General features: G+C 47.6%; 1 protein-coding gene across 1 annotated transcript; it reads right to left on the reverse strand.

Moving 5' to 3' along the window:
* Positions 1 to 33459: 33459 nt before the first annotated feature.
* On the reverse strand, positions 33460 to 54708 carry thbs4b (thrombospondin 4b). The gene is given in 24 exon segments (XM_030085277.1): positions 33460 to 33902; positions 33905 to 33937; positions 34762 to 34901; positions 36570 to 36742; positions 36843 to 37039; positions 37118 to 37166; positions 37943 to 38126; positions 38682 to 38870; positions 38939 to 38991; positions 40704 to 40822; positions 42452 to 42611; positions 44245 to 44352; positions 44428 to 44532; positions 44604 to 44756; positions 44838 to 44915; positions 45906 to 46043; positions 47255 to 47278; positions 47281 to 47405; positions 47479 to 47530; positions 47629 to 47711; positions 47804 to 47906; positions 48640 to 48890; positions 54415 to 54624; positions 54627 to 54708. Coding segments are annotated over 24 exon segments (2832 nt in total). The 3' UTR covers positions 33460 to 33879.
* Positions 54709 to 72089: the final 17381 nt, after the last annotated feature.

The following is a 72089-nucleotide window of genomic DNA, read 5'->3' on the forward strand; positions in this document are numbered from 1 at the left end:
CAAGCAGATCGGACAGGACAAGACGTCGGAAACAGGCCAACTGAGGAGCCCGACAAGGCCCTGCTCAGCTCCCTGAGCAGCAGCAGCTTCTCCTGGTGGAGGACATGATGTCAAACCATGTGCTGGATGTGATTCTCATCAAAAAAGGTCCGACAGCAAGAGACTTCTAATGCAGTCGTTTTTATTGAGCCTCTGCAGTGAAAGAGAGGACCTACTGGAGGCTGGAAGGTCAAGCAAAAAGTATAAATTCAAATCAAATCAAACTTTATTTGTAGAGCACTTTTTCATATTTATAAAAAAAAAAAAATGCAAAGTGCTGAACAGGAAAAAGAAGAAAAGAAGAAAAAATTCAAGAAAAACTAAGGTGAGAGTCAATGGTCTAATAATCATGTTTTATTGTGTATGTATCTAATGATGTATTTGTTGGCTGTTTTTCCTTCTGTTTCAGAGCCTCTCCACAGCGCTGCAGGAAGCTGACCTGCTGAGAGAAAGACAGACTATTTCTTCTACCTTGTACATTACAGTTAAACATGGCTATGCAAAAGCATGAGATTTTATCTTGATATATATATATATTTTTTTTTTCACTGGTATTTTATTTAAGCCAAGATTTCCACACAGTGCGCTGGTTGAATTCTGTCAGTATGGGGTATGTTGGAAGTGCATATAGGCCTGTTGGTTATTGTCCTGTATACTTTAAAGGCTGTATGTTCGGCCTTTTCGGTGCTTTCAGATGGATTATTAATGTTAATGTGTCAATACATGTTTTACTTAAGTAAGTAAAATACATTTGTTACTTAATTCTGTGTGATGTTTCCTCAAAATATATAGACTACATATTAAATATTTTGTTTTACTGGTCTTGTGGTCTAAACTGTGAAGCGTATGGTCAGGGTTTACAGATGGTTGCGTCCATCCCACCTTGTCCCTCCAAAACATGCCAGGTGTCCCACTTTTTGTCTTTCTGGAGGTGGTCACCCTACCCTCACCCTCACCTCCCCCTCTCCCTCTCCCTCCCCCTCCCCCTCCCCCTCCCCCTCCCCCTCACATTGCAAAGGCTCTCAGTTGGTAGAGTCGTTGTCTTGCAACCACAAGGTTGTTAGATCAATTCCCCATCTTGTTTACTGAGCAAGACAGTAACCTCAACCTGCTCGGAGTGGATGGCTGACCTGGCAGAAGGCCCTGCAGCTGTGTGAGCAGGTGAATGCCATATGCAGTGTAAAGTGCTCAGTGTGGACGCTCTGTCACCCAGACATGTGCTGTGCTTCTTTCAGTCCTTCAAATAAAAATGAGTCCCACTGAATCTCTACAGAAGCCTTTAAATACACATCTGATCTTATTTTTTCCGGATAATTTTCCGACCCGAGCTGCCAGGATGAAAGCACTCAGTGGCCTTTTGCACAGTTCCCATTCATGCGATGACCTTTGAAGGGCAGGGTAGGTTCTGGCGGGGGTTGATGTGAAAGGAGCTTCCTCCGTGCCACTGCTGTGAGCTTTCAGCACTGATTCACCTTCATTAGTTTCCCGCCGGCAGCACAGCGGAGGGAGAGACGGGCCTGACACCTCACCGCTCAAGAGCTGTTACTTAAGAAATAGCACAGCTTATGAAATTATGTAGGTCAAGGTATTTGTAACTGTAGTTAAAAGACAGAAGCAGGTGAAAGAGAAACAGTGCATGAAGGACGCTGTAATCTAAAACCGTCTGGGACTCAAACAGATATTTTCAGAGCATAGCTCTGTTTGAAATGTACAACAGGATATCTTCTGTGAGTTCCTGGATGGTGTGCTTATTACAGAATTCAGTGTCTGGACAGTTATGGAACCCAACACTTAGTCAGACAAAACAGGAACTAGCTGTTCAACATACGGGTGAAGATAGAACACTGGAATCTCAAACATCACAACTTTGTCATTTTTTGAAGTGATTCTAATCAGCAAACCTCTCTCAAGCTTGGTTCTGGTCCAGGTCTCAGTCCACATTCTTCTGGTCCCAGTAGACACTCTCCTGGACTTGGTAGTTTTAGAGTTGACTGTCACTGTCGTAACAATCCAACTCGGTTTGGATATGTCCATATGAATGTCCATGTTCTCCGCTGTTAATGTTTAGAGTGTGTTGTTCTCCGAGTTAATTTTGATTGTTCTCTGTAGTGTGTGTAGGTGGTTTCATCGCCATGCTAACTACATCATTTTCAGCATCTCTGAATTAACGGACATCATTTATAAATTGTTACTATGGTAGGGCAAAAGCTTTCTGAAAAAACACAGACAGTTATAGAATACTGCTGTGGGAGCGGGGCGTGGCCGAGCCCGGGTGCAGGGTGGACAGTGGGGTGAGCAGCCCATGGAGAGGTGTCTAGGAGGACATAATCTGGCTCAGCTGTGGGCAATTAGTGATTGTCCCTTCCGCCTCCTCTCCAGGGCTTAAAGAGAGCGACTCAGGAAAGACCCACGAAGAACCCACGAGAGAGTAGAGGTTCGTGCCCAGATTGAGCTCGACTGACGGTCTGCTGGCTGCCTCAGGCTTTTGGGCGGGGGGATTTTCGAGTGCTGCCTGAAGGAGGGCGAGGAAGCTCCCCAGGCAGTGTGGATTTTGGTTTGTATTTTTGTGATAAATAAAAATCATGGAACCCTTCACCGGGCTGGTGTCCTCCCTGCGGACAGGGAGGACTGTCCTCAGACAGGCAGTGGCCTGTCACTAATGCAGTTACGCATGAAATGTTCAGTAATCAGGGACTTCAATCACGTCACCTTCTTTTGTTCCAACCAGCATGGCCACCATCCTGGGGGCCAGTCAGCTGACTGTGTCTGCAGACTGGCCCTTGGTAGTGATCAGTGTGGACTGACAGTCTGATAAGAACTTGAATGCAGAAGAGGCAGAGGCATAAACACAAAGTAGCCGTTCAGCAGAGCACATGGAATGGCCCCAGAGCTTCCACCAAGTGAAGACGACCACACTGAAACACATCAGGGCAGCGAGCAGCAATCACACTTCACAACCAGGACAAAACCCTTGTTCAAATAAGTGGGAACATGCAAACGACTGGGCCAACATGGCCAACCAGAATTCCATAGCCTCATGAACCTCTTCTGGGAAGTTATTGTCCATGAATACCAAGAGCCATCGAGTGTAGTTATTATAGGGGGCGCTGCAGTCATGCCACCATCACTGCTCCTGCCTTTCAATTCCACTTTGCCTTCACATAGCGATCACTGAGATATTTCAAAGCTCTGTCCAACTCTGTGATCATTTTACTGTCCTTGTCGTCCTTCATAACAGGATTCTGAAGGTGTGGGTACCATCTTGTGGTCTATGAACTTTCTCCCTCCTGTAGCCTCTCTCTCTCTCTCTCTCTCTCGCTCTCTCCATCAAATGTAACATTGCCGAGTTGATTCAGGAAATGTATCCGTCTATCCTCTCCTTTTCTCTCTTTCTGTCCCTTCACCCCAACAGGAGCAGCAGAAAGCCTCCACCTCTGAGCCTGGTTCTGCAGGCTTCTCCTGCAAAGTATAAATACCTTGTACAATGATTGCAATTTTACGTGCGACTGTACGTTCACGTCCGTACCGACTGCCTGAACATAAAAGAAAAATTGTTTGGCAAGAATTAGAGGCTATATTGGAGATGGGAGTAATAGAAGAGTCCAACAGTGCCTGGTGTAGTCCCATTGTTCTGGTGATGAAGAAGGATGGGACTGTACGCTTCTGTGTGGACTACCGCAAGGTGAATGATATGTCACGATTTGATGCCGACCCAGTGCCCCGGGTCGACGAAGTCCTGGACCAGCTGGGCAGGTGCGTCCACAGATAGACAAGACAGCCGCGATTGCACCCTGCCCACAGCCCAAGTCCAAGAAGGAGGTGAGGCAGTTCTTGGGGCTGGTTGGGTACTATCAGCTGTTCATCCCTGGCTTCGCAGACCTGGTCAGCCCCCTGACTGAGATGATCCGAAAGGGTGCCTCAGATCCGGTCCGGTGGACGGAGCAGTGCCAGATGGCGTTTGAGCAGGTGAAACAGGCCCTCTGTGGGAGGGTGCTTCTCTACATGCCTAACTTTGCTCTCCCTTTCATCCTGCAGACCGATGCTTCTGATAGTGTGGGGGTGGTGCTGTCCCAGCGGGCGCGGGCTTTGACCGCCCGATCCTTTACATCAGCCGGAAACTCTCTGAGAGGGAGTCCAGCACCATAGCAAAGGAGTGTCTGGCCATCCGGTGAGCGGCCGGGTCGCTTTGCCACTACCTGCTGGGACGGGCCTTCACCCTCTGTTCGGACCATGGACAATGGACACCAATGCCCGGATCACTCGGTGGTATCTGGCTTTGCAGCCCTTTAAGTTCGAGGTGGTCCACAGGCCGGGGACACAGATGGCAGTGGCCGATTTCCTCTCTCGCCCTCCAGGGGAGGGGTGGGGGGTGGGGTGGGGTGGGGTGGGTGGGTGGGTGGGTGGGGGGGGGGGGGGGGGGGGGGGGCTAGACTTGGCCGGGTGTCTCCCCGACCACAGTCAGGTGGTGGGGGTGTGTGGAGGAGAGGCGTGGTTTGCTCTGGACTGCAGGAGAGAGGGAGGCGCGGAAGTGGTTCAGGGAGCCAGTGTCCAAGGTGCAGCAGGTGCTGGCAATTGATTTGATGACTGTCTCTCCTGCTAGAAGTAGTGTGCTGGACCGGGCGGGGGGAGAGAGAGGAGCAGAGCTGCACTGACGGCAGCAGAAGCTGGAGGAAGCCAGCACACGCAAGCCTGAAAAGGCTGGAGCCTGGGACGACCAGGACGAGAATTGCACGGTGTGGCGGCAGCTGGAGAAGCCCGCCGGACTAAGATGTGGGGATTGGGCCCACTGACATTTTCAATAAAGAAGTTTGAACTCACTGGCTGTGAAGTCACCTGTGTCTAGCCGACCCGCAGTGGCACTTGTGTGCTACATAAATAAAGCTGAATTGAGCTGAATTGAATCTTTGTTTGCTGTGGCAAACAGGCAGCCAGTATGTGGCGACTCCAAACCAACCTTGCTGCCTGAGAGGAAAGTTGGGGTCCAGCATCTGTTGGAACGCTGTCCAGGAAACACACTGATACATGGGATGCAGCTTAGGTGGTTTGATTGCTCACAAAACGGCATGCGTTGTACATGGACGTGCACCTACAAAACATGTGCTACGCAGGGATATGCAGACATGCGTAGCTACACGAAGGAATCGACATGCGATTATCTGCAGACATGCGATAACGAAACGACATGCACTCAACAAAACTTACGGCAACCTCTTCTCTCCGGCTGATGCAGGTAAACACCCCCTTTTTGTAGCTACCTGTTAATCACGACATGTATCACATGACCCAAGCTCCCGTGCGTTACCGTAGTAACCCCAAACGCCATGTGACTCGTTCATTCACTGTGTTCTGGCTCCTACACAGGGTGTTGACTAGCAGAGAACGTGAGCTGGGTGCAGAGCGCCGTGGGACAGGTTAGTTTTACCCTGCTGATGATGTGTAGCTTCAGTAGTAATCCATCCATGGAGCCTCGCACACGACAGTGGATGATGATTTTCACGCCACATGGGCCAATGCAGACCGAGCAGACACACGGACTAAGAAACCATGAAGGGGCCTTTAAAACAGCAGGTCTGCTGTCCTTGTCCTGTTATACTTACAGTAAAACCAAACTCCACAGGTTGATTCAGTCAGGCCACATCCAGTCCAGAGTCCAAAGCTCGTCTAAAGGCCAGTACACACTACAGGATGATCGGGCCGAATTTTGCCCCGATCTTCTCCTCCCGATCAAAGCCGACAAAGTCCGATTGTCGGGAGAATGCAAATGAGTTCGGGTCCGATCTTCCTGCGGTGTGTTCAGAGGGATTTTTACCAGTCGGGACCTCTCAGGAGGCGTCGGAAGGGTAAATCGTAGATAATGAACACGTTTAATATTTCCGATTGCAAATCCTGCTGCATGTGGAGCTGAGAGAGGAGCTGATCAGCTCCGAGCCAATCTGTCCACACCCTTGGAATAAACCTCCCTGATTGGCTGAACAGCTCTGTGTTAATGCCGCTGCTTAAAAAAAAAATCCCCTTCAGCCTTCAGTGCCGGAGATATGAATATATGTCAGTGAAATATATTCACTATATGACAGTGAAACAGAAAAGTCAGAGCTCCTAAACTCAGCAGTGAAGAAAGTGAGTGGTTAATCCTCATGGATGAACTGAATTTCCTCCATTCAGACCAAACCCAGATCTGATTCATTCATCTGCATCTCCGCCAGTCCTGCAATAATCCCAACATTTTAATTCATCTCCATTATCAACCATCACAGAAGAATGGGAAAGAAAGAAAAAATTCTGAGGCCGTCAGAGCAGACAGGGCAGACGTACAATGAAACTTTTCCTATTCAGAGCTAAACGTGTTTTAATCTGGTCTAAACCATCCAATCTGGGGACAGAAAGAATAATCTAAAATTGAATTGAATTGAAAATATTTATTCATTTACAAAAGTAGCTTGTATTTGTCACAGACCTAACCATACTGTTCTCTGTGTTCTCCACTGTTAATGTTTCCGGTGTTTTTGTTACAGTACGTCTGGTCCTGCTTGTGTTTGTATTGAGTTGTAACCGAGTCTCTCGTTCCAGGCCCTCGTTTCCCAGCTCTCCATCGGGGTTCAGCCTCCCGTGGTGGTGGTGGTGGTGGTGGTGGGGAGGGGGGGGGGGGGGGTTCAGCATCCAGCAGAGCTGCATTCTCTCAGCTGTGGGCTTTGTGTTAAACTCCAGATGTGCCTGGCTCTAAGCCTCCGCCCGCTTTCACCATCAGCCCCCAGTATTGTTCTCCATGTTCTCCCCTTGTTCATGTCTAGAGTGTATTGCTCTCTGCAGCGTGTGTGTGTGTGTGTGTGTGTGTGTGTGTGTGTGTGTGTGTGTGTGTGTGTGTGGTTTCATAAGTAAAACAAACAGCACCAACTAGTGGAGCAACATGAAAACTACATGGGTCTCAGTGTTTCTGTGGTTTCGGTGTAAATATAAATGTTGCTCTGTAAACGTGAAACTTTTCTGAAATGAAAATGCAAAAAGAATGTTTTCAGTTGAGATATCATGTAAATGGTGCCTTGTAATAATAATAATAAAATTTGACAGATTCCCTTTGAAAATGAGACCCTGGGTCTCAATGGGGCCCACCTGCATGAATAAAGGTTAAATAAAAATAAAATAGAAATAAAAAATCCCAGGCACAACAAGTCATATATTATCAGCAAGTGAAAGAAATGAAATGCAGTATTTTTTCTGGCCCCCTCCAGTCTCACACCTTCTCTCCCTCATGTCCTGCGACTCCCACGCCTCTTCTGTGTCATGCTGACTGGCAGACAGAGGCAGATGGCAGAGGAAGACATCCACCCAGACTGAGCTCCTTCAGCTGCTGCTTCTCCCCGCAGACGGTCTGGAATCCAGCTCCAGGAAGAAGAAGAAAGGCTGCCGTGAAATGTAGAAAACCTCAAATCTGAAGGAGATAGCAGGTGCAAGCAAAGAGCATCAGACAGGCTGGTGTCCTGCAGCAGGCTGAGGAAGTCTTTTCTACTGCTTTTAAATCCTCTGCATAAGGAAAATCTGCATTTACAACCGATTTACTCTTAATCTTTTGTCACTTTTATTCTAATTAGCAAACAAACATTTGCATGAAACGACAGATATTTCTAAGTGAGTGGATTTCTATGTGCTGAGTTTCCTCTTTCCTGGGAGCATGCTGCCCTCTGCAGGGATGAAGGAATACTGAAACACACACACACAGAAGAAGAAGTCCCTGGCCAGTATTTGAACGCATGCTCTGTGAGGTGAGAGGTGCTTTCATGGTAAATGGACTACACTTACATAGCACTTTTTCATCTGTATTAGCAGAGACCAAAGCACTTCACACTGCAATATCACATTCACCCATTCACTCCATACTGGGTGGTGGTAAGCTACTATTGTAGCCACAGCTGCCCTGGGGCAGATTGATGCCATCGGACCCTCCCACCACCACCACCAAACTTTCACTCTCACAACTTTCACACTTAGGCAAGGTGGGTGAAGTGTCTTACCCACAACGACAGTTTTACGCCTGCGGGAGCGGGGATCGACCCGCCAACCTTCCGGTTAAAAGATGACCTGCTCTACCATCTGAGCTACCGTCGCCCCTCATAGCGTGTTTCCACCGGCCCTACCTACCTACCTACCTACCTACTCTACTCTACTCTACTCTACTCTACTGGACTCAGCTCTACCCCATCTGCCCACTTTACTGTGGGTTTTCCGCCCGCTCAGGCCACACGCTGAGTCGGGCTGAGTCCGGCTGGAAATGTGACGTCAAACACACACACCAGCTGTGGCTTGCAGTCATTGTCCTCGGAGTAACGTGATCACACTCTAATGCCAGCAGTAAATAGACCTTTTTCACACTTCCTGGTTTTTTAGCCGGAAATACGCAATCAGTGGGTAACTTTGCTTCCGGTAGCACTGCCACAAGCTAAAAACAAACGATGCTGTAGAGTACCTGGTTGCTTTTCTAATGGGCTGAAGCAGCCTTATCTTAATTTTCACTCGTTTCCAAAGAACGGAGAGGTCAGACAGAAGTGGGTTCAGGCCATTAGGCGGGGAGGGGCCCAGATTTGTTCTTAACGAGGGGAGCAGCACGTCTGCAGCCGACATGTCACTCCGGCGGCTACGTCCAGGAGCTAAGTGTTAAAACTTATGCTGTTCCAAGTCTCTTCAGCTGGAATGAGTTCACACCGCTTCCTACCAGGAGTCCGTGTCGGCCGCTGCTCCACACGGCAGTTTGTGGAGCGTCTGTCCAGGAAGTGGAGAGAAAACAGAGAAACGCGGTGAAGGAGGATAAACTGGACCATGCTGCGACCCGCCTCCTGCAGGTAAGACACTCCATCTGTTGTAAACAACGGATTACATACATATTTTATTGTTCATATATATATACACACACACACACACACACACACACATATATTCAATAACATTCAATAATATTCTGATATAAAGGACTACATTTAAACTTACTCATTGACACGGCATCAATTTTCTGCCACAGCATCTCCCTCTCTTTCGCTGCTGCAGCGGTGTTGCATTTTTTTCTAAAAATGTGTTCTAGCTTCCATATGTCGCTCTGCACTTCTCTGTTGCCATGGTGGCTCGTCGAATCGGCGCTCCATTAATGCTGGCTTTTTATAGTTGTCGTGCACGTGCTAAACTCCAGGTGAAACTACTTGAAGTTGAGTAATCCAACTCAAATCAGGTGTTGTGTAACCGAAAACCCAGCGTTTTCCATTTCAGAGGAGATCAACACAGAGTTCAGGATTTCACTCAGAGTTTTTTCAACCTGCTTGGTGAAACAGACCCCTGATCTGGCCTTGGAGAGGACTTTTGCATGTGATCTGCGATGTTACCAGTAAGCCAACTGATGCACAGCCAGGCCAGATTTTCTGTAGACACGCTCCAGGACACGGCCGGATCTCTTCATCAGTCTCAGCTCAATAGTGAACCAAGGAGCAGAGCGGGAGAAGGTTACTGTCCGTGTTTTGAGCAGGGCATGAGTGTCCAGGATAGAGGTGAGAGATGAATTGAAGAAGTCCATTAGGTTACTGACAGTTGAAAGTGAAGAGGGGGAAAGCTGTTGCAGATGAGAACGGAAGGAAGAGGAATCAATGCTTTTAACGTTTCTGAAGGTGACCTGGTGCCTGGGTTTAGCGAGAAATGATGTTTTGGGGACTTTGAAAGTGATAGCTGAGTGATCTGAAACATCAATATCGTAAACCTCGAGGTCTGTGAGTGGGAGGGAGTCGGTGATGACGAGGTCTAATGTGTGCCCCCTGCTGTGAGTGGGACCTGTTACGAGCTGTTGAAGATTGAGACAGTCCAACACCTGTCTAAAATCAGCTGCTAGTCAGCAAGTGTGAGCGTCCATGTCCATCCATCTAACTAGAATGTTAGAATATGTTCTGCAAAGTGAGATTAGAAACTCATGAATGTCAGAAATAAATGTTGGTTGCGGTTTGGGGTGGGTGGGGGGAGGGGGGGGGCGGTAAATGAGAGCTACTATTGCAGAGAAGGGATGACCACATTTGAATACTAGGCTGTCAAAGGAGCTAGCACTTGGAACAGACACAGGGGACAATACCATGTTGCTGCGACAGAAAACAGCAAGGCCACCACCACGGCCGGCTGTGCAGGCCTTATTTAGGTATTGGTTGACAAGCCTCACTGAGTGATGAGTATTCCTCAGGAATGTCTATCCCTTTGTCCAAGATGTGTTGGTGAATGAGACCAGATTTCTTTGTCAGTGACTGTACATTCAGTTGCTCCAGTGTCATATTGGGATTTGAGTCCAGTTTATTAAGGGGCCGCAGCACAGAGTAATCCACTCCAGGTCTTCCAATGCGCCGCTCAGCCATATCAGTGACTCCAGGTGAGCCGGGATGGATGACAGCCACACCAACAAAGAGAATCCACAGTCTCCACAGGGATGGTAATCCATTCACAGACCACCGCTTGAAGGCAGAGGCAGTGCAGAGTTTGTGGAGACTTTTGGGACCCTGTGATACGAGAGTAGCTCCGGCTATCACTGTTAGCATAGCTGTCAAAACAGGTTGCCAGTGGGTTGACAAGCCGTCACTGTAGAACACACCACCAAGGAGGACATGTGGTACTAGGACATCACCAACGAAAAAATCCGGCTAGATGGACTCAAAGTTGGCACCAGGGTTCGAAGATTTTGAAGCCGAAGAGAAGGAACGAAGCAGTGTCCAGCGATGTGAAGGTAAGGTAAGTGCAGACGCACTACAGAACTTTCACGGTGCTGTACTGTAATTGTTATTCATAAGCACAGCAATGGATGAGGAGACGCTGGTTTTGGAAGTATAAAGCCAAATTAAAGCTGCAAGCAGCATTGGACGGGACCGAGCCCTCTGGCAAGGTGGCCTGACTGAGGTCGTCCTCGTCAGTGTTGACAGGTGGGAAGTGTAGGATTATCGTACCAGAGACATAAAATTATCGTATTTTGAGGAAAATGATCGTACACCCGTCATAATCAAATTAAAAACGAGTCCATTGATGCGCTATAGTCACTCTAGTGTTGAAAAGCGTCTAACAGGCGCTCACGGCTTTGCGCCAATACGGAATGGATCAAAGAACGTCTGAATGGATTCATCAGCAGCTCCACAGTGGCGTCAGGCGAAGGTGTCCCCCATAAACAATGACGGGTGGAACTCATGAGCCAAATCATGAGGCCTGGAGGCCACCCAATGTCTGGAAATAGACATAGCACCAGGTTTAAAAGGTAAATAGTTTTCATGATAACTGACAAGGAAATAAAGGTCTGGCTTCACGAATTGAAATTTTATTTCAGTGAAACATTGTCTCTGTCCTCACAATGAAAACACTTCATAAATAAACAAAAACTGCACTTATGCAAACCTAAAAGTGCCTGTGTCGTGCCAAAACTTGATTTTTCCAGAAAGTGATTTCCGGTCTGCGGAATCAGTTTTTTGTCAAGCAAAGTAAGCTGATTTTGACACTGTAATGTCTGTACTCATTTTTCAAGTGGTATAAAGTACTGGTTGTGTTCAAATGTTGTAAATCTGACTCTGCTGTGTTATGTGAATAATTTTGGGGCAACAAATATCCCTCATTATACAATAGCAGAGGCATGAATCTGTTTTTGGCAAGCAAAATAAGCTGATTTTCACATAATGTCCCTTTACTCAATTTTCAAACCTGCAAAGCACTGCCTGGGATCAAATCACAATTTTGGTGCAGAAAAAAAACACATAGAACAAGCAGCTGGACGTACAGGAAGCTATCAAATGCAAACACATATAAACACGTTCGATGTTCATAAATAAACTTGTCTGAGCCTGATGGAGGCTGCTGCAGAGACACAGAAGCTGCGCTTTTCAGCCTCCGCGCACCGGCTCCGTTTCTTCTTCTATTTTCTTTTTTCCTTTCCTCACTCATGGGGCGCAGCGGGACTCTTCAGCCAATCATTACCGTGTTCTGAGGCCAGCTCACATTTAGAAAAGCACGATTGGCTTGAAACTTGTCACGTTGGAAAGAGATGCCTTCAGGGTTCACAAAAAAATCCGACAGACAGCTGCGACAGGCTGATTACAACCAGTTACAACCAAACTTTCACGGAATGGTCAATTATCGTATATTTGGCCTTTTTTGGGATTATTGATCGTACATCGTACAGAGGGCAAAAGTATCGTACAAATACGATAATTATCGTACACCTGGCAACACTGGTCCTCGTTACCTTGATGACCGAAAGTCCATGTCATCGGGACCCTTGCTCCTCCATAAACATCCATTTTCATGACTTGACCTCATTTTCTGTTGTAAATGGGCTTTTTTTTTGGAAGGAATTTAGGTCTTGTATTTTGAAAAGTCGTACATGCTTCCACTAACAATGTTTAACTCAAAATTATGCACCAGCTTTTTTAAAAATGTAATTTTTTGCAAAAATGCAACTTTTATTTTGAAGGGGTCTGAGGCTTTTATTTTGATAGTCATGTCTGCTCCACTTTGGCAGGCATCATTATACCAGAGTCTTCAATGTGGTCCTTACCATTGTGGAAGGGTTACACAGCAGATAATGCTGCTCGCAAGCAGTAGACGCCATCGTGTGGGTGAAAATGGTTACTACACTTTAATATGAATTATCCCGGTTTTTCCTGTTTTGAATTGATGTAATGTATCCAATAGTATTGTATTTGGTGAAATGTTTCATGAGAAAAGATGTTGAGTTTACGCCTTAAACGTCACAGTCATAAAATGTAATGAGAAGCTGTGACAGAAGGGACAGAAACGTAATCTGGGAATCTGCAGCAGCATCAAGCCTCGCTGTGAGGATATGACGATCCAGGTGAGTACACATTGCACAAAACATAAATATGTTTAAACCTTCGAAAACATGACATTGTAACTCTTGTACATGCTCAAATGTTGTGATGAAAGCCACTGCGACTTATACAGATTAAATGTTATCTTTTTATATTAATCCTTTAAGTATTTTTTACAGCATATGAAATGAAGTGTTTTAACTGCACTGACACACATTATGTTGCTTGTCTCATGAAATTGTATATGAAACTTACATTAAAGCAAAACTATTCACTGAAGGTTTTATAAGGGATTCAAGTCACATTATCACTTTAGCTGCAAAGAATAACAGTATCACGATAATAATCCACACAAAGAACAAGAAAAACTGAAATATGTGGACTTTATTGACCGCTTCATGTTACAAAAGAGGTGATTCGTGTGTTTCTGGTGTTTTTTATAGACTTTTTAACGCTTTTTTTTCTTTGCACTGTTGCACCGCGTTTGTCTGTGCATCTCTTAAAGCGGTCCTACCCGGAATTTTTTTCAGTCAGTTTTAGTTCCACCGTAATGATCTGCTTTCACGCGAGGTAGAGTAGAAAACCAAAATTTTATTAAAATAAACATCACTGCTGAACTGCAAATGGGATGCACTTACACTAGTTCATGTTTTGTCATTTTTATCGGCATCGTGTTGAAGTCCGTGTTCCTGTACTGACTTGGTCAGGGTCTGAAAAAATGACCAGCAGGTGGCAGTAGTGCAACAGCATGCGAAGTAAGCTGCCTTTAAGGTCCGACGAATACGAATCACGTTTTAACTACAAACGAGGAAGAAGAAATCGCCCGTATGGAAAGGTCAGAGGATCACTTTGGAAAGACGGGAAACCAGCCAGCCCAGGAGTGTTGTGTAGCTGATTTAAAACATCTGTCCTGCTCTAGTTTTTCTGCAGTGCTCCTTGGCTGCTTGTGTCACCGGTTGTTGACTGGCATCTTCTGACCCTGAAAGGAAGACCAAAAGGGAAAAACTGATCTTGTTGCAGCGTTTTCACTCTCAGCTCCAGCAGCAGTATGTGTTCATGTATTCACAGATGGGGCAAAAAGCCCAGATACCAATAAAACAGGATTTGGAGTGACCGTTCCTTCCAGGAACATGAGTATTAATAGACGGACCTCTGATGCCCTCGGGGTGTACACTGTGGAGATGGCGGCCATTTTAGTAGCTGTAAAGTGGGCAGAAACGGCAAAACTGAGAAGGGTGCTGGTGTGCTCTGATTCATCCTCCGTTCTTTCAAGCCTACAGTCCTTTCACTCAAAAACCAGACCAGGCATGTTATTTGACATTTTGCTGTGTGTATCCACGCTAACTCAATGTGGTAGCCAGGTTAACTTTCTGTGGGTACCAGCTCATATGGGAATTAGTGGTAATGAGAAGGTTGATAAAATGGAAAAATTAGCTTTAAATAAAAGATCTATTAGACATGAGCATCAATAGTAGCACAGTCTGAGGCAAAGAGTGTTGTGTGGGAAAGGATCAATAAGGAGTGGCAGAAGCGGTGGGATGCTGGGGCGAAGGGAAGGCATCTGCAACACATGAGAAGGATGTGAATGGTCTCCGGGCTCAGAGATGGTACCAGAAGGGATGAAGGTGGTCATACAAGGTTGCAGCTTGGGCATTGTGCTCTAAACAAAAGCGCTGCAAATGATGGGGGAAACGGGACAGGGCTGTGTGAGGTGTGTCAGGAGGAGGAGGAGACGGTGGAGCGTGTGTTGCTGAGGGGTGGAGGCTACAGTGTGGAGCGGGAAGCCTGAGGAACAGGCTGGAGAGAAGAGGGGGTGAAGGAGTTCTGTCTTGGGAGCATACACAGCAAAAACACCAGTGTTAATTTAACACCCACAGTAATTTTAACACCAAGAAAGTGTCTATATGTGTGCACACTAGCTGGTGTTAAAGTAACATTTTTGAAAGTGTTAAAAGATTAACACCAATTTTTTTGTTAACTTGACACCAGTCATTGTTAAACTTCAACACTACCGAGTGTCACATTAACATTACACTAGTGTTGGTCATAAAATATAATGTTAAAAGTAACACCGGTGTCGTGTCATCATAACACAATGTGGTGTTGGAAAGATAAATAATGGTCACACTACAGGGTGTGAAAACCAACACAATGTGGTGTTGGAAAGGATATAATAGTGACACTGCAGGTTGTTAATACAAACAAAATTCATTGTAAAATAACCCACGTCCACCTACCTAATATAAAGACAACACAGAGTTGTACATTTCAACTTTGTATTGTAACAAATTGATTACAGTCAGTGTAAGACCTCAAACAATACACAGCTCATACAAAACAGCAGCAAGGCACAATACATGTTCTCTCATCGTTGTCGGCTGAAAACTGCCTGTCATAAGGCCGATAATATATCAGGTCAGAGATACAAATAACTGTCAACACATCATCCACAACCTCTATTTTAAAGCCATTAAGGTGATCATCAAAATACTCTGTTAAGACTTTAGCTGTCAAAAGAAATGCTTCATCATCCTTAACTATGATGTTAACAATTTTTTGGAAAACAGGCATTTCATTTTCAGTCCCTGTACAGACAAACATTCCAACGGGGTATTCTGTTCCAAAGTTTTTTACCCATGGAGTAGTGGATACACTCGGCCCATTCAATTTTGGACAAAACCTTAGGACCTCACCGTAATCTAGCTTTTTGTTTGGTGATCTTTCAGAGGGCCAAATTGAAACCGTTGGAAATAAAATTTTCCCAATGAAAAACCAGCTGTCTCTGGTGTTTCTTTACCAAGTTTGGGTTATGTTTTTAAAGTTCTTCACAGATTTCTTAAAGAAATTGTTTTACCTTCAAACCTCATCACCACATATGAATGAGAGGTCCTATTTTCCGAATACATCTTGGATAATGAACCATCAGATGATTTCGGAATAAGCTTCTTATCTGTGAACACTGACTTGAAGAGTTTATGATGGTCGAAATCAGATGCTTTAAGAAATAGGTCATACCCTCTGTGATTATCGGTGAGAACACAATATTAAGGATTGGATCAAGAGAATATTTACTTGCCAGTAACTGTTGTTCCTCTCAATTACATCTCCCAATCAAGGGAGTATTACGCAAGAGGCACCATGACTGAATAGCACTGAGGCCAAGATCATTACTGCTATCATCAACTTTGACCGCACTCCATAGTTAAAGCTCTGTGTGCGTTCTGATAGGGTGTCTAAAGTTATGGAAGTCTGAACCAAGTATTGGAAAAGAAGTTTAAGTTCGTACTGTACAACTCCTTCCAGAAGGATGCATTATATCCACTGCATATGTCTGAGCAATGAAAAAGTGCAATTTGTTAAGAGGACAGACTCTTTTTACACCAATGTGGACGAGAGTGGGATTTTGTGCCATGACATTACAATGTGCTGAATAGAGCTCTTTTGTGTGGAAAATTAGGTCTGGATCATCCTCACTAAACACAGACTGTAACTTTGTATTATCTGTTAAACAAAACGGCAGCAATAGGTTGCAGAGAATGATTCAACCATGCCAAAAAGGCCATGTAATGCCAAATTATCACCAGTAACATGAACAACTGAACCTCAAGGGTGTGTCAGAAAATGGCACCTGAATTCCTCGGGTCTCCAGAGTTTTCAAATCAGTGACAAGTGGCTGTAAGACTGGACCAAAACCATATTTCTTTAAGTCCTCTGCATGAAAAAGAGACACTAGATGGATGTTCATCAAAACTGAATTGAACTTGGTTGGCAAATTTCTTAAAATAAAGTAAATACAGCCAAGCTTGTGTGACCCCTTTTTGGGTCCAAGTGGGTTGGCTGTCTCAAAGTCATCGTAATACAGTTGAATTTGGAGTGCATTTCATGTTCTGAAAATAATGGGTGATTTCTGAAGTAGGTCCCATCACTGATGTCTCTATACATGCCATCTTCATGTTGCTTTACTTGCTGAAGCAAGTACTGAGCTCTTGGTTGGTAAACATGGACTCAAGAGTTCCTAAAATTGGCACGTACATGAATTTGTCATTGACAGGAATTTGACTGTATACACCAGAGGTTTTATCTAGGCCTGTATCATAACGTACACCAAGAACATGCTCTATTGGTTCAACAATTTTCCATTTCTTTTCAAAATGTCTTTGCCTCTTTGTTTCTGTATTAAGAAGAGAGAATGGATTCTGTAAATTCTCAAAACATTCTCTGACTTTATTTAAGGTTTGTTCGTTTACCTCAGATGAAAGACACTTAAGGACAGTTTCCTGTGCCTCAATATGGACGTCATTTACAACCTCCTCCATTGAACAAGCTAAAGACTGCACAGTATTTTCGGAAACTCCAGCTGCTTGTACTTGGGCAATAACAGAGCTACACATATCTACTAACCTTTTTTTTTTTTTAGGAACACTGTGATGATGACTAACAGAAGATTCAGTGCTGGTTAATGGGTCAGTAGCACAAATATCAGGTGTGTCAACACTATCCATACCAACACCGTCCATAACAGAATCTGTGACCAAACTCTCTCCATGTGCTTTCAGCAAGTGTTTCTTGAACCCAGAATATGTGTAAAAAACAGATGAACAACCATTTTGCCCACATTTCAAACGTTAGTTTGTGCCCTGGATACAAAGCATGACTGAATTTCAAATGCTTGAAAAGTCCAGGGGCCCTACCTATAAAACTTGTGGTGCACAAAACGAGCCCCAAACCCTTGCGGTGCGGCTCCTCTGGCCAAAGCAGGTACCTATACACATTTTGCGAAGGGAAAAAAATGCGTGGGACTTTGCGGCCTCACCGCCAACAAAATAGCTGCCGTACAGGACCGCACATTTCAGAAACCTATGTGGAGACGACAAAGCAGAAGGAAAGGAATTGGAAGTCCGTTATTTGTCCCGGCACGGGGAAAATGCAGGGTTGCCAGCGGCAAGAAACGTAGAAAGAAAAGTAGAAAAATACAAAGCCCAACCACACAAGGAAAAGTTAATATTAAGTTGTGTGTAAAATCCGATTGTAATTGCAAACAGGAATATATTGACCGACACAACTAATTATAAAGTTAAATTAAATATAACGGAAATACAAATCGATGACACATAATTAAAGAGCAGATAGAAGCTGACAGATATAAATCAAACAAGATTTACACCAGATCAAGACAGATATAATGAAATAAATAACAGACAGAAGTTCCATATAAATTAAAATATACATTTAAGACAGACAGTGAGTGGGGATGATGCACGGGAGGGGAGACGCTGAGGAAGTCACGTCCAGTGCGCTGAGGAATGTCTCCATCCTGTACCCGCACCGTTCTACCTCTTCTAAAATTACCACAAATAAATATTCAAAGGGAGCAATCAAACACATCACGTAATAAAAACACGTACAATATCTTTATCACTGCACTTACAAATACCGACTGTCACTCGTAATGACATAATGATTTCTCTCATGATACACACTTCAAATTGTCCTCACGTAAATGGCGAATATTGACACAAAATATGTTTGCTATTTTGCCATGGCCATATCGGACATCCGAACCCCGAATCATCACAGGTTCACAGCGTCCAAGCTGTTTGCAATGACTCTAATGCGCGACACCCATATATACCGTTTGTCGGGATGGTGCGTAATTACGCACAATGGCCATGGTTGGCACTACTGGAGGAGTACAGCAGTGATGGCCTCAGAAGGGAGAGAGTATTCCGAGATCGGGAGGACCTATTGGGCCATGATGATGAGTGGCTTCTCAGCCGCTTTCGGCTCCTAGAGCTATTTGGTTGAGCTCTGCGAAGAGTTCGCCCCGGCTCTCCAGCGGCCAACGCGCCGTAACTGCGCCATCTCCGTGCCAACGCAGGTACCAACGCTGGGTTTCCTGGCTACTGGCACATTCCAGAGGGAAATGGCAGACAGGTGAGGGATGCTACCTATGTCGTCGCACAAGACCCCCAAATATTTATTACGTTTTTGTTCCTGTAGGTCTGGAATATCCCAGCGATCCCTCTCTGCTATCATGCCTGCTGTGCTTGATGGCATTATTCGGATGAGCAGGCGATATATAAGATTCCCCTATACTGTGGAGGAGCAGGCCGACATTAAAAGGCAATCTGCAGCGTTGTCCGGTTTTCCCAATGTAATTGGCGCAATAGACTGCACTCATATTGCAATACGGGCTCCTGCTGTCAATGAATTTGCATTTGTGAACCGAAAACACGTGCACACAATAAACGTGCAAATAATTTGTGATGCACACATGCGCTTCACAAATGTTGTAGCACGTTGGCCTGGCTCCACCCATGACTCATTCATCCTGTCACACAGTAGTGTGGGGAATAGGCTGCAGGCAGGTGCAGGCCGCGATGGATGGCTGCTGGGTGAGTCCAATCAATAGTCCCACAATATTGTGGTCATGTTTTTATTAAGTGCTAATATTCATTCCAATGTGTGTTTAGGAGACAGTGGGTATCCTCTCAGGGAATGGCTCCTGACTCCCTTTATGGACCCCCAAACCCCACAGGAGGCCAACTTTAACAGTGTGCACATGCGTGCGCGCAGTGTGGTCGAGCGTGCCATAGGCCTGCTCAAGTGTCGCTGGCGTTGCCTAGATGCCTCCGGGGGAAAGTTGATGTATCACCCAGCAAAGGTGTGCAAAATAATCCTGGCTAGTGCTGTGCTACACAATGTGGCCGTAATGACCGGCCTCCCCCTCCCCCCTGGCCAACAACCACCTCCCGAGGGGGATGACAACCCCCCACGACCCCCCACACCCACGAAGTACCAACGTGGGGCTGAGATGAGAAACAACGTCATGCAAAGACTCTGACAAACACGGGGGTACTGTTTGAGGTGGGTTTTTATTATCTGGCACAATTCAGTCATGACGCCTGTCAGGCGCCGCAGCTCTGCAGCCACGCCATTCACCGCCTCTATGGTCTCCCTCTGCAGCTCCACCACCGTGGCGGTCACCACACGGCCACTCCTTGGAGCGCCATCTCTGGTGGGGGCTCCATGGGGCTGTGCGGATGACTGCTGGGAGGGCAGCGTCGCAGTGGCGGTGGTGGATGACGCTGGCGACGGCTGAGGAGGCCGTGAAGGCCCCTCACCCGGATCATCCTCCACCCCCGCTGCCTGTCCATCTGCAGCTGCTGAAATTCATATTGCATGTTTTGTCATCATGTTTTCCTACATGTGGGCTACATTGTTTGGACGTCATTGTAATCAGTGTGAACAGTTAATAAAACACTTACCTTCCTCTCCCTTGTCAGTCTGGTCAGTGTCCCCGACATCCCCCACGACACCAGTGACCTGTCCTCCCCAATGATGGCAGCTATTTTCGGTCGGTTGCAGACAAGTCTGGCCCCCCCGGCCCGCCACCAGTCTTCTCCAAGCTCTTTCTGTGCATGGAGATGCGCTTCTTGGCCTCAATCTGGGAATTGCACAATAGCCCCAGTGTGAATGCACAGAAACAGGCAAATAATTGGCGCTTCTGAATTGATAGAATTGTCTGCTGTGACCATGGGACATTTCAGTTATGGGCCTATGTGCTATGGTGCATTAGAATCGTGTTGGCTCCAGAAACAGGACAATTTTGATGGCGCTTGGACGCACAATCATATTGTGCAACCAATTTCCTCTACATCTTTCTGTTGCATTTTTTGTACGGTGTTTCTGCAATGTTGACACACTATGAATTGTGACAACTCACCTTCAGGTCGGACCATTTTTTTCTTCACCTCTGCGGTGGTGCGCCCGACGGCACTGACCACGTTGACGCTAGTGGTCACCTGCTCCCACTCACGGTGCTTGCGTTTGTTCGTTATGCCACTGCTATGGCCTCCAAACAGGGACCGTGGACCGGCTCTCCACCTCCCCAACGAGAGCTGGTGGATTTCGATGTCACTAAACGCACGTTTCTTCGCTCGCTTCCCGTCCATCGCGCATGCAACAGCGATATGCGGCGCGCCCTCTACTATACCCGAATTTCATTCATGAGTTCATTTGCGTACCCATATATGGTGCCAAGGGGTGGAGTTGGGGCGGGATTGTGGGTGTGATCGGCCACCGTCACGTTCTCCGCAGGATTTGAAACCGTGACTTGGAAATTGCGAACAGCTGTGCGGCGGACTTTTTTTGGCTCCTGATTTTTTTTTGCGGACAGAAGTTTGCGTTGCGTTCCCACGCACAATTATTGTCAGGTTTTCCCGCAGAGTTTTATAGGTGAGGCCCCAGAACAATTTCTGTGCTGAGACTTATAAGTGTAACATGTGAGCATATTCGAGTTCAAAGGTTGTTAATTCTCACTCTGATTTCCTTGACTCTGGGGCTCTCCTTTGCAGTGGCCAGATCGATGCCACAGACAGTTGTCTGGATGACTGTGTAAAAGTTGAGGAGGGACTCATCATAGGACACAGCAAACACGAAGTGCACCTTAAACAGCTCGTCAAAGGCAGCCACGGCAGTCTGTGCCACACAGGGAATGGGCTTCTGGTCCAGGACGATGTAAAACTTCTGAATACTGCTCTTCTTCTCGCCAACACAGAGGAGGAAGGGTTGTGCAGATCCAACTCTGTCAAGAAATGTTGCCATGCTTGTCCCCACCTGAGGTTGAGAGACCAAATATGAGGAAAAGTGATCCATTCTTTATAAGTGACAGATCAACATTTCCACAACCACTTTCCTTTAGTCCAAAACATTCCAAAAAGATCTCATAAACCAGGGGTATGCAACTAAAATTCACAGAGGTCCGGTCAGGGATATTTTGTTAAAGCAAAGGTCCGGAACATCATAATGTCTAACTGAATTAGGCTGAATCCCATTTCACCCCTTAGCCCTTCCCTTGGCCCTACCCCTCGTTTTGCGCGTTCACGTGGAGGGGTAGGAGTGTCCCAATTGTCATTATGACGGAGGGGTAGGGCCAAGAAAAAGGGCCAGTCACCCCTCCAAAAGGAGATTCTCGAGAGGCACACTCCAAACGGAGGGGTATCGGCCCATGGCGAGGGGCGCTTGTTCTTTCAGCTTAGATCATGCCTGGCGGGCGGGGTTAATTCACTTCCGCATTGACTGGAGTGATCGTTTCCACACCCGCGCATTCCAGGCGCATTCCAAACACAACAGATAGACGATTATTTTCAATAAACTGGTTTCTTCAACACGGGCCCGCCTGGAATGCGCGGGTGGGAAACGAGCGCCCCCGCCAATGCGGAAGTGAACTAACCCCACCCGCCACTGACGGTCCAGGCGAACAAAACAAGCGCCCCTCGCCACCGGCGCCACTGGATGACAGATTTCTCAGAAAGCCTTCCAAGATCGGCAAGATGGCGGCGTCCGCAACGAAAGACGTTCATAAATGTCAGTATTTTGTCAATTAATAAAGTTTTAAAATGTAAGAAAAACGTTCTTCTTCGGCAGATAATTGTCGCATCTGCCTACGTCATCGGCAGCGGCGACTACTGATGACGTACGCGATTGTCGGAGGGGTGTCCCAATTCGGAGGGGTTGACTTTCTCCCCTACCCCTTAGCACTCCGTTTCATAGGCGGAGGGCCAAGGGGAAGGGCCAAGGGGAAGGGCTAAGGGGTGAAATGGGATTCGGCCTTAGTGTGATACATGCTGATGTAAGCTAGTAGTTCTATGAGCGTCTGCATGTCATCAGTAGCTGACTATCAAATCAAATGAATTCATGCCCTCCTTGACAACCTCCCATCACTAAATGGTTTCTTGTGGTGTCCCAAAATCCAAGCAACTCTGAGGGAACATTCATTTGCACGTTGCTGGGCAGTGAGTGACTGTCAGGATCCTGGTGGACTGATCATACTGGGCTCCAGGCCCACCAACAGGGGGGGGGGGCAAACGGGTCTGTTGTGCCGGGCCCAGGGTTGGGGGCGGGGGGGGGGGGGGGCAGAATTAAAGGCGGGGGGGGGGGGTGGATCCAGCACCACACCACACTCACGGATCCTGATGCAGCATGCAGGCACCGCAACGCGCCTCCCCAACCCAAGGCTCGTCCATGCTTCACATGTACGCGTTTCCACGTCTGCTTTGGAGTGTCTGCGCTCCACCGAGGCCCACGCGCTTTCTCCCATAGTTCTCCCAGACTACATTTTGAGCTCAGCTGTGCGCAACGTTCAATGCAGGAACGCTGACCCACGCATCCTCGAGAAGCTTTTCCGGCACTACAGACTGTTTATCTGCTCCTTTATTACAGATTATTTAGAGAAAATTAAGCACATACATTGTCAGTACATTATCATTAAGTATTAAAGTTTATTTAGCCTTTTTTTCCTGTTTCTGACTCGCGGGGGCGGCGCCAGAGCGATTAGTTACTTCACTTGTGTCTGCAGACCTTCTCCTCCCTCCAGACAGTCTCTCTCTCTTTCCACCAGTTTTTCACTCTTTCGGTGTCTTTAAGTGGAGCCATCAGGCTGGAGCTCCGTCTACTTTCACTTTTACCGTTGTTCTTTCTTCTCACTGTTCCCTCCTCTGGGAGTTGGAGCTCCCAGGCCAGTCCCGGCAGGGGGAGAGGTCAACCTTATCTCAGAGAAATGTGTGAAATGGACACGCACTCTGACGCCGTGTTTCCACTGGATGCGATTTCCGCGCGATGAGATTACATGCAAAGTCAATGTAATGACGCGATTGCCGCTCAATCTTGAACGACGGGCAGCAACCGATGATGCGGCGGCCAGCCGGCGCGAGCGTTTCCAGCAAAAAATTGGCTCACCCATCGACTTACACTGCAACTCCGTGCCGCCCGCCACCCGCTACTCCATCGCTCCACGCTTGTCGCTCGAGTTGAAATAATTAAATTTTTCCAGCGAATTCGTGCCAGGACAGCCTATCAGAGGTCGTCACAGACGTGCTGATGTAGGGCATGCAGGGCTCCGACCACACAGAACAGTTGGCGTGATGCCAAGGCGAACGGCGTGCCCGATTTCATTTGTTCACCGCCTCTGGTCAGCCTGAAGTAGCGCTGGAACCGGCCGTCATCCAGGCGCAGCTCCTGCAGAAGACGATGGAACTCACCGAGCTCATTCTAGCTACGTAGGGTAGCATGCATCCAGAAGCGATGCCACTGCCTCGCTAGCAGCCAGAGCTGACTTCTCCATGCCAAATACAGAGCAGCGATGGTGGGGGGGCGGAGCCATCTCAATCTCAATCTTTATTTGTAAAAGCACTTCTCATATTCATTAGAACAACGCAAAGTGCTGAACAGTAAAAACAGTCATAAAAACAAAAAAGAACAAAAACTGCACCATCGATCAGCATGCGCGTGCGCGGGTGCGCACACACACACACACACACACACACACACACACACACACACACACACACACACAGTCTCGTATTTCTATCCTTGTGGGGACCTTCCATTGACTCCCATTCATGTCTAGCCCCTAACCCTGACCCTTACCCTAACCCTAACCCACACCACACAAAGCCTAACCCTAAAGAAATGTTTTTGCACTTTTACTTTTTTTCAGTAACAACAACATGGTCAAGAAAACAGTGTTTTCTCCTACTTAGGACCGGAAAAAGGTCCCACAAGGCACGTCGTTCCACGTTTTGCTATCCTTGTGGGGACATTTGGCCCCGACAAGGATAGAAATACAAGAACACACACACACACACACACACACACACACACACACACACACACACACACACTCCTGTGTTCAACAGTGGAATGTTTGGTGAGCTTGTAGTGACGTGATGCTGCGATGAGTGGCGAGGGTTTTTTTGCATATTTGTATGAGCGATGACACTCGTGCGTGTAGCACGGCGCAATTTCATTTGTCCCGTGAATGCTGTCGCATTCATCACGTCCGGTGGAAACACAGCCTTAGTACCAAATTGCATGCTCCTGTCACGTATTGTGTTGAAATTGGTGGTCGCCACACAAACAGTCTCCACGGAAAGTCAATTAGAGTCTGTGTCGTGGTGGGAACACGCATTCTCAGCTTCAAAGACGTCACGCCGTGGGTGTCGTGTGGTAGATCCTGGACTCATGTGGCCACCAGAAGGTTCCGCATGCTGACGGTCAGGCACCTCCTGGAGATGATCCGCCCCGGGGACTGTATGACGTCAGTTGATCTCACAGATGCCTATTTTCACATCCCCATTCTGAGGAGGCACAGGAATTTCCTTAGATTCGCCGTGGTAGATCGGTGTTTTCAATACAGCCATCTCCCGTTCGGCTACTCTCTCGCTCCGCTCACCCTCACCAAGTGTGTCGAGGCCGCGCTGGAGCCTCTCCGTCATCGAGGTCTGAGGATCCTCACCTACATCTACGACTGGCTGATACTAGCGCCCTCTCGCAGGGAGGCCGTGGAGCACACGGCCCTGGTCCTGCACCACATCGAACTTTTTGGGTTCATGGTGAACAGAGAAAGGAGCGCTTTCGTTCCAGCTCAGTAGATGGCGTATCTGGGCCTGGAGCTGGATGCTCTCACTATGACGACTTGCCTTTCCGTGGGGAGGCGAGCCTCTCTCCTGTCACTCCTTAGGTCCCTGATCACGTTGCCCATGGTTCAGGTCCACCGGGTCAGGACCGTTCTGGGGATGATGGCTCCGGCCCACCCCATGGTTCGCTTGGACCTTCTGCACATGCGCAGGCTCCAGCGATGGTTCAGTCGCCTCTGCCTTTCGGGGATGCGGGACAGGCTCAGGAAGGTCACAGTCCCGCCCCAGGCGTGAGAGGATCTCCTGTTCTGGCTGGATCCAGTTCTCCTCCAGCAGGGAGTCCCCCTGGGCTGCGTGTCGCATCATGTCGAGGTGTTCACGGAAGCGTTTCTCGCAGGTTGGGGAGGCACACGAGGCCACCTCGTGTTGGGCGGTGCCTGGGACTCCACGCCCATCCACATCAACGTGCTGGAAATGACCGCGGTGGGGTGGGTGCTGCTCCATTTCCAGCCCAGGCTGCAGGGCAGTTCTGTGTTGGTCAGGTCAGACAACACCAGGTGGTGGCTTATCTGAACAGACGGGGGGGGGGGGGGGGGGGGGGGGGGGGGGGGGGGACGAGATCTCCCTCCCTGCATCGCAAAGTGGTGGAGATCCTGTTGTGGGCGGACCAGTACCTGTCCTCTCTCAAAGCTCGACACGTGCCCGGGGTTCTCAACGTTGGCGCGGACGGAATATCTCGGGGAGGCCCACTCCACGACGAGTGGAGCCTGTCCCCTCAAGTGGTAGCCCAACTCTGGCACAGGTTCGGCCCCCCGCGGCAGACCTTTCGCCAGTGCAGAGAACACACAATGCCCACTTTGGTTCTTGCTCAGGTCGTCAGACGAACCCCCTCTTGGGGTGGACACTTTCGCTCACAGGGTCTGGCCTCCGGGCCTCCTGTACGCCTTTCCTCCGACCCGCCTCTTGACCCCGTTGCTGTGCAGGGTGAGGGTGCAGGACCTCCACGTGCTAGTGGTGGCCCCGGACACCCCGAGCGCCAGGTGGTTCCCGGACCTGGTTCAGCTGGCTGTCAGGGATCTTGGCCGATCCCCGACGAATCCTATGCCTTGTTACAGGCAGGGGGTACCCTCTGGTCCCGCCCCATCCTGGGCAGGAGACTCTTGGCCTGGATGCTGAGAGGGTGAGACTAGTTGGACGAGATCTCCCCCCGGCTGTAGTATCCACCATCCAGAGTGCCAGGGCCCCCTCCACTGTCAAGGCTTACAGGTCTCTGTGGCGCCTCTTTGCATCGTGGTGCTTGATGAGGGGTCTGGACCCTGTCTCCTGCTCCGTCGGCGGGGTGCTGGAATTTCTACAGGCTTTGCTGGATAGTGGCTGCTCTGCATCCACTCTTGCAGTGTTTGCGTCGGCCATCACGACGGGCCATGGGTGAATAATATTGCACGTCCCACTTTTCAATTGTTTATTTCTAAAAAAAAGTTTAAAATATTGTATAAACTTCATTTCACTTCACAAAATATGCCAATTTTATAACTTAATTTTTAAAGGATGAAATTTAAGAAAAATGGCAAAGAATTCAAAGGAGGTGAATACTTTTTCAAGGCACTGTACATACTATGTTATAACAAATATTGTTTTCATACACAGGACCCATAAATGCTCTGTAAGAAATATCTCTTATTTTTCTAACCATGAAATACACACACTAATAAAATGTGCAAACTTCCCTGTACTTACATCCACAACAAAGTTTTCTCTTCTGAAAATGGTAATTTGTGTCGAACTGATACAAACTACCACATGAAGAGAGTTTTAGAAGCATCAGCTGAACGTTGGCGTGTGCCACACTCCTCCCTCTGTTTGGGCCACATTCCTGCATGATGCATTGCGCAGTGGCTGCATTTACAAATGAAAGGTGGCTGGCTGGAGGACAGCGACTTGTGTATTCAAAAGCACTGGACCATTTTGGCCCCTCTCTGGGTCCTGGGAGAGGTGGGATCAAATCGGCCCCTGCTTGGTAAATCTAGTGTTAAGTCCAAACGGCATCCGCAGGAACTCGAATAGTCCAAACGGTGTGATTAATGCAGTCTTAGCCACATCCCGGGGGTGGGCTGGTGGTAGCCCCTCACTAAATCCACCTTGGAAAAAATAGCTTTCCCCGCCAGGTGGACCGAGAAATCCTGGATATGAGGAATGGGGTACCGATCGTGCTTGGTGACATCGAGAACAGCCAGCATTCTTACACCCCCTCCAAAGGCCGTAACGGTCAGCCAGACCGTCATACATTTTCCAGTGTTTTTGCGCAGGAGCACACCAACAGGTTGTTTTTCTGTCATCTAATGTATTAGAAATTAAGATAAATAAACAAAATATGAAGTCAAGAGGATCAGCAAACCTTTTAATGCCTCATGTCTGCTTTATTAATGCCTCAAATCAGGTTTTAAAATTTATTTAACTTTTTACAGTGCGCATTTGCGCATCGTCACTACTCACTCACACACCGTGCACTTGTTTCCCTGATAAACACACACACACACATCAACACACAAAATAGTTGTATTATTAATGGTCAGTAATAATCAAGAACATATTAAAATTATTAATTCACAGATCTTACATCACATTTAATTATAATATTTCCCTAGCGAGCGTAAAATTTACAGATTTAGATTACTGCAACATCTACAATAACATGAACAATAACATACCAAAAAAGACTTCAACCAAACAGGCAAACAAGAATAAATCGAAAAACTATTTACAGAAAGAAAACAACACTCAGCGCCACGGACAGCGCACGATCCCTACTGTCCATCTTCGCGGTGCATTTGCCACACACGAAACGCTTGCACCTCAAACAAGTGTCAAGTGTGGATAAACCGTAACTCCTATCAACAAACCAAGCACACGTGAAGCATCAACAGGTTCTCCCGAACAAGATGATGTAACATAAATGGGAAAAATATCATGATATATGTACGTTTTCACAGGTATGAAAAGGTGTGCGCTCTGCATTTTTTTTACTCTCAGTTATAATGGAGAGGGATGAGGAAAAATCTCGAGCTTCTCACAAACTGAGGCCTCTACGGTCCAAACTAAAAGTCTGACTGCTCTGAAAGACAACTAAATTTCCTGTCAAATGTGATATTTTTTGTTCAATTTTGCCAAACAGAAATGGAACAAGGAGCAGTTGTTTCCCAAACAGAAACTTTATTTTCTCCTCTCTCCCACTCTAACTGACATAACCTGGGCGTACAGTGCAGTTACACAGCTGACAGCAGCTGTCAATCTAACTATGACACTCAGTGCCTTTATTCAGTGACTGTCAAAAGAAGATGGAAGAAGCTAACAGCTCCATGTTAGTGGATGACAGATGCTAACAGCTACATGTTAGTGGATGGGGCATGCTAACAACTCCATGTTAGTGGATGGAAGATACTAATAACTCCATGTTAGTGGATGGGAGAAGCTAACATCTCCAAGTTAGTGGATGACAGATGCTAACAGCTCCATGTCAGTGGATGGGAGATGCTAACAACTCCATGTTAGTGGATGAGGGATGCTAACAACTCCATGTTAGTGGATGGGACATGCTAACAACTTCATGTTAGTGGATGGAGATGCTAACAACTCCATGTTAGTAGATGAGGGATGCTAACAAGTCAATGTTAGTTGATGAGAGATGCTAACAACTCCATGTTAGTGGATGGGAGATGCTAACTACTCCATGTTAGTGGATGGGAGATGCTAACAACTTCATGTTAGTGGATGGAGATGCTAACAACTCCATGTTAGTAGATGAGGGATGCTAACAAGTCAATGCTGGTTGATGAGAGATGCTAACAACTCCATGTTAGTGGATGGGAGATGCTAACTACTCCATGTTAGTGGATGGGAGATGCTAACAACTCAATGTTAGTAGATGAGGGATGCTAACAACTCCATATTAGTGGATGGGAGAAGCTAACATCTCCATGTTAGTGGATGAGGGATGCTAACAACTCCATGTTAGTGGATGAGACAGGCTAACAACTTCATGTTAGTGGATGGGAGATGCTAACTACTCAATGTTAGTGGATAGGAGATGCTAACTACTCCATGTTAGTGGATGGGAGCTGCTAACAACTCAATGTTAGTAGATGAGGGATGGTAACTACTAAATATTAGTGGATGGGACATGCTAATAACTCCATGTTAGTGGATGGGAGATGCTAACTACTCTATGTTAGTGGATGGGAGATGCTAACTACTCTATGTTAGTGGATGGGAGATTCTAACTACTCTATGTTAGTGGATGGGACATGCTAAAAACTCCATGTTAGTGGATGGGAGATGCTAACAGCTACATGTTAGTGGATGGGAGATGCTAACAACTCCATGTTAGTAGATGTGGGATGCTAACAACTCAATGCTAGTTGATGAGAGATGCTAACAACTCCATGTTAGTGGATGAGGGATGCTAACAACTCCATGGTCGTGGATGGGAGATGCTAACTACTCCATGTTAGTGGATGGGAGATGCTAACAACTCCATGTTAGTAGATGAGGGATGCTAACAACTTCATGTTAGTGGATGGGAGAATCTAACATCTCCATGTTAGTGGGTGAGGGCTGCTAACAACTCCATGTTAGTGGATGGGACATGCTAATAACTCCATGTTAGTAGATGGGAGATGCTAACTACTCCATGTTAGTGGATGGGAGATGCTAACTACTCAATGTTAGTGGATGGGAGATGCTAACATCTCCATGTTAGTGGATGGGAAATGCTAACATCTCCATGTTAGTAGATGAGGGATGCTAACAACTCCATATTAGTGGATGGGAGATGCTAACAACTCCATGTTAGTAGATGAGGGATGCTAACAACTCCATTCTAGTGGATGTGACATGCTAATAACTCCATGTTAGTGGATGGGAGATGCTAACAACTCCATGTTAGTGGATGGGAGAAGCTAACATCTCCAAGTTAGTGGATGACAGATGCTAACAGCTCCATGTTAGTGCATGGGAGACGCTAACAACTCCATGTTAGTAGGTGAGGGATGCTAACAACTCCATATTAGTGGATGGGACATGCTAACAACTCCATGTTAGTGGATGAGGGATGCTAACAGCTACATGTTAGTGGATGGGACATGCTAATAACTCAATGTTAGTGGATGGGAGATGCTAACTACTCCATGTTAGTGGATGGGACATGCTAATAACTCCATGTTAGTGGATGAGGGATGCTAACAGCTACATGTTAGTGGATGGGAGATGCTAACTGCTCAATGTTAGTGGATGGGAGATGCTAAGTGCTCCAAGTTAGTGGATGGGAGATGCTAACAACTCCATTTTAGTGGATGGGACATGCTAGTAAGTCCATGTTAGTGGATGGGACATGCTAACAACTCCATGTTAGTGGATGGGTCATGCTAATAACTCCATGTTAGTGGATGGGAGATGCTAACAACTCCATGTTAGTAGATGAGGGATGCTAACAACTCAATGTTAGTAGATGAGAGATGCTAACAACTCCATGTTAGTGGATGAGGGATGCTAACAACTCCATGTTTGCGGATGGGAGATGCTAACTACTCCATGTTAGTGGATGAGGGATGCTAACAACTCCATGTTCGTGGATGAGAGATGCTAACAGCTACATGTTAGTGGATGGGTGACGCTAACAACTCCATGCTAGTTGATGAGAGCTGCTATCAGCTACATGTTAGTGGATGGGAGATTCTAACAACTCGTATGTTAGTGGGTGGACGTCTCAGTCACGGGCCGGCGAGGAGGCTCGGTCCCGACCAATGCCGCTTGCGGCTTTAATTAAAATGTATTGTATTAATCCGTATAGTATTATGGGTGTGTGTCAGTGTTCATACGTAGAAAACAAGCTGTGGGACACTGGGATGAGTAGCGGCAGATATGAACACCCTGAGCTTGGTTGTCTAACCTTGGCTGTGAGTCTGTTATTCATCACTGTTTCTGTTGTCATTGAGGTTTTTTTTTTTCCAGGTGGATAATCTGAATCTGGCAGTTATATGATTTTTTTATTTATTTATTTATTTATTTTTTTGTCGTTTGTGTGTTTGTTTCTGTTTGAGGTATCTTGTATATTTTGCACAAGAGGAAAGGAACCAAAATGTTACGAATATGATCCCAATTAGAAGATGCGGTCTTAACAAGGGAAATGCAATATACTTGTGTGTGTAAGTGAGAAGAGTTGTATAGTAATCCGTCATCAAAACAGCGATAATGCGTAACGTCGTCCATCTGGCGCCTGCTCTTCTTGGGGCTCTGCGGCCCCGCACAGCCCAGTGGATGGAGGCAGTGGCCGTTGGGTTTCGCATCCAAGATGGAGGCGGGCAGACCGGAGCAGAGCGGACACACATGCTGAGGAATTTGCCCATTGGTACCAACATTATCCTTTCCCCAAAGGTGCCGTTGGGTCTAAAGTCTATTTAGCCAATATAGCTTGCATGATACGGCTATCCATTGAGCAGTCCTCAAGACAGGATTAGTGCCGAGTAAGAACCCTGGGATGCTAGATTGACGTTTCTACAGGAATTCATACGTCCGAACAGCCTTTGGTCTGTTATGAAGGCCCTGGTGGAGGCTCTGCTCTCTGCAAGCAGAGCTTATCCCACTGGATCATGGATACCTTTCACCGCTCTCTACCCTCCAGTGCGTGCCAAAGTGTTGTCCACATCTCACCGCTTTGAGAACAATACCCCTGGATGACATGTATGCCGCTGAGGTTGGCACATTTTCTGGGTTGTGCAGCATGGACGTCATCACTCCCCATGCACTGGGTGTGGTCCTGGGCTCTGCAGAGGTTTCTTAGTGAGGTTGGTCTCTGGGATTTCTCATGACTAAGCCGCACTCACTGCTTTCAGCACCACCTTCTGGTGGTCAGGAGCAATGAAATATAATGAAAGTAAACAATGTAACTGCTATTCTATAAATTGTGGATGACCGCCAGAGTGCTCTGTCGCTCAGAAAAAGTTCCGCGTTTGAAAACTATGACTGTTTACATGGAAACGATAGAAAAACTGAAGACAATGTAGTCAGCATGCTGGGCTAAGTACATATATGTATATGAGAGAGTGACAAAGAGTGAGAGAGAGAGAGAGAGAGAGAGAGAGAGAGAGAGAGAGAGAGAGGGTGTGCATGTGGGTGGTGGGTGTGAGTGACAGTGGGTGGTGGGGCGTTCTGATGTCCTGAATGGGCCTCCCGCCGGGTTCCCGCTGGGCCCTCATAGGGCGAAACACATATGGCCGCGCTGATAGGGGGGCTCTCCCGTCCTCGTTCTCTCGTGACTGCTCGGGGTGAGGGGGGACGTCACGGGGGAGCCACCTGAGACTTGGGTCTCAGCGACGGGAAGACCACTCTCCCCATCCCCCACAGCCCCCTTAACCCGACTAATCGCAACCCACAACCAACAGGGCTCTTGGGGGCGGTGCCTGGGGGGGTCAGTGAACTCATGGCTCCTCAGGACTCCTCCACTCCTCGTCTGATGTCTCCTTATCATCTCCACTCATCTTTCTTTCCTTCTCTTCTGCTGTCTAGAGCCTTTAAAACTAGGCCCGTCTTTTCTTTGCAAGGAAGCAGAAAGGAAGAACACGATGCCCACCACGTCCTCCATGTTTGCCGGGTCGTAGCGCAGCCGTTCATCACCCCGCCTACATTACAACCGTAAGCCCACACCGTAGAAACGCCACGCTGCTTTGTGTCTGGTGCACTGTCACCCTCCTGACCCGACCCTGTGCCAGCTGCACGATGGAAACGAGGCCTAAAACACCAAGTCCAGGAGAGTCTGGACTGGGACCAACACAGATTCTTAGTGCATATTTACATGCAAGACACTGGTCTGATCAATCAATCAATCAATCAATGTATTTTTGTATAGCCCAGTATCACAACAGCAGCTGCCTCAGAGGCTTCAAGATGTTACATTGGTTGGTAAAAATAAAACAGCGAATAAGCATCATGTTAATATGTCAAATTCACAGTAACGAGACAAAACGAAGCAACCACCGCCTTAGACCCTCACATCCGGCAAGAAAAAACTCCAAAAACCCAGTGGGAGAAGAAGAGATCTTGGGGAGAACCACAGTATGGAGGGATCCCTCTCCCAGGGACGGACAGCTTTGGCAACAGCTAGCATGAGACAATAAGAAGTAAAGATGTGGTTTAGATAGAAGTACTTTATTGTTTGTCGATCAAATGACAGATTTTGACATTTCATTGAAGAAGAAACTCGGCAAAGGAACTGAGACTTACACGAGTATTTTTCAAAGACAGTACTTTAACTTGTAATGGAGTACAATTTGTGCTTGAATACAACCTTTCAGTATTAAAATCAGCTTCTGAACGTTCTCATGTTGCTTTAACTGCTGCTCCTTTAGCATGACAGTTTACCATCAACAGGACAGAGAATCGATAATATGCACATACGTTTCACTACAGTACAACAGTTGTGTTCATATATGTCCAGAATAAATGTACACATCAGTACGCAGATGCACACTAAACAACACACACATACACTCTTCCAGGCACACTACACACCCACACACACGTCTCTTTGTAGATCTGCAGGCGTGCTGAGGACTTTAGAGCGAGTCGACGCCGTGTGAGTGCTGAACTCCTGGAAATCCTCTGGGATGGTGTCTGTGGATGATGTGACAGCGAGGATATTACCAGAGGTCACAGTGGCAACGCAACAGCGCAAAGCACAACGTTGTTCCACACACAACCTGGAGAAGTTATTATGGGGTGTGTGACAGTCAGACTGGTGGGCTTCAGATGAAATTCAATCTAAAGATGCAGAGAACACACCGACACCTTCAGCTACCGACCAATACTGAGTAACGATACAAGTACTTATGGAACAGCATCCACCCTAATTCACACTCCATACTCAAACAATTCAGAAGGGCAATGCATTGCCTGCAACCGCCTCCGCACAGACTCTGCAGCACGGGCTGAAGCACAGACTCTGCACTGATGCTACGTCACTCCCAACAGCCTTCCAGTGTTCAGTATACAGCACAGCGCGTCGCGTCTATCAGTGCTGTCTGGACTGCAGACCGAGGGACCGAGCTGGTCATGAGTCAGTCAGCCAGCCAGAGCTTAATCATGTTTAACATGTAGCATGTAGCATGTAGGTAGAATGGAGCATAGTGCATTGAACACGGCGCATGTAGCATGTAGCATGTAGCGTGGAGCATACAGAAGGTACACTGTATGCATGGTGCATGTAGAAGTAGCATATAGTTAGAATGGAGCATGTAGCATGTAGCATGTAGCATGGAGCACGGCTCAGAGTTGTGTGTTGAGCGACATTGTTCTGGCTCTGCTGCTGATTCCGTTTCGGGTGTTCTCCTGTGGATATTTAGTCAGAACATAATTTACTCTTATCAGTATCGGTGCATCCCTAATTTTCTCCATATGAACCATCTCCCACAGAAGCAGTGAAGGGTGTGTCTTCTCACCATTGCAGCGGTATCTCAGATTGGACCAGATGATGTTTTCCTGGGAGAAGCAGAAGACGCCCAGCCGGCCTCCTCTCATGGTCGTGTCGATTGTCACACCGGAATCTGCCACCAGCTCGCTCCCTTCATAGAAACGAGCCCTGAACAAGTAGTAAGCACCAGATGTTAGCTGGGTCTGATTCTCAGGCCGTGGGAGCCGTTTCGGGCAGGCTGTGCACAGCAGATTTTTCTTTGCAAGTTATTTCTAGACGGCGATGTTAAAGGTGAAAACATATCGTTTCTGCAATTTTATTTCTGAGAAGTTTTGCTTTAATGCATTTTGGAGAAGATTGCACATTTCACAGCATATTGTATTATATGTTGCACTTTTCAGGTTTATCAGATTTCCCAGTCATATCATGTTGGACAGTGCACATTTCAGTTTTTGACTTGTATTTTAAAATCTTGTGGCACTCTTTGTATACTGTATTTTCTGATATTTATTTTATTCTGGGTGACATATGTTGTCTGTATTCTGTACTTTACGTTATACCTTACTGTTATATTTCACTGTGTTTTGCATGCAGCATTTCTTGTAAAAGGTGAGCTGCTGCATCATGAGGACGCTGCAGTCAGACCTGGACACTTCAAAGCATGGCTCCATGCTGCTGCAGGCCTGAGCCTCTTGATCTGACGTCCAGCAGGACGTCACCAAGCTTAGATGGGATCAAACTGGTTTTCTGAAGCTCGGTGAACTCAAGCGACCCTCAGGCTTTAATCCACTGGGGCATATTTGAGATTTGGACACAGAAATATCAGTGTAATCCTATTGTATAACTACAAACCAACAGTGTAACAAATGAACGAATTATAGACGATACTTTCCCTGGATTCTCTCAGTAAAGTCTCCATGTCTCTCTCCCCTTCGTCTGACCTGACAAACGTCAGAATGTGTTATCGCCAGACGCAGAGGAGTAGTCTGCCTCGATCTGCCCTCACACTCATGCTGCAGCAGGACCATCAGAAAGTCCTCCTCTGTCAGACTCAGTGGCGTCTCTGCTCTGCGTCGGCTGTAAGAACAACAGTCCTGACGGATTCGGCATGCCGTGTGGAAAGTCAGCACTCACAGCGCACTCACAGCACTCGGTCGCACAAAGAAAATACATTTTGCTTGGAAAAGGAACTTGTGTGTGGAGCCTTGTGACAAAAAGAAAGTAATATAAACAGCTAAAGATGCAAGAAAGTAGTTTCAAATTATAACTTTCTCATCTACATTTTTCTGTTTTGAAAATTTAAGAGAATCTTTTAAAAAATGAAGCTCCATTCATACAATCTGACATTCTTGGCTAAAGCTGTGACATCTATTCATGTTATGTTAGGCCAGGACCAGGACCAGGACCAGGACCAGGACCAGGACCAGGTCCAGGACCAGGGGCAGGGGCAGGAGCAGCAGCAGGAGCAGTGTTCTTGGACAAATGTGGTTTTCCTATTTCTGTGGAGTTGGAGCATTTTTTAAAAGTTGCACTTTCTCCGTTTTGGGCTTCAAGTTGTTTCGAGCACCGCTGTCATGGAAACACACCAGAGGCTTTCCATTTTCACTTCAAATCATTGTTGTGTAAACTGGACATGTCTGTGGTCAATTTGTTTGAATTATCACAACAAAAAACTTTGGTGTTAATTTTTTCTTTCTTTACATCTGATTGAGCTTAACTTCCTTCAGTCAGTCACATTTTACAGTGCAAGGCTGCACAGGAAAGAGCAAGTCTGCCTCCGAGTTCTGGCGTCCGTTATGACCTGTTCTTTGCAGAAGTGAGGGAGGAGCGTCGTACCGGATGTATCCGACCTGTGGGCGGTGCTGCAGGTACCAGCGGTAGGACACTTTGTCCTTCCAGCCCACGTTTCTGGGGTCCTTCCACAGCAGGCGCACCTGGTCGTTGGTGTCTCCTGTGTGCCACAGTGAGTTTCTCAGGTGCTCCCCGGGGCCAGACTTAGACTTCACAGCCTGGTGAACACAGAGGAAGACGAAGAGGCAGACAGGTTAGGAAACATGTCAGGTGATCCAGACAGGATGAGCATCGTCTCCTGTGGTCTGATCTGGCGACCTTCAGCTGGATCCCCGGCTCGGCCACGGCTCGGAAGGGCGTCGCCTGCCAGTACGTCTGTTCGGTCTGCTTCCACATCACCACGTAGAAGGAGGACGAGTCCTGGTAGCCGAAGATGAAGCCGGCGTAGTCGTCATCAGTGACTGTGTTCACGTGAAACGTCCCCTCGAAGTCCACCCCGCTGAAGGCGGTGTAGCCTGGCAGCAGAGAGCAACGGCTGTTTCACTGCATCCACATCTGTGGAGAGTTCTGCTATATCAGGAAATACTTCTTACCAACAGCAAGTCCAGGGTCGCTGTTCATGGTCTGAACTATTTCCATTCCCTGTTTGGGAACAAGAAAAAGTAGATGTAATTAATTAGGATTCTGATGAAATCAGAAGGTCTGGTTCAGTGAGATCCACTACAAGATGCATTCAGGACAACACTGTCTCACAAAGCTATATTCCGTAGCAGAATCTGGACACCGGGTCCATAGTCTATGGGGTTCTATATAATATCACACTGGCGGCGCTCAGTTGGCGGCGGCTCATGGCCATTTTATGTCCATAAAATAACGGAATGTTGTGCTGCTGTTGTCAACCTTAGAACCTCACATATGATTGGCTCAGAAACCGAAAGCAGTGGTGGTGTAGCCCCACCCACTAAAGTTATTCCCCATCCATACCTCTCAGTTTGACAGAAAAAGACTCCATTGTGATGGAGGAAGACAGATTGGTTAAAGGGAGTGTTCGTTCAATGACAGGAGACAAATGGGAATGATTTTAAAAATGTTTATAGTAAATTTCTTACGTATTGCATCTTTAAGCCAATGGATCGCTTTAAGTTCAGTTTGGAAAAGTTTGGTGTTTACACAGTAACATTTTGAAAATGGTGTTTGTTAAGCAGTAGTATGCCAGGCCACCAGGTGGGGCTGCTGGTGTTTCTTGTGGTTGAAAAGTTTGCAGTTTTCCTCTGTTTCCATGGTGATAGTGCTCCAAGTACTGTTGTCAAGGAAACAGAGCCTCAAAGAGCCAGCTCCACCAGAGACCTGTTACACTTGGAAAGGTTTTCGTGTAACAGAGGTCCTCTAAAGAGTGGAAAAACTGCCTCAATAATCACCTGATTCAAAACGACCCAGTTTGGGTCGATCTGTGCGTCGCCTTCGGGGTCCAGCACCACCGTCTGAAAGGCCCTGAAGTCAGTCAGGGTAATCTCAGCGTTTTCGGGACAGCTGTCGATTCTGTCGATCACTTTGTCCTGGTCAAAGTCCGATTCGCACACATCTCCAACGCCATCACCTGAGGACCAATGAAACGGGTCAGAGGAGACCAGCTCGCCCCAGACTGCATAAGGTACACGGGAACTCTTTCAGGTCTTTACAATAACCCTAATTTCCTTAAGCTAAAGCCTTTAAACAAGTAAAAATTGGTTTAACTCAATGGTATGTAAAATGCTTCATTTAAATATTGGAGTGAGTCTCAAGCCAAAAAAGTCACTTTTCGTCCTTGACAGACATAAAGGCAGCATCTCCCTGGGACAGAGCGGCTTCTTTCCAGTGGTCTGAGATCAAAACAAGTATCACGACGAGATGACCAGCTGATCGTTTTTCAAGGTCTTCCTCCGCTCTCCTGCTGCAAACAAGCATAGCTTCTTCCTGACGCTCAACTTCCCATCCAAGGAAGACCATTGAACAGAAACAATTCCAACAATGACTCAGAAAACAAACAAGGTGGGGCGCGCCCGATGACCTGCTTCTACCCTCTTTCAAAATTTCCAATATCCTCGTTTCCATGACGTTTGAAATGAAGATGCATGTTTTGTTCTGTGTAATGTGATTTTGTGCTTTGGAACTGATGTGTCGTCGGTCTGGTCAGGGTTTGGCACCAGCCGGCAGTTGTCCGGCCCCGGGGGCTTGGTGTCTGGGATCCCGTCATTGTCGTCGTCGTCGTCACACTCATCGCCCAGTCCGTCTTTGTCAGAGTCCAGCTGAGAACTGTTGATCACGTAGGGACAGTTGTCCTTGGTGTCCTGGTGGCCGTCGCCGTCGCTGCAGGGAAGCAGACGGGACGTCAGTGGAGAGGCGGAGCCAGACGGAGGCGGTGGGGCTGCCATTACCTGTCCTGGTTTGTGTCACAGGAGTCTCCAACCAGGTCGTTATCGACATCAGACTGGGGGTGGGGGTGGGGGTGGCAGACAAGACGAAACACTAGTGATAAAACACTTCACAGCAGTTCACATTTCTATTTAACCTCATCACCAGGCGTGGTATTGGTCATAATGTGAGGTGAGTGCTTCTGTTGATGATACTGAACTTCGTTTTTCACCTTCTATTTCTTATTAATGCTTGAGATGTATGTCATCAAATACATAAAAAAAAAAAAAAAACCTATACAGTTGTATTTATGGTCGCGACCAATGTTTTCAAAAGAACACTAAGCTGAAATGACTGGAACGAAACTACTACATGAAACTGCATCTACTTTATTTTTCTCAGATCTTTTGAGCAGCGGTTTTAAACATGCAGCAACATTTCCCACTTGTGAGAAATGATGACATTAACTGCACTACATGTATCTGACCGCCAGGGGCACACTTCAGTCTGTATTATGTGGTCAGTCAGTTCAGGTGAGCAGGGAAATAAACAGATCATTTCTACAATCTCACAAATTATTCTGATCATACTATTAACCCACCTACTGCATTAGAATCCTAGCTGCGTGAGATTAAAAAAAAAAACATGTAATCTGTAAGGTGCAAAGCAGCTGGTGAACTGAAGCAGTGTTGAAATTGAAGCTCTTTTCTTCAAATTTTGGGTTTGTGCTTTAAAAGGATAGTTCATTAAATGTTAATTCCTCACTGGTATCTTGTGGCCATGAAAGCTAGCTAACTAGCATTAGCCTCAAAGCCATGCTGTCAGGTGGAGTTGGTAAAAACACCCAGAATGCAACAGATACCGGAGAAGTTTGTTTCATTTCACTATTTGTTAAAATTGGTTATGTGTCCATTGGCGTCACACCGCTGACCTCTGCAGCCACATGGGGGCGCTCACTCAGGGTCTGTTAAGGTGGTGGCGCAGGGCGTTGTTGACAGAAGTCGGGCCTTGCTGATCACGGGAATTGCCTTCAGCGGCCACTACGGCTAGAGGTCACTTCCTGATGAGCGCATCTATTTAAGCTGCTCTCGGACTCCGCTTTGGCGCTGAGCGTAGCACCAGCTGCAGCAGCAGCCCCATCCCCATTCACTTAGTGTGTCTCAGTCTGAAGACCCGGTCAGCCTGCCTTCCTGACCCGCTGCACACAGCCGCCCCTCCCCCACCAGCCCCCCCGCCCCCAGCCGCCCCCAGCCTCCCCCAGCCGCCCCACCCGCCCCCAGCCGCCCCAGCCGGCCCCCAGCCAGCCCCACCGCCCCCAGCCGGCCCCCAGCCGCCCCACCGCCCCCAGCCGGCCCCAGCCGCCCCACCCGCCCCCAGCCGGCCCCCAGCCAGCCCCACCCGCCCCCAGCCGCCCCAGCCAGCCACACCCCCCCAGCCGGCCCCAGCCGCCCCACCCGCCCCCAGCCGCCCCAAGCCGCCCCCCGCCCCCAGCCGGCTCCGAGTAGCTCCAGCTGAATCCTGTCCTCGGCCTCCACACATGTCTGCACCTCCTCACTCCTCTGACGGGTCCATTTTTGAGCATATTACCAGATTACACCAAAGCCGAAGGCTCACTTTACAGGAAAGGCAGCTGGCCCATCTTCTTTTGGTAAACTTTTCGATGACTTTCATTCACTTCAGCTTTAGCTTTAGCAGCACCGAACTGCCATGACTCCCTCAATCTGCCCATCACTAATCAATGCCTGCCTGCTCGCTGCTGTCCGCCGTCTGTGTGTGTGAGTGTGTCACCTGGTTGGGGTTGGGGATGTCAGGGCAGCTGTCACACGCGTCTCCCACTCCGTCCCCGTCGCGGTCCCGCTGGTCTTGGTTCTGCACTCTCTGACAGTTGTCCAAGAAGTTCTTCAGACCTGCCACACCACCCAGAGGAAACAACTAATGAGATTCAAACTTACACCCTTCAGGCTGAGCTCCTTCAAGGAGATGGAAATTTTGAGATTTTCTGGTTTTTATAGACTGTTGGTGGAGGAGAGCAACCCATTCCAGCTTTGGGGGAGTTTCTGGATGCTGTATCTCACAATGTAGTCTCACAATGTTTTCATTTAGTCTCCATCTCGAATGGTTCTCCCTCCAGAACCATTTGTTTGAGGAGAGTGCAGAACTTTCTCCCATTCGCTCCAAGAACTGCTGATACAACGACCGCATCACTGCAGCCGCTGCACCGATCCGCCTGTCAATCTCACCTCCATCCGTCCCGCACTTATGAAACAAACCCTACGATACTCGAACTCCTCCACCTGGACCAGAGTCTCTCCACCGACCTGGAGAGGGCAGACCACCTTCTTCACGTCGAGGACCATGGCCTCGGATTTGGAGGTGATGATCCTCATCCCCGTCGTTTCACACTCGGCTGCGAACCGCCCCAGTGCATGCTGTAGTTCTGGGTTCAATGAAGCCACACCACACTGCAGAGACTGCTCAGTTCAGCTCAATTTAACTCTACAGTTTAACTCTGCAGTTCAATATCCCAGTTTAACTCACAGTTTAACTCCATAGTTTAATTCTGTTTAACTCTGTTTAACTCACAGCTGAACTCAATTTAACACACAGTTCAACTGTACAGCTTAATCCACCATTTAACTCACAGTTTTCACGCCACAGTTTAACACCACGGCTTAATTTACAGTTTAACTCAGTTTAAGTCCAGAGTTCAACTGAGTTTAACTCCATAAACATATTGATAGGTTATGTCAGTTGACACTCAACTCGAAAATAAACACCACTTTTAAATCATACTTTCCATCTCTGACACTTCAGAAGCGGAGTGAGGATTTGTCTTCTGAGACTTCTGAGATGCCTACTGATCCCTAACATGGCTAAAATGAGAATGGGAGATCAAATTATACTTTCTAAGTTTTTACTTCTGTGGTAATTTGTCAAACAAAAAAATAATTATACTATCATAACATCACAGTTCTGTTATGAATAGAAATTCGGGCCCTTTTCCAGTCAAGCTTATTCAAAACATGTTGTGTAATCCATTCCATGGGCCTGTTGTTTGTAATGTTACCACTGGGAGGCACTCTTGTATTTTCAAATGATGATGAGTGTAGTTGGAGTTCAGATGGTATTTCCATTCATGGCAGGGAAGCAGCAGCAGCACAAACACAAAAGGTCAAGCAGCAGAGATGGAAGAAGACCTGCCTTCAGTCCTGTGGGCTTTCTGAGGTGTAATCCTGCTGGAGGACGATCAAAGCTGCTGCTCGCTCTGGGTCACACTGCCATCGGCCTCCTCAGCGTTCATTTTTTTTCTTCACCTTTCTATCAGTAGAGTGTACGCTGCTCAGAAGGCTCATTAAATAGCCCCGAATATTAAATAGAAACAATTTTAATAACTTACAAACTGTGAAAGTGTTTTTGCTTCTATTATTTACTGCAAGAGGCGAGAGCAGAATAATAAGTCCTAACGCCGAGTGCCCTCAGTCATGCAGCTTACATAACACCAGCGTCAGCGGCAGTGATGTAATTCCTCTCCGTACCGTCTCCGTCCATGTCGTCATCGCAGGCGTCCCCTTTGCCGTCGCCGTCGGTGTCCCTCTGGTCGGCGTTCTCCACCATGCGGCAGTTGTCGCAGGCGTCTCCGTGGCTGTCCTTATCGCTGTTCCTCTGGTCCAAGTTGGCCTTCAACCAGCAGTTATCCTGAGACAGACGGGTCATTCACACCAACAGTTCATTGCTGCGTGTTTGATTCAGTATGACTGAAGTGCTGCATCGGTAGAGCAGCAGGTTATGGCTACATCCAGTTAGATCCTTTTAAAGTGGAAACACCAGAATACCAGACTGCACTCAATAAACCAAGTGGAATTTCTGAAGGTAATACTAGTGATCGTTGTCATTTAGCTGTGCTACGTCTTGATGTGTATGTTAACCTGCAGGCGAACAGTGACTCCAGCTTCAGGCTGAATGAAGTGATGGTTTGCAGCCAGTCAGCGCTGTGGTGGAGGTGTGCATGGATCCAGCCATCCGTCTGTCCATTCACGCTACAGGCTGCCTGCCTATCAGACTAACAAAGGCCCTGGAAGGATGATGACTGTAATATTATTTCCAGCTACTTTGCTGCTTATTTTGGGTCTGTTCGTATAAAGAAGCATTGGTTTCACATCCCACACCCGACATGTGGTTCAGGATTTTGGCTTTGGCTACACCGATGATCCTCTCATCAATAATCCACAGACCGCTGAGACCTCCAGAGAGCCAGACTCCTGGTACTCCACCGGGACGGACGGAAGTGCTCACAGATGGCGTCCAGAATGTATACAAAGGTAAGTGAGGCGAGCTAAGCAAAGCTGAAGCTAACAAAACACCTTTGAGTTTTCAGATGATGAAACAGATGAAGCAGGACTCCACACCACTCACAGCAGGACACGGCTGTCTGTTCCTGTACCTGTGCCTGTGTATGTCAATAAACTTGAATCCTGATTCTGTTCCTCTCTGTGCTGATATTTCCACCGACTCAGACATCAGCACACCACCGCCGTCGGTGCTTGACTAAGTTTATTTACATTTTCTGATTAATGTTAAGCCTGTGCATTAATATAGTCAGTCACCTCCTCCAGTAATGTGTGCAGTGGTGTCTGAGTAGGTGGGAATATCACTATGGAGGAAATGGAAGTTCAGTTACACTCGTAATTATTTCAGTGTGGTTTTCTGATGAGTAGGCAGCTATTCAATAAATGAACAGAATATCAGATGGTGTTTTCCCCACCCACGCATACCCTCCACTACCGCTGGCTGGCTGCAGTACACCATGAACATCACGACGTTACTCTGAATGTCTGGAGCAGCTACAGGAAATGAAAATGATTACTCATGGCACCTTTAAAATTCTGTGTAGGATAATCCTAACGCTGACTCTGAAGAGTTAGAAATAAACCTAAGATCAACACTAAACCTGAATGCTAGGGGCAAGCCTAACCCCAGCTCTTATTCCCATGAGCCCGCACCGTCCTAGTGGTCTTACAACACTGCAGTTTCCTCTGAACCTCACTCTAGAGTGAGCCCTAACCCCTGGGTTGACCTTAATCCTAACCCTAGAGCTAACCCTGACCCTGAGGGCTTCCTACACTTTCCATCTTATAACCCTATCATGCATTTATTTTAATTTAGATTACAGTCAGGCATGTTCACCTCAGCTATATCCAAAGTGTCAAATAAAAAGTGTCTCAATGATTCGTTTGATATGAACACTCTGAACTCTGAGCTCTTCCCAGGTGTTTTCTACTTGTTTCAACATGTCTGGAACAATTCAAACAAACATAAAACCTCGACCAACCTGCTCATTTGGAATACCGTCCCCATCAGCATCGTCGTCACAGGCGTCTCCCTGTCCGTCCCTGTCTGCGTCCTCTTGGCCAGAATTTGGAACATAGACGCAGTTATCCTGTGAAGAGATTGGGTGAAACGCTTCCCTCCAGCACTGCAAACGTGCTTGAACTGACATTTGCACCTCGGTTACCTTTTTACAGTTTGCATCTTTGCATTTGAGTTTATCGTCAGGGTATCCATCGATGTCGGTGTCTTTCCCGCAGAGGTATCCATTCCCGGCCCAGCCGATGCCACACTGACGAGACAGACGAGGTGTGAGTGTCAACAGGTCCGAGTCCGAAGCGCACGAGTGGCACGAAATCCCACCTGACAGGTGATGGAGCCGTCTCGCTCCAGGTTACACTGGGCGTTGACGTCGCAGGGGTTGGTCAGACTGTTCCCACAGCTGATCTCGGGCTTGCAGCCTTTCACCTGGTCTCCGGTGAAGCCCGTCTTGCAGGTGCCGCAGTGGTAGGAGCCCTGTGCGGCGGAGTTCAGACAGCTGAGGCGCTCTGAGCCGCCAGTGACGGGACGGCGGACAGGGTTTCACAGCAGCCTTACCACGGAGTTGTGGCAGATTGAGTTGGCGGCACAGCCTCCATTGTTGGGTCCTTTGCATTCGTCAATGTCATCGCAGACCTGGACGGTGCACAATAAGTCAAATGTAGCAGAAAACACAGCAAATGTGGACAATTCCTTGATATTTCATCACTGTTGCTGGAAGAAAAAGTAGACAGAGGGTAAAATATCACCACCAAAACCTCAAAATGAAAATTAAAGCTAGCATTTTGAGCAGAATGTTGAATCTGTTGGACCGATGAAAACCTACTCTTTTTCTTACAGTCTGTGGTGATTATCAAGGCAGTTGGAGCTTTTGCTTTCTTAGCTGCTGCAGGTATTTCATTAAATCTTCATTTCTGTAGAAATATGGGTATATGTGGGAAAGTCCAAATCAAGTACAAAAGTACCACGCTCAGTTTTCAGTGTTGTTTCTGCACACATGTTTATATATATATTTGTGTGTGTGTGTTTGTACGTCTAGATTATTTTTTTCTAATATTATATGCACAAATACACAAAGCTGCACCTTAAAAGTTGTCACATAGCCGCGTGGATACACACCAGCCTCATCAACAGCCGTTACACAGATCACAACTCAAATGTTAGAACACTTGCCTGTCAGAAATATTTTTCTAAATTAACGAAGGTAATAAAAACACAACCAACATCACAAAGAGGAATTTCATTCCTATTAAAATGCTCACTTTTTGCATGAATAACAATTATTTCACTGTAACTCTGAATCATTCTTGAACAGCCTAAAATTGAAGGAGAAGAGTACAGATACAGTAAACTGTGACAACCTTCAGCCTCTTTCTGAGACGTCTGGATCCGGCAGGGATCACAGTCCACGCTGATGACAGCATATTCTTCATTTCGAAACACTACAGTCTCACTCAGCAAACTTGGCTTTAAGCCTTGCCTGTGTTTAGATTATGTTCCTTTTCGCAGAAACTTAACTAGCGCTGCATTCTCCGGCAGCAGCACATAACAAGGTTTTAGGATGTCTTTGACCCCTCTCTCTTCGGTTTTTCTCATGTTCTCGCCGTTTGCGAAGCGCTCTGTTACCTGTTTGTTGTTCTGTGCGAACAGGATGCCGACGCCCTGGACGGGCAGGCCGGTGAAGCCCAGCGGGCAGGCGTCGCAGCGGAAGCCCGGCGCCGTGTTCACACACTTCACCCCGGGGAAGCAGGGGTTGAACTGGCACTGCGGAGAGGAAAGAGGAGGATGAAGCTGACACAGGCCCCGTGGCGCCCGACACTAAAACACATCTCTGGTGGTCTGAATGTGAGAGTGGAGCCGAAAAGACCAGGCACCGACTCGGATCCATGTTGCCTTCAGTCAGACCACTTCCTGCGGCGGTCTGATAACCAGCGAGGCTGGGAGAACACGCTGTCCTCAGTGCACCTGCTGCTCGCTTTCTGAGGTGAGGCTTCATTGTTCAGCTTCAGCCAATATTCAGAGGGTGAACCCACAGTGTCTCTAGACCAGATGATGGACGGTAGAAACTTCCACTGAAGCTTCTGAAAACTGCTTCAAAGGTGGAATTTCATGAATTGTTCCAGATCTGTTTCAGTGAAACGCGGGAAAAACACACATTTTCTGAAACACTCTGTCTCCATGGCAAACGTGGAAAGTGCAGTCGATTAACCGCCACAGCAGTCCAACATGGTGTTCTGTCCACAATGCTCTCTACTGTTAATGATTTGAGTGTATTGTTCTCGGTGTTCTCCAGTGCTAATGGTTCATTTCTAAATGAACAACAGCACCAGCTTGTGAATCAACATCAAAACTACCTTTTCACCATTTCTGCCTGAAATGTTTCTAACTTGTCTGTGCAATAATCAATCTTTTCTGGAGGCGAAAAGGAAAACCGATGCGTTTTCACTGGCGACATCGTCATGTGAAACAGAGATAAGAAACAGTGTCAGCGCTCAGGCTGGTTTGAAGCGGCTGAATGAGCTGAAGGCTGGCGTGGTCTGGACCAGGAGTCCTCAACCTCAGTGAAAACTGAGGAATCAGATGAGCAGTGCTTCATCCAGATCCTCGGTTCACTTCGACATCATTCGAGCTTGTTAGGGTTCTGATTCATGACTGTAATTCATTTAGTATGTCTAAATTAAAACGTGGCCTTGACCTGAAATAACATTAATGTTCATCTATTGCCTCATTAATGCAAAAATAATGTGCAAACCAAAACTACTGCAAGCGACTACATTTGGACGAGTGGCGTTCACTTGGGACGGGGTAGCTTTCCTGGTTGCTCGTGGGCTTTCTGACGGAGTCCAGGTGGTGTGGTGGTCAGCACTGTGGACCTGCATGTCTGATTCTCTGTGGCGGGTTGCATGTTCTCCCTGTGGGTTGTGTTCGGGCTGGAAAGCTGTCTTCGCTCTACAGAAAGTCTTGAAAGTGAAAACCTCGTCCACGTCGTCGCAGGTTGACCGCCGTCTCCGGTGTATCCGTCGGGACAGGGCCCGCACTCCACGCCGTCCACCGTCTCTGTGCACATGTCCTCACGGAAACACACCCCCGGGGCACACCTGGGCTTGACCTCGGTTCCAACCAGACCTTCAATCAGAGGCGAGACCCTGCTTAGAGCTGAGGCTCGCCGGGCAGCGGGTTAAAGACGGCTGCTCCTCACCGCAGGCCTGGCACTCCGAGATGGTGTTCCTGAGAAAGGAGGTTTCTTTGACCTGGAACACAAACAGGGTCAGTCAAGCCGGGCCTGCCAGCGGGGGGGGGTCAGGGGGTCAGGGGGTCAGGAGGTCAGGGGCCTCCGGGGAGCCGTTACCTGCTGAATGAGGACGTCTTTCAGCTCGTTTATCACCTTGGTTAACTCCAGCATTTGATTGGACAGCTGCTTGGTGTTGACCCCTGGGAGAGAGGAGCGGTTAGCGGTTAGCGGTGGGGGAGGGGGGCTCTCAGAGGCCACCTGGTCTTCTCCCATGACGGGCTGAAACTCTTACCCAGAGTCTGAACCGAGTCCCTTTGCTGGAAGTGGCAGTTTTGTAAAGAAGCGACGTTCTCAAAGGAGTCTCCGACCGCCAGCTTCAGCTCGTCCACACTCTCCTGTTCCGATGACACCGTCAGACTGATGCTGCCCTTCTGAAGCTCCCTTTACCATATATTTACGAAGATAAGACCCGCTTCCACTGCTCCTCTCAACATGTTAGTTAGCAAACTATTAAACATGACATTCAACATGATGAAGTGGTGCAAACACTATTTTAGCATTTCACTAGAGATGCACAGGAACACAGAACTACCGAGAGTGTCGTAGTCTTGAGAGACAAACTGAACTTTTCTAAACAGAAAAATATCTAACTTCACTTTTTGGTTTCTTTTAAAATGGACTTTTTCCATGCAGAAACAGGAAGTCCTTCTGATTATTCAACAGCTTTCATGCTGACTCTAACTCATTACAGAACAGAAGTGTCAAACATAAGGCCCGGGGGCCCAAGTCAGCCTGTAAAAGGAGATCGTTTGTGGACATTTGACTGGATTTTGGAGCAGGTTTCATCTGACTTGGCTTCATGTTGGGACTGGAGTCACTGTTTGGCTTGGTGACATTTTCATCTTGTATACTCTTCATCACAGCAAAGAGAAAGTTTTAAGTTTCAATATAACGATTCTTTTGGAACTATTTCATCAATCTGGCTCACTCAAAAAGAAAGTGGGCTGAAAGTGGAGCTGAAACCTTTTAAATAGAGTAACGCAGCAAACTGAACAGTGGCTGAAGCGGGACGTTCACAGACAGTGGAGGACAAAGACGTGTGGACATAGAGAGTGAGGAGGGGGTCACCAGGTCTCTGGCCTGCATGGTCTTCAGCTCCACGGTGCCGTATCCGGCCGGCAGACCCTGGAAGGCCGCGGGCAGGTCCCGGACCGTCTCCACCAGCCGGCAGTCCAGGTGCAGCTCCAGCCCGCCCGGGCCCTGCTGCTGCAGCCCCTTCAGGTGGAACAGCAGGCGGTGCTGCTGGCCGTCCGCCAGCACCAGGTTGTTGAAGGTAACCGAGCTCGTCCTCCTGTCGGTGCGCAGGTATCGTAACACGGCTACGAGAGGACAATGCGGCAAAACAGGGGGGGGGTCTCTTCAGTTTGACATCTTTCGCTTTAACAAGGCTCTGCTAAGAGGAACTGAATGATAATTATGAATGGGATCAGTGTAGTGTGGCTGCTATATATCAGCATCACTTCGGACCTGGACCATCCTGTTATTGATTAGTCTTTTAACCCCTGAAGTCAATCCTGTTGTTTTTCAGCAGCCAGCTAATATTTCAACGTCCAGCCTCTGGATCAACGGCTGCCAGCCTGATATGAACGGACCCACGTTTATCCAGCTGTGAAGTGGAAGTCGTCACTCTCCAGGTTTTCACCACAGAGATGAGTGGAACTGTTCACTCCCTCTGTGTGGCTGTTCCGGAGAGAGATGTGCCGCCATGTCTCTTCTACCTTTAACACGAACACTCCGACATAAGAGAATAAAATGCTGAATCACTGACTTTTAAGACAGATAAAAATGTTTTCACTGCTCTCTTCTTTACACAACATTTAAAGTGAAAAAGAATTTTAATTTGTCGTTTCAGTCAGTTTCACATTCACACATTTTCAAGACGATGCGAGTTTACACAGAAATGGCAGAAACACTGAAAACCATGACTTTTGATTCTCTAGATTTTAAAACATTTCTAAAACAAATGAGTGATTATTATTTAGAAAATCAAACGGAAGCTGCTATTTGATGCACAGAAGTGTATTTGTGGACAAATTTAATTGATTTAATTTTTTCATTTAAATGTTTTAAAGAAATTTACTATAAAAACAATTAAATTCCTTCCTATTTTCACCTGTCATTGAAGAAACGCTCCCTTTAAACAATCTCTCATGTCCATCAATAAATATCTTGTTCAGGTCTTTATATTTCAAAACGACAGTTCTGTGACAGACAACTCTGGTGGGCGGAGCTAGACATCACACTTCCGGGTTCCAGAACCAATCATATGTGAAATGTTCCTTATTGCACCTTTAAGAGCAACAGTCCATTAAAAAAAATCCTCACTGCAATGAAGGTTTGCCCGAATACAAGATAACTCTTAAAACTCGTTCAGTGATCTCTCCATGCATTTATAATAATAATGCATTGGTTTTATACAGCGCTTTTCTGGACACTCAAAGACGCTTTACATTGCTTTATTCATTCTCTCCACACTGGGTGGTGGTAAGCTGCTGCTGTAGCCACAGCTGCCCTGGGGGGGGGGGGCAGACTGACGGAAGCGAGGCTGCCAGTCTGCGCCATCGGCCCCTCCCACCACCAACCATTCACTCTCACACTTTGGGAAGGTGGGTGAAGTGTCTTGCCCAAGGACACAATGACAGTTCAGCCTGCGTGAGCGGGGATCGAACCGCCAACCTTCCGGTTATGAGACGACCTGCTCTGCCATCTGAGCTGCTGTCGCCCCAGTCTTATCTTAAATCAAATGAAATGAGACAGTTTGACTGAAAACAAGCTGAATAAACTTGGTAAGATTTAGAATTTTTGAAATGTTTGCAGTGCAGCAACTTCCAGTCATCGTCCAGCATCCATAGCAACCAGCATAGCAACCAGCATAGCAACAGCTTTGTTGAGGAAGCTGAAAGATTGTACGTCTGAACTGAAAAACCACAGAGGACACACATAAGGCCAGTGCTATGAAGATGAAGGCTGTGTCTGAATGTCCACCCTGTCCCCTGACCCCTCAGTCACTAGTGCTGGACCACATAGTGGACTTTATAGAGCCCTGAATCCATTGGGATTCGGACTCGCAGCTCCCTACTTTTACCTCAGCGCTGATCACGTGACCCTCGGCCAGTATCATGGTAACCAGACGCTTTGCAATATTTTTTAATGTGCTCTTATTCTGCATTTTACTTTCCTGTCATCTTTCTAATCATAGAAGAACCAGACCAGGGATTTACTGATCCATCAGATCGGTGCAGAATTTCTCCATTAGAGCCAGAGTCTTTACAGCCTTTAAGTTTTCAATGTTAGCAATGCATTTTATGTAAAGTTTTAGTTCTTCTAGAAAGTGGTTCCAGTTCGATTTCTTCTCCGCCCATTTCATTTAGTGGATGTGGAATCTCCCCAGCAGTATCATCAGCTGGTTAACAGGGTTGTTTCCTTATTCTGGTGGAAGTGGGTGTTGAACAGATTGAGGATCTCCTGGAGGCGGACGGTTCCTTTGGTTCGATTTGATAAAGAAACTCCAGCTTTAGTCCAGAAAGTTTGACTGAAGCTACACTGATAGAAGAGCTGTTGGACTGTTTCATCTCCTTTGCACAGAAACAGCAGCTGGAGTCTGTGTTTAACTTCAATCTTTGCAATGTTTTTTTAGCTGGATAAATATTATGAAGGGTTTTAAAGGTTGTTTCTTTGATTTTGTTCTTGATGCAGACCTTCTCTCCAGCCTCCAGGCCTGGTTCCAGGCTGTTCCACCGGATCTGGAGCTCCAGCAGGACGCTGCTGCCGCTCGCCCTGTGGGTCCAATATTGTTTCTGATCAATTTGTTTGAACATTTATTTATATCCATTCCATTTGTTAATATCTGATTTTGAATTTTCTGAGTTTGTGGGTTGAATTTGGATCCTTTTAACAGATGAATCCAGCCTTTTGGAATCCCTGAAGCAAAAATGTGATATCCTATCAGTGAAAGTGAGATTTTGTTCTTCATGATTAACTCGTTATAGCTGATTATTTCTCCTCGTTCGTTTATGATTTGATTTGCTCAGATAATCCATTATCAAACCAGGTTTTGAAAAATAAAGTTTTGTTTTTGGGTGTGATATTTTCATTGTTCCAGAGAGCAGCTGGTTGGAGATCAGCCTCCAGGAGAGCAGCGCCTGTTTGTGGAAATTGGACAGCGCAAGGGGGATTTTCTCTATTTTATAATTACTTTTAAGCAAGAACTGAATTCCACCCACCATATTAAATACATATTTTGGGATAGCATTCCACATGTTGAGCTCCTCTTTTATTAATCGGTATAAATAGTTAATTTTGAATGTATTGTTAAGTCTTTGAAAACTTAATACTTCCATCCCCCCGTCTGCTTTCTTATTGCTTTTTACATAGTGGACCTTGTTCTTCCAGATGAAATCAAAAAGGATCTAGTCCAGTTTTTTCAGAACATCTGGGCTCATCTCCATTGCTAACGACAGATAAACAGATCTTGATATTCCTTCTGCTTTAGCCAGCAAGGTTCTGCCATCCAGGGTCAAATCTCTCATTAGCCACATTCTAAATTTATTAATGATTTGGTTAATTATTGGCTCAACATTTAGAGCACAGCGCTCAACTTGATTTGAATCAATGATCACTATGGCGTCATTTTAGTGCCAAAATTCCGCGCGCAAAAAAATCATAATCGCGCACAGTTAACCCACTCTCTGTGCGCTCGCGATGCCTCTCCGCGCGCGCGTGGACACTTTCTGCGCGCGCGCGGTCACTTTCTACGTGCGCGACATCACTTTCTGTGCGCGCGCGATCTCTTTCTGCGCGCGCGGTGACATGTCTGAGCTGTCTGCTCGCGGTGGTGTTGAGTTTTGGCACTCAGGGGGCGGGCTTTGAGTTGACGCCACTCAACCCCCTCTCCTTTGTGATTGGTTCCTCTAAACGTCTACTGTCTTCCGGTCAGAGCCAATCAGAGGTTAAGTAGGGCGGGTTGTCATCGTTTGGCGGCAGAATTGGAAAATTGAGGAGTAAAATTCACATAACATGACCTCCATACAGTGATTTGATTACTGTGGAGGAGACCTGGCTGTTTCCTGGGAGGAGAAAGAAGGAATAAAAACGTTTTCATGGAGCCATCAAGGCTATCTGTCTGAAATGTATATGTAAATTATATTTGATTTATATTTGTTAATGTATATCTGTTATTCATCTAATTATAAATCTGTCTTAGATTTTTTTAATTACATTTCATTTATATCTGTTAGTGTATATCTGTTATTTATTTAAGTATATCTGTCTTAGATTTATATGTAAATTATCTAATTCATATCTGTTAGTTTATATTTGTTATTTGATTATATCTGTCTTAAAATGATATTTAAACTCTAATTATGTTATTTAGTTTATATCTGTTATTCAATTATACCTATCCTACATTTATAGTTAATTTTTTCTCCTTTTTTTCTGTCTTTTTCCCTCTCTCTCAGATTTCATTTGATTTTATGCCAGGATCAGTGAAGTACTTTTGCTTTTTTTTTCCTTTGTTTTGAGCAGGTGATGTGTTGATAAGTTTCATAAGTCACAAAAGTAATAGACCCTTTTGAAGACAGTAGACGTTTAGAGCAACCAATCACAAAGGAGAGGGGGGTTGAGTGGCGTCAACTCAAAGCCCGCCCCCTGAGTGCCAAAACTCAACACCACCGCGCGAGCAGACAGCTCAGACATGTCACCGCGCGCGCAGAAAGAGCTCGCACGCAAACAAAAAGTGACCGCGCGCGCAGAAAGTGACCACGCGCGCGCAGAAAGAGACCACGCGCGCGCGGAGAGGCATCGCGAGCGCACAGGGAGTGGTTTAACTGTGCGCGATTATGATTTTTTTGCGCGCGGAATTTTGGCACTAAAATGACGCCATAGATCACCCCCAGGTAAGAAGTCTAGTTTTAACAGGAATATCATGGATCTGTTGGTCTTCACAAGTTTTCAATGGTAATATCACAGATCTGCTCAGATTCATCCGTCGTCCCCATACAGTTGAAAATTCTTCAATACACTGCTTACTTCTCCTTGATTCTGCACAAATACAGCAGTATCATCAGCGAACTGAGAGATCTTGAAAGAATTCCCAAATGCTGGAATACCCTCAAAATGATGCTTTTTAACATGAACATTCATGATTTGTGTTACTAATAAGAACAGAAAAGGACTCAGAGGACAGCCCTGTCTTATTCCTCTGCTGATGGTGAATCTGGGTGAAGTTCCATTTAGTAATTTCACTGAGCTATTAGTTCCTTTATATAAGGTTTTGACCACGTTTATGAAGTGTTTGCCAAATCCCAAGTCCCCAAATCCCCAATGGTCAAAACATAAACGTGCCATTCTTTTTTGTGATCTTGACATTCGGACAGCCCTACAGATGGCATCGTCACTGTGTACTGTCCTATAGAGGGAGTAGTGTGGACATTCAGACACAGCCAAAGTCTGTATTTATCTCTAGAGAAGCATTGAGTAAATTCCTATCCTGAGATTTCTCCTTTCTATAGGTTTTATTGTAGTTCTTCCTTTGAACCCTTTGAGAAACTATTTTAATGATCTTGTGTTTTGAAAACCAAACTGAAGCCGTTATTCAATGCAAAGAATGCAAAGAAGACCACTAGGAGGCACTGCATTTCGGAATGTAATGAAGAACCTGGTGGTGGTTTTCCAGGGGAGAACAGTCTCAGGTGGCGGGAGCAGTGCGAGTGAACCAAAGCAGTAAAGCTGCAGGCTGGAGGCAAAACAAACTAAAGCAAACCCTCACAGCAGCTGAAAAAGAGACTTGTGCAGTGGAGTCTGTTTGTTGTGGGTGTTTGAGCAGCTGCTGCTGTTTCATACCTCTGTTCAGCTTCCCCATCACGGTGAACTCAAAGTACTTGCTGTTGTCCTGCGGGTTGTACAGGCTGAACAGGGTGGTTCCCGTCTTGGGCTGCAGCTTGAAGGTGGTGAGGATGAAAGCCTCGTTGACGCCTTGCTCGGCCAGACCGCCCTGCAGCAGGTCCGGCAGGCAGTCGGGCGAGGTGAGCAGATCATACACTGTTGACAGAGGGAAAGCCGGAGCCGTGCGCATGAGATGATGGGATATGAATATTTACGAGCCGCTCACACGCTGTGATCCCAGAATAAACACATCCCCATGATGCTGACGTGGCGTTTGATGCTCATGTTAAACGCTGCGCCAATCAGCTTCCCAACTGGAGGAGGGCTCAGAAGAAGGTCAGCTTTAAGCAAATCAAAGAGGGCTTGTTTCTGTCTGATAGTGTGTATTCATGTTTGCCTTGTGAAAATACGTTCGGATTGAGAATTTGGATGAAATGTGTCTCCTCTGACAGGCTGCTTAGTAGAAGAGAAATGCCTGAAAACCCTTCTGTTCAGAGCCACCTTTAATAAAGAGACTCTGGAGCGGTGCGAGCCTCAGGAGGAGTGTGGTGAATCTCGACTCCGCCATCTGCACACATCCAGAATAGAACAAGTACCCTCACCGCGGTCTGCCGGCCCTCTGGCGTGAGGGAGCCAATTGCTCCCAAATGCTCTGAGATGGACCGTTTGCAGCTGAGATTGCCCCAGATGAGATCTGTCCATCTTTCTTTTACCTCTCGGCTCTCCCTGGCATTTCCCTCAGACATGGAACACATTTCAGTGGAGCTCTCAGCCTCTAAACACACCTCCTCAAATGGGAGTCAGATACAATGCTGTCCAAGTGTTCCTCTCCGAAAAGGAGGCACTTTGAGGTGGTAACATGCAAAACAACTCTACTGATTGAAGCATGACCTGTTTACACCACGCCATTTGGAGTGAAGATGTGTTTCAGAAAAGTTTAGAAAACAAGTCAGTTAGCATGAAAGATCACCAGTTGGAGCCATTGGTATCCAAAACAACAGTATGTCCTAAACACTGACAGTGGCGAGCACGGAGAACAATACACTCTAAACATTAACACTAGGCACTAGGGGTGTAACAGTACATGTATTTGTATTGAACCGTTCCGGTCCGGGCCGTTCGGTTCGGTACAGGACTGTCCTCGGGTGAGTTCACGGGCCAAAGTTAGTTTTTTTCCCGCTCACGGCCGGATGGTGCGTGTGTTTACGTTCTGCCGCTAGCATGTGCAGCTACACCTGCAGCCATGACTGCTACTGCTAGCAGCTTCGTCCATCTGTCCGCCTGGCGCATTGGTCCCTGGGGCGTAATGTCATGAATTTCTGTCCACGGACATCCCGCGCGCAGGACAGATTTGTGACCGTGTTGCGCGTATGCGCACGTCGCGCCGGTACCACGCATGCGCCAGAGCGCCACAGCAAACAAACCGTGACAGACGCTAACTTTGAAAAGTGAGTCTGTGAAGCGAACAGGCTGCAGCTCTGTCTGAAGAAACTCAGAGAAAAGCTGGAGGATGGAGAGAGCAGACTCTGTCAGGAGGAGGAGGAGGTCTGTCACTGAAGAGAAGCAGTGTGGAACCATACCGGCTGTCGGGGGGCTCACTGGGGGGGTGCGCGTGCCTCGGAGGGAACATGTCTGCTTTAAGTGACGCTTTAGGCATAGCGCCCCCACGCTTCAATGGTGAGGACAAGTACTGCATGCAGGTCAGCATCTTTATTGAAGTGAAATCGTGATGCGCAAATCATCCATTAAAATTGGTCTAATTCTGCTTATAATCCATGATTATGATCATACTAAATCAATAATAATAAATGAAAGGAAATACATGGGGGAAACAGCATTTTTCCAATATTTAGGCCCCCCCAAAATTTCACAAATCATGTTTTCAGTGCGCCTGCATGGAACGTCCACAGCTGAGCCCAAATGTAGCAGGAGAGAAGAGCGTTGGCGTCGGTGATGTGCCGCAAAGCCGACACAGACAGGCGGACATGGGAAGCATGGACAACAACAAGAACATTTAGGTTTTGCATTTTGTTCCCTACTGTATCGAAACCGAACCGAACCGTGACCTCAGAACCGAGGTACGTATCGAACCCAGATTTTGTGTATCGTTACGCCCCTACTAGGCACGTTTCCATGGCCCCGTATAATCCGCTGATATGGCGGAGCGGATTGTAAATGTGTCATGTAAACACCGAGTGGATCCGCTTCACTCGAAGCCGATTGTACGAGGTGGTGTACACCGATCGACAATCCGCTCCGTGTCTCATATAAACGCCGCCTGACAGCGGAGCGGATTAAACGGGGGATTATTTGTTCCGCATGCGTTCCCTCGTACGTAGTGATGTGATGACGTGAGCAGTAAACAGGAAGCAGGACAGTCAAAAACAAGCAGAAGAACGACGGTGGTTGAAAAACACTTTTTTGATTAAAAACCCCGAGAGAACAAACACTGGAGAGGAGAGATGGAAGCAAACTGTGAAACAGCGAGGTTGTATAAAGAGCTCCGTAGCAGAATACGAGCGAATCGTCCGGCCGGTGTTATGGATTAACTGGTTTCCCATGTTAACGATGACGGCAAGGTCTGTGTAGACACATGCTGATAACAGCAGCTGTTAAAGTCGAGTCACAAAAGACTTTAAGCGTATACACTCACTGTAACTGTATAAACCGACGTTCAACCAGAACCACTACAAGTCTCAGTCATGTATTGGTCACAAGTTAACACGGGCACCAGTTAATTCGAACAATCGGCATGCAGAGCAGAGGCTCACAGCGACCCGAGACGTGGCGCTCGGCGGCGGTGCTCCGGCCAGGGAGCAGCGTCTCCTGGAGATGTTGGGACATTATTTGAGCAGAGATCAGCAGATAAAACTCTCTGCTGGGTCTGAGGACTGCTGCTGCAGAGAGAAAGACCTGGAAGATCCTCCAGAGACTCTGTCCTCATGTCTCAGGATGCTGTATAATCCGCTTCACCAGGGTCCTTGTAAACGAGGATTCATCGTGGATTGCTTGTAGGCTGTACATGAATACACACGTTTCAACAGGACTGTTACAATCGGATTGAAAAAAACACCACGTAAACTGGGCCAATGGAGAACATGGAGAACCTCAGTGGGTGGTTCTTCAGACTCCTGGTTCATGAAGGTCCTGTTGGCTGTAATTCCTTCCTGAATAGTGGCCAGGTACCACCTGGCCATCCTGACCCCACCCCGACCCCGACCCCCACCCCCCACCTGACCATCCTGACCCCACCCTGACCCCCACCCCCAACCCCACCTGGCCATCCTGACCCCACCCCGAGCCCCGACCCCCACCCCCACCTGACCATCCTGACACCCACCCTGACCCCACCCCCAACCCCACCTGCCATCCTGACCCCACCCCGACCCCCGACCCCGACCCCGACCCCCACCTGGCCATCCTGACCCCCCACCCCCACCCCCACCTGGCCATCCTGACTCCACCCTGACCCCCACCCCCACCCTGACCCCCACCCCCACCGGCCATTCTGACCCCACCCTGACCCCACCTGGCCATCCTGACCCCCACCCCCACCCCCACCGGCCATCCTGACCCCACCCTGACCCCCACACCCCACCTGGCCATTCTGACCCCACCCTGACCCCCACCTGGCCATCCTGACCCCACCCTGACCCCCACCCCCACCCCCACCGCCGCCCTGACCCCCGACCCCCCGCCTGGCCATTCTGACCCCGACCCCCACCCCCACCTGGCCATTCTGACCCCACCCTGACCCCCACCTGGCCATTCTGACCCCACTCCCACCCCCACCTGGCCATCCTGTTGACCCCCACCCCCCGACCCCCATCCCCACCCCACCTGGCCATCCTGACCCCACCCTTCATTAAGCTCTGTTTCAGTCGTTATAAAAACCTGGTCAGCTGACAGACATGAAGGAACCCAGCTCCATGTTCCTTTATGCTAATGCTAACGGCTACTCCGGGTGACGCAGCCGCAACCGCTACTGCGTCCGGGGGTCAACTGGGGGTAAATCTGTCCCGGTCAGGACGAGGACCACACGAGAAAATGGTCCACATGTTTGGAGGGTCTAGTGCTCAGTTTGTGTGTTTGTGAGCTGAAAGCTGGGATTTGTTGTTTCATGTTTACAACTGGATCATTAGCAGCGATGGAGGAGTTGCATCATCCACAACACAAGTAAACAATAAGCACTGAAGTCCCATCCAGCAGCAGGAAGGGAGACTCAAGCATCATCTTTCATGATGCAAAGCACTGTAAGACCATCGCGTCTGACTGCCTCAGAAAAACATTTCACGTCTACAGAAAGCCCCATTAGGGGACACCAGTGGGCAGCAGGGAGCACGATGCAGCGTGCAACATCTCCTTGGTGATGCTTCTGGAGTTTTGATCGCCAAACATATTTACAATTTATATGGTTCGTCTTGGAAGTCATTATCTGGTGGTACAAAGTGGTACAAAGCCAGCACTGGTTGTTCATGGTAAAAGACAACCTTAAATGACGATCTGATCATTTTTTGGGGGATTTAAAAAATTTAAGCTTCAAACATGGGAATGTTTATCTTTTGGAATTGTTTATTAGCCTTCTCGGACAATCCCAAGCATCAAGAGACTGACTGGAGGACAGACATTATTCAGCCCACTCGTTAAAGATTTGCATATTTACAACATTTCATGAGTTAAAATGAAGTGTCCTTTTGAGTCGAGAATATGCTAAAGCTTTATTGTTTCCTATCGATATGTCAGAACAGTTACCTGCTTTAACAGCTGAAGGTTCTATTAAACCCTGTTTACCCTCGAAAACATCTGTAGTTTCAAGTTCCAATGGCGGAGAACACGGAGAACAATGCACTGTAAACAACGGTGGAGAACATGCACACGCGCAGTGGCAGTGTTTCTGAAAAGTTGCGTTTCCATGGAGACGGAGTATTTCCTTGCAGTGGTGTTACCAGACACTGCCAGTTGTCTGTTTCCTGCTGAAGGTGCCTTGGTCTCTCAACATGACGCCCTCCAGTGTGCCGCCGGGCTGACTTGGTGCCTTTTAGCACTGTGTGTGCTGTTGCACGAGGCCCTGGAACCTGAAACGCTCCTGAACTGGAGCTGTGGAGGCTGACAGCTCCATCAAGATAAACAGAGGACGAAATGCAGGACAGACAGAACAATGTGTCCTCCTGTAGCCGTGATAAGGACAAAACGCTCCTGAACAACAGCCACTCCAACAATGAGCTCAAAAGATCTGAAACTCCACGTAAAGCCACTGTTTTCATGTTGTCAGAATAAAAACTATGTCCTGCAGCCTCTTTGGAGAAGCTCTTCTTCCCTTCAGGAGCCACTTTTCACACACAGCCAGGTTCAAATTCCCCACGGCTCGCACTGAAGTCATCCTGGAGACACCAATAATGACAGTATCCCCAATAAGTCAAACAATATAACGGCTGTTTGGGGCTCCTAAAATCCAGCCTGAGAGCGCCTTTAAGCAGCTCCGGGCTTCACGCTGGCGACTGAGTGAGCCGGAATGACAGACGACCAGCGCCATCATTCTGCTCTTGTTTTATACATACCGTCAGGGCGGTCATGGTCAACAAAGTGCGCCGATTAATGGGTGTTTGAAAGGTACACCATCAATCAGCTGCCGCCCATAAACTGTACACACAGATATGTCTCAGAGCCGTCCAGCAGCTGTGTGTTTCTGTGTGACCTTGAATGAATGTGAGTGAGTGTGATCTGGAGTTCAGTATCGCTCCAGATCGTCTCTGATTGTTCCCATGCGTGTGATCCAGCTGGGACTGTGTTGGAATTAATGCGACCAGACGGTGAGCTTCCTGAGCGGAAGCAATCAAAGCAGACGGCTGTGAAAAGCAGGCTGACTTTAAAACTTTTTGTGGACTTTCATTCTTCATTTGAGCCTCTTGTCGGAGATGGTGTGCCCGTCTCGTCCACAGCCGACAGGATATTTAGCTTTCATTCATAGCTCTGAGAGTATCACCCTCCATGTCTAATCCTTTGTGTTCTCCGGGTCTGTGGATGATATTCTCTTTCACAGGGTCTGCTTCATCCATTATGCATTAAACTCATGCACAGAGTGTTAAAACAGCCAGTGGTGGAGCCATTAAACCGTTCTGACAGATAATGAAAATGGAGGATTACATCACGGCCTGGACGTAAAAAGAAAAATGCAATCAAGTCGCAGACATCTTCCTTTGTATGTGTGCTGAAATATAAACCAGCAGAAGAGAATGTGAAAAGATGTTTAGCGTTTTCTACACTGTCCCCCCAGCACTGTCAGGGCCCGTTGAAATGACTGAGAGAGCAGATTGAGGCACTTTGAGCCAGACTCCACCAGAGCCTGCGCTTCCACGTGTGAGCTCAGGTTTATGACAGCTGCCAGGCCAGACCAGGGCCGTCACACTCCCATCTCGCCTCGTCCTCCTGCGTGCGACACAGCGGCGGTTTCCTGTACGTCTGCGTCTGCTGCGAGCGCGGCGTCTGCGTCTGCGTCCTTCCTCCTTCAGTCAACAGTGAGACTCAGCGGTCATGCTAAGAGCCCACCAGGAGCCGTGCGAGGAAGAGGAGGGTGGAGGAGGTGCCTCAGCTTCCTCAGACGGCCCCATGCACAGAAGGAGTGACCTGGGAAACTCCTCTGCATTGGCTGCTCCCACCTTCTGCTAACAATTCCCACAGGCTCCTCACAAAGCCAGAGCACAGCGGCTCCGGATGCGTCTGGGAGCTCGTGCTCAGCCACTGAAATCATTCCTGAAACCAGATCGACACTATTTTTTAGACTTCATGCTCCAGGTGAAATTCCTCAGGAAGGGTTGGGTCCACCTCCAGCGTCCAGCCTGAGAGACTGAAGAGATCTGGGAGCGCCTTCCCCAGCGCCCTTCTCCCCATCCTGGGTGAAGTCGGGACGTCTGGCGCCTGGAGGAGTGGCGTGCGGAAGCAGAGGCCAGGCCGCCAGGCCGCCGGCTCGCACGGCGCCGGGTCGTCAGCGGGTCTGGCACCTCACAACGTGCCACTTCTGGCGTGATGAGGAGGCTCACTTATTAATGAGGTTTGTTTTCCACTATTCCTTCCATTATTGTCATCTTGAAATCATTCCAGCCCATTTCCAAGGTTGTGTAACCCCAAAGCTCTACCATCGTAAACTGAGAAAACAATTCTATTACAGAAAACAGTTGAGGGAAGGTCGGAACACTCCACTTCTCTCCTCTGCTCTGTCACCAGGGCCGTCTGTCCTCTCAGGACAAACTCTGGTTCCACTCCGTCTCCACCGTTGCCCGTTCTGGAGCTGCTTCATCTTGAACCGTTGACCTTTCAATCTCCACATTCCCACCACAAAAGACGAATTCAGCTTTAATTTCATCCGTGCTTCAATGAAGCCATTTGCAGTGTCACTCTGCGGAATACTCTTTGGCTTTCTTCTTTGACCGACTGATCCTTCTCTTCGGCCTGACATGCCGCCACTTCCTCCTCCTGCTGTTCACATGTAATGGAAACACCTGAACTGGCAGTTTTGAGACTAAATGAGACCCCATTTCAAATAAAAAGACTTGCTGTCTGTTTCAGAAAAGTTTCACATTTCCATGGAAACGGTGTGTTCATGTTGGGTCCAGTAGTTGGTGCTGTTGTAAACATGAACTATGGAGAACACGGACATTCATATGGACAGAACACCAGACCCCGGTGACTGTCAACTCTAACACTACCAAATCCAGGAGAATCTGGACCGGGACCAGGACCAGGACTGGGACCAGGAGAATGTGGACTTGGAGTCATTCACTCCAGACACTGCGGAGGAAACCTTGTTCTTGTTCTTCCTGTTCCTGTGGCGGTGGAGCACCGTGGCAGGTTTCATTAAAGCTGTTCTCCCGGCACCGGACCCTAAAGCACAATGACAGATTTGCATTTTCACTTGAAAGTGTCTGTGTTGAAAATGCTGATTCACCCAGTTTTTAGGCAGATAAATGTTCTTTTAAATCAAGCAGGCTTCACCAACCCATGTCCACAAAACCAGCATGTCTATTCCTGATGTCCTTGTAGGTAAACAGAAGCATCTGAGGCAGCAGACAGAAGCCGTGAGTCACAGTTTCCAGACGTGCACCGCTGTGCCGCAGGTGTTTGCTCGTGGTTGGTCTGTTTACAGCCATCAGGCCCTTTGTTGTGTTGTGATCGGGAGCAGCGAGGCGCCCCCCGATGTGACTTTCAGCATGAGCCATGCAGGCGTTGGAGGTTCTGGATGCACGGACCTCCGGGCACGGCTGGCAGACCACACCGGTTCACCGGAGGAACCCGAGCCCATCACATCATCCTGCGGTCGATGAAGTCCAGACAGCGAGCGCTGCATCTGGCGTGGAGAGAAAAACCAATGTGTCTGACACCATCTCCGGACTATTTTTATTTGAGATACCAACACAGTCTGACTCCAGTAACCAGATATCGCGTCGTCACAGACTCCGGAGGTTATAGCGTTGCTGTAACCACAAGGACTACAGAGCTTACTGTGTTACTAATGAGCAATACATGGCCGGGACTGACTACTGCGGTCACCAAAACACAGCGAGGGCAGCTTCCTACGCCCACTGCAGTCTGACATTTCACGTTTCTAAAACCTTTCAACCACAAAAAAAAGCAAAAAACAAAAAACAAGACAACGAGTCGGAAACAAGGATGATTAAAGGTGCCTAACAGGAAGCATGTGGTGCTTCAAAAGCAAAGCAGGGGGATGTTGAGTTGTGACCTGAGGAGGACGACAACCAGGACGACAACCAGGACGACAACCAGGACGACAACCAGGACGACAACCAGGACGACAACCAGGACAACAACCAGGACAACAACCAGGACAAACAACCAGGACAAACAACCAGGACAAACAACCAGGACAAACAACCAGACGACAACCAGGACGACAACCAGGACAACAACCAGGACGACAACCAGGACGACAACCAGACGACAGCCAGGACAACAACCAGGACAACAACCAGGACAAACAACCAGGACAAACAACAAGGACAAACAACCAGGACAAACAACCAGGACGACAACCTGACGACAACCAGGACAACAACCAGGACGACAACCAGTACGACAACCGACGACAGCCAGGACAACAACCAGGACAACAACCAGGACGACAACCAGGACTACAAGCCAGGACAACAACCAGGACGACAACCAGGACAACAACCATGACGACACCAGGACGACAACCAGGACAACAACCAGGACGACAACCATGACGACAACCAGGACGACAACCAGGACGACAACCAGGACAACACCAGGACGACAACCAGGACAACAACCAGGACGACAGCCAGGACAACAACCAGGACGACAACCAGGACAACACCAGGACGACAACCAGGACCAACACCAGGACGACAGCCAGGACAACAACAGGACGACAACCAGGACGACAACCAGGACGACAGCCAGGACAACAACCAGGACGACAACCAGGACGACAACCAGGACGACAACCAGGACCAACCAGGACAACAACCACGACAGCCACAACAACCAGACGACACCAGGACACAACCAGACACAACCAGACGACCCAGGACGACAACCAGGACTCAACCGGACGACAACCAGGACGACAACCAGACGACAACAGGACACACCAGGACAACAACCAGGACGACAGCCAGGACAACACCAGACGACACCAGGACAAACACCAGGACGACAACCAGGACAACAACCATGACGACAGCCAGGACAACAACCAGGACGACAACCAGGACTACAACCAGACGACAACCAGGACACCCGACGACAACCAGGACGACAACCATACGACAACCAGGACACAACCAGGACAAACACCAGGACACAACCAGACAAACACAACACAGACAAACAACCAGACGACAACCACCAGGACGACAACCAGGACACACCAGCGACAACCAGACGACAACCAGGACGACAGCCAACAACACCAGTACACAACCAGGACAAACAACCAGACAACAACCAGGACAAACAACCAGGACAAACAACCAGGACGACAACCAGGACGCAACCAGGACAACAACCAGACGACAACCAGGACGACAACCAGACGACAGCCAGGACAACAACCAGGACAACAACCAGGCGACAACCAGGACGCAGCCAGGACAACAACCAGCCAACCAGACAACACCAGGACGACAACCAGGACGACAACCAGGACAACACCAGACACAACCAGGACGACAACCAGGAACGACAACCAGGACGACAACCATGACAACAACCAGACGACAACCAGGACACACCAGACGACAGCCAGGACAACAACCAGACGACACCAGGACAACAACCAGGACGACAACCAGACACACCCAGGACGACAACCAGGACAACAACCAGAGACGACAACCAGGACGACAACCAGGACGACAGCCCGGACAACAACCGACGACAACCAGGACGACAACCAGGACACAACCAGGACACAACCAGGACTACAACCAGGACAACAACCAGGACGACAGCCAGGACAACAACACAGGACGACAACCGGACAACAACCAGTACGACAACCAGGACTACAACCAGGACAACAACCAGGACTACAACCAGGACGACAACCAGGACGACAACCAGTACGACAACCAGGGACAACAACCAGGACTACACCAGTACAACAACCAGGACGACAGCCAGGACAACAACCAGGACGACAACCAGGACAACAACCAGGACGACAACCAGGACAACAACCAGGACGACAGCCAGGACAACAACCAGGACGACAACCAGACGACAACCATGACGACCACCATGGACAACAACCAGACGACAACCGGTACACAACCAGGGACGACAACCAGGACGACAACCATGGATGACAACCATGACAAACACCAGGACAACACACCAGTGACGACAGACCAGGGACGACAACCAGGACGACAACCAGACAACACAGGACGACACAGACACACCAGGACTACAACCAGACCAACCAGGACGACAACCAGGACCCACAAACACCAGGACGACACCAGGACGACCAACCATGACAGGACACGTTGTCTCAGAGCCAGGCCAGGCTCTTCACTTCACATCAGTCGTTTCCCCGTAACACTTTGTGATTTTACTTGTGCCGTGTCGTCACAGGAAAGGCTGATGGATTCATGTTCAACTGCACCGAGCTCCTGTCCATCCATCTTCCATCCATCCATCCTCATCCATCCATCCATCCATCATCCTCCAACTATCCATCTCAGTCATCCATCATCCAGCCATCCATCCATCATCCATCCCACTATCCATCCTACATCCATCATCCATCCTCCATCTATCCTTCCATCCATCCATCCATACCATCCATTCATCCATCCAGACATCTCCCCATCCATCCATCCATCATCGACAAATCCATCTCCCATCCATCCATCATTATCCAGCCATCATCCTCTGTCCATCCATCATCCATCCACCATCCATCCATCCATCCATCCATCCATCTCCCCATCCATCCATCAATCTACCTGTCCATCTTCCATCCATCCATCATCCATCCATCCATCCATTCATCATCCATCCATCCATTCATCATCCATTCATCATCCAGCTATCCATCCATTCATCATCCATCCATCCATTCATCATCCATTCATCATCCAGCTATCCATCCATCCATCATCCATCCATCCATCCATCATCATCATCATCATCATCATCATCATCATCATCATCATCATCCATCCATCATCATCACCATCATTCATCCATCCATCCATCATCCATCCATCCATTCATCCATTCATCATCCATTCATCATCCATCTATTCATCCATCCATCATCCATCCTCATCATCATCGACATCATAAAATACATCCATCCATCCATTATCAATATCATCATAATACATCCATCCATCCATCCATCCATCATCATCATCATCATCCATCATCACCGGTGTGTGAATGTGAGTGTGAATGGGTGAATGTGATCCTGCAGTGTAAAGCGCTTTGGTCTCTGCTAATGCAGTAGAAAAAACGCTATATAAGTGTAGTCCATTTACCATTTACCATTTATCATCATCATCATCATCATCATCATTATCCATCCATCCATCCATTATCATCATCGTCATCCATCCATCATCAGCATCATCATCATACATCCATCCTTCTATCCAACCATCATCCATCATCATAATCCATCCTTCCATCCCTCCATCCATCCATACGTCATCATCATCATCATCATCATCATCATCATCCCTTTTTCATCATTGTCATCCATCCCTTCATCATCCGTTGTCCGTCTTTCTGTAGAGCCAGCTTCAGAGGAGGAGACGTGCTGCTGTTTCGGTTTGGGGCTAGGACAGACATATTGAGGGAAGGGATTCAAACCGTAGTTCTGGTGGGAGAGATTGCGGTTCAGTTCAGTAATCTAAAACAATAGCGGAGCACTCACGCTGATCTGAGCAGCCTCTAGATGGTTGTCACTTAATCACTCTCCCCACAGCTTAGGTCTTTTTTTTGTCTTGCCACACATAAATATGCAACATCCTGCACGACGGGGGGACATAAATATGTAATTCTCCTCATGTGTGACCTTTTCCAACACAATCCAATTCTATTTGATTTCTTGTCAGAGGATTTATTAAAGAAATAATTATCAGACTTAGCACAGGGAGGTTCTGTCCCACAAGGCCTTCTTTGACGAGGAGGTCTTACATGAGGACTGTTGGTGGAGGGACGGACGCAGACTTTAACGGGCCCAGCAGGAGGTGACCATAAGTCTCGTTGTTCCAGCACTGAGTGCTGAAGTGCTCGTTACGCTGTGGGACGCTCGGCCTTACAAGCTCTGCGCCGTCTTACCTGACGACATTCCGTAACAGCAGCCAGTCAGCAGGTCCAAGGGGTCCGGGCCGGCGGCTCATTACGTCTGCTGCATCTGTCACGCCCTCGCCTCAGTCTGCTCCAAACCCCAAATTACAGCATTAAATTGCCTGAGCTCTTGTTGGCGTTGGACAGACTGTAACTCTGAACTCTAAGTATAAATGGAGCCACATGCTGCAGCACATTCAGTCTGCAAATCTCCTGGCCAAATTGGTGTGTCACAGTGGGTAAAGCCGAACGGTGTCTTCAAATCGTCTAAAACGCAGTGAAACAGACATGAATACAAATTATACATGAAATGTTACAGACCCAAAATGAATCAGAGAAAAAAGAAAGACCTCTGGAACCAAGGCCCAGTGTATCATGCTTGTAGATTGACTAAGTGAATTTGCTCTTAAAGGTGAGGATGCAGTCCCAGACTGACCATGTTGTGGGATCAGTGACTCTGACTTCAGCTCAGTGCTGTCAGACAGGATGTTATACCGAAGGGAATTAGTGAGCAAACAAAAAAAAAAAAACAAAAAACAAAAAAAAAAAAAAAAAAAAAAAAAAAAAATATATATATATATATATATATATATATATATATATATATATATATATATATATATATATATATATATATATATATATATATATAGATATATATATATATATATATATATATATATATATATATGTGCACATATACGTGTGTGTGTGTGTGTGTGTGTGTGTGTGTGTGTGTGTGTGTGTGTGTGCCCATATACACACACATGTCCACAATTAGACACATATACATAACACAGGTGTTAAAGGTTAAAGGTTAAAGGTTCAAGGGAACTATCAACCATGTGATGTTTGTGAGATTATAAAGATTAAATTTAGAAGACAAGTTACTAGTGTTTGAAAAAATGTGCACTCTGTCCTGCATATCTGCATGTTGTAGCATCATTTCTCTGTCTCACTCTCTCTCTCTCTCTCTCTCTCTCTCTCTCTCTCTCTCTCTCTAGGTTTCCTTCACACAATAAAAAAGAAAAAAAAAAACTATCAGACAGAACAATAAAGTCAAGGGATTACAGACAGACTCCTGAGACGTGCCTGCACGGACAAACAGATTTAATGGATAGATTCTCCTCAATTTCTCAATACTCTGATTGAATCCATCAGTTTTGCCGTCTAACTAATTTTTAGTGCACATTAAACCCAGAGAACACGGAATACCTCGGCATTAACATCTCTGCCAATGACCAGCAGAGCCCCTCACTGGAGGACCAGACTGACGATCCTTCTCAAAATGGACTGAATTTTATTCACTGATCCAAACAAAAACCTCCAAAAACCTGGTTCAGCAGTCTGGGTTCTTGGGTGCGATCGGGTGTCTTGTGGTGTTCGATTCAGTGCTCGTCGTCCTGAAACATGCTTCGCTGAAAAAAAAAAAAGAACGTGCTCAGACTACTGTACAGTTTGCCTTTTTAGTCATTACTGATCATACTTTCATCAAAGAAGAGTCCAAGCATCTGTTTTCATGGCATTTTCAGACGCTGCGTGGTTTACAGTGCTTCCCGTGAAAATGGACTTGGTTTTCAAAAACTTGCAGTTTAAAGTTGCAACTTTTCTGAAATGAAAACCATGTTGTTGTTTTTTTATTTGAAGCGTTGTTGTGTTGACAGGGTTCAAAGGTGACGCCAGCACTCTGATCAGCAGCCCTGTCCTGAAGCCATCCTCAGTCTCTGCTCGGTCTCCCTGGCAGTGCTGGGATCCGTCTCTCACTAAAGAGTGGCATGGAGACCAAACTGGCTTGCTGACTTACCAGGGTTTATCTAAAACTATAAAATCACCTTTGAAATATCAGAAAAGTGTTGAAAGTGTATTCCTCTGCTTTTCCCCGTCCCCATCAGCTCATCTCTGTTGAATCGCAGTTCCTTCGGCTTCGGACGCTGTAACTTAAGGCTGCTCTTCTCCAGAAAAAAGACACGATATTACACAAGAGGACTGATGGGAGGTGTGGAGAGCAGTTCTCAGAAGAACTCCTGTGAACTGGGGGACGTGATGTTTGTAGAACAATGTGGTTTCTCTGTCTCACTGCATTATTTGGAATTGCAGAAGGAGACAGAGTGAACGCCCCCGCCGAGCCCATAGAAGCTGCCGGTGATGGCTTTAGCATATGTAAACTCTGAGTTCATTCTCAGACTATGTCAGGAAATACAGCTGTTCTTTCAGTCATCCAACAGCTGGATACGTTTACAGTTCATCTGAGCGAATGTCTCACCTACACCTACACAGCTCATAGCGCTGTAAATCACCACGATGGACACTTACCAGCCAGTCCCCAGCTTCACTCTGACTCACCCCAGTTTCACTCTGACTCACCCCAGCCAGTCCACAGCTTCACACAGACTCACCCCAGCTTCCCACAGACTCACCCCAGCTTCACACAGACTCACCCCAGCTTCACTAAGACTCACCCCAGCTTCACTCAGACTCACCCCAGCTTCGCTCAGACTCACCCCAGCTTCACTCAGACTCACCCCAGCTTTGCTCAGACTCACCCCAGCTTTGCTCAGACTCACCCCAGCTTCACACAGACTCACCGCAGCTTCACTAAGACTCACCCCAGCTTCCCACAGACTCACCCCAGCTTCACACAGACTCACCCCAGCTTCGCTCAGACTCACCCCAGCTTCACACAGACTCACCCCAGCTTCACTAAGACTCACCCCAGCTTCACTCAGACTCACCCCAGCTTCACACAGACTCACCCCAGCTTCACTCAGACTCACCCCAGCTTCACACAGACTCACCCCAGCTTCACTAAGACTCACCCCAGCTTCACTCAGACTCACCCCAGCTTCACACAGACTCACCGCAGCTTCACTAAGACTCACCCCAGCTTCACTCAGACTCACCCCAGCTTCACACAGACTCACCCCAGCTTCACACAGACTCACCCCAGCTTCACACAGACTCACCCCAGCTTCGCTCAGACTCACCCCAGCTTCACACAGACTCACCCCAGCTTCGCTCAGACTCACCCCAGCTTCGCTCAGACTCACCCCAGCTTCGCTCAGACTCACTCCAGCTTCGCTCAGACTCACCCCAGCTTCGCTCAGACTCACCCCAGCTTCACACAGACTCACCCCAGCTTCACACAGACTCACCCCAGCTTCACTCAGACTCACCCCAGCTTCGCTCAGACTCACCCCAGCTTCGCTCAGACTCACTCCAGCTTCGCTCAGACTCACCCCAGCTTCACACAGACTCACCCCAGCTTCACACAGACTCACCCCAGCTTCACACAGACTCACCCCAGCTTCACACAAACTCACCCCAGCTTCACACAGACTCACCCCAGCTTCACACAGACTCACCCCAGCTTCACTCAGACTCACCCCAGCTTCACACAGACTCACCCCAGCTTCACTAAGACTCACCCCAGCTTTGCTCAGACTCACCCCAGCTTCACACAGACTCACCCCAGCTTCACTAAGACTCACCCCAGCTTTGCTCAGACTCACCCCAGCTTCACTAAGACTCACCCCAGCTTTGCTCAGACTCACCCCAGCTTCACACAGACTCACCCCAGCTTCACTAAGACTCACCCCAGCTTTGCTCAGACTCACCCCAGCTTCACTAAGACTCACCCCAGCTTTGCTCAGACTCACCCCAGCTTCACACAGACTCACCCCAGCTTCACTAAGACTCACCCCAGCTTTGCTCAGACTCACCCCAGCTTCACTAAGACTCACCCCAGCTTCACTCAGACTCACCCCAGCTTCACTCAGACTCACCCCAGCTTCACTCAGACTCACCCCAGCTTTGCTCAGACTCACCCCAGCTTCACTCAGACTCACCCCAGCCAGTCCTCAGGTGTCACTCAGACTCACCCAGACGGTGCATCTCCACATTCTGATGCCGCATGTCCTTTTGGAAGAGCAAAAACCAAGAGAACCACTTCAAATGGAAACAGACTGCTGTTCTCAGTTTACAGTCCTCTTCAGTCTACATGACAACGGAGCTCAAAGTCACTGGAAACAACTTTTTGAAGATGGCTTCCAAAGTGGGACTTTTTTAAAACACTCAGGTTCTACTTGGAAACTGGGAAAAACGCTTCGACTCTGTCTCTATCAGTGTTGTTTTTAGCTGTTTTTAGCCATTTAAATTCTAGTTTTAGTTTTAGGGCCAATCCCAACTGTACCCCTTCGCCCCCCTTCGTCTTACCCTTCCATCTTACCCGTCTTCCCTTCCGCTTGGCCCTCTGTGTTTAGGGTGAAGGGAAGGTATGAGAAGAAACGTCTATGAAGGAGACGCCACCGGACTCCGGCTGCACCCATCACCCCTCGCCGCCCGCCGCGCTGTGACGGAGGCAGATGGAACGACTGTTCAGCCTGACTCGTTCCAACGAGCCAAAATATAACCAACGATTCAAAACATGTCCAACTGATGTGGAGTAGCAAACGATTGGACATCTGAGAAAACATGAGTGTCATTCGTATTCATTTAATTAATTATGGTTTAATTACTCACATTGATGATCCTGCAAAGGTTGAAGCTGTGGCAGAAAAGCCCAAACCCACCACTCAGAAACAGCAACACCATTTCCTTGGATCTGTAACTTCCGCAGACGCTTCATCTGTGACTACAGTAAGGTAGCCACTCCTCTCACTCAGCTCAGCTCTACTTATACTCCCTTCCAGTGGACTCCAGCTGCAGACAAGGCCTTCAAGATCCTCAAGCCCTTATTCACCCATGCTCCTGTTCAAGCTCATCCTGATCCCCCTCCGTAGTTCACTGTAGAG

Source organism: Salarias fasciatus (genome assembly GCF_902148845.1).
Source record: "Salarias fasciatus chromosome 7 unlocalized genomic scaffold, fSalaFa1.1 super_scaffold_4, whole genome shotgun sequence".
Lineage (NCBI taxonomy): Eukaryota > Metazoa > Chordata > Actinopteri > Blenniiformes > Blenniidae > Salarias > Salarias fasciatus.